Below are 72,089 nucleotides of genomic sequence, written 5' to 3' on the forward strand. Positions count from 1 at the left end.
GGCAGTAATAAGACGTCTATTTTCATCTAAGCTTGGTCTGAGTCGAAACTGGTTAGAAATTGGCTACACGTTGTAGTCCCATGGGTCATCAGTTGGTTAAGCCAAACAAATAGTGATGTAAAGTTGGCTTGCTTTATACATATAAAAATTTAGCTCATGTATCAAGAAGGAGAGCTAATCATCAAGTCATTTTGTTGTATCATGCAATATTTTTTAGAGGAAACATGATTTAGAGGTAAGCTGTAAGCCTCATAGATTTTTCCATATGACCTAAAAAATAAGAACTAGGAAAATTAATGTGAAGAAATATGTGTAAAGAAAAATAAGGTAAAATTTATGAATGATGTTTAGACTTGGTGACACACTTTGGTGAGGATCATGCAGTGCAACAATAACAAATGTGCAAAAATTATAGTGGTAAGTGTACAGTATCATTACTTTGTCTTACTTAATTTCAACATTATAGTTCAAATGCAGTGTTGTCATCTAAGTGCAAAATTAAGGTAAAATTTATGAATGAAGTTTGGGCTTGGTGACAGCCTTCGATGAGGATCACATGTTGAAACAATAACAAATGTGCACAAATCTTAGTGGTCAGTGTACAGTATCATACTTCACCATAGTTAATTTCAACATTATAGTTCAAATGCAGTGTTATCATCCAAGCATACAAAATCCATTGTTTTCTTCTGTTCGTTGGCTGTGGAAAAAATCATCGTAGTGCATCTACCTTCTGTACAAGCATGATAAGAAGTGGCAGCGATCCTCCTAGAAACTCTCTATGTGATACTTGTGCCTTATCTCGGGAGCCTTATGCATTCCTTAAAAGCCTTAGCCTAAGGTGTGACACAAGCCTAAAATATGCCTCTTAACAAATGTTAGCTAGATCATACCACTTTGTCTCTAGGATATGTGTCATGAATGAGGATCCTTAAATCTTTTATCAGTTGTTTAGAGAAGTCATCTTGTCATCAGCAATGCCATCAGTATGCCATTTAGGTATTCCTAGATATGGTGCAACCAGGTTGCCAAATTTTGGACACCATTTTGTAAGCTATATGAATTTTCTCTAGGATTGTCCTTTCCTTTGGTTGATGTAGGCTAATCCTCACCATCCATTTCCTTCTTCATTGTCTTCTTTGTAATTTGTCTCCATCAGCTTAATCTCTGTGAAGTTGTATGCTGAGTTGCATAACAGATGCAACTCTGTACCTTGTTCTGAATTGTCAATGCTATTCGTTATCTGGATTGCCTGTTTTATCATAGAAATTTGAATGTTTAACCTAGTTCAGTTTTTATCAGTTTACTGTTTAAGATTTCTGATTGTGGATTGATACTGTAAAGTTGAATTTATTTTTGGAATATCGCTGATGTGACATTTCATTATACAAATTCATTGGCCTGGATATCGTTTTACTTGTTCATCTTTTGTGGTAGGAACATTATCCTTTCAATGCCTATTTTGGGTGTTTTGTTGGCTGGGGCTTATTCTTTAGTTGTCCTGTTAGGCTATTGATGATGACTGCAACCAAACAGGACAGATGGTAGCTGGACTGCTGAAATGGCCACAAGGAACATTTGCTTCGAAGGTAGGACATAATGGACAAGCATATCTAAATTTTTTTGCTGTTTCAAAACTCACAAATTCATGCCATCTAATTTAACTATCTAAATGCCTGGATTCATCTGTCTGGCCACAGTCAAGTGAGAATTTCATGCAGAATAACAAAAGATGAGTCTCAACATTGACTTCCATTAGAGACATTGAAAAATACCATTTATTCTAGGTCCTACTTACAGATAAATATGTCTCCAAAAACCACAAGGCGCACCCCGATTGTCTGTTTCCTCTAACTGCTCTCTGTAGTTAATCAGCAAAATGGTCATTTTGAACATATTGATTTTATGTTTCTATTTTTTTGAATTACATATAGGCAAGAATTGAATGGAGGTGTCTCACTGCTCTTTTTTTTTTTTTAAAGCATTACATGAGGATTTCTTCAAGCAAAGAAACTTCTCACCAATTGGTTTTGCAATTCATCATATTTCATAGCTTATTGTAGTACCCTCTAGACTTTTGGTTCAAATAAAGCATTAACCATGTACAACAAGGGATATATATAGAAAGATTTGAACGACTTTTCAGTACTTTGTTACTTTGCAATATAGTTTTCATCTGTTAGTTCATCACTTAAGAAATTTCCATTTTGCTGAGGTAAATTATATTGGCGGACTAAGATGCCACAAGGATGGTATACGGATTGGTTAAGAGAGATGGAGATGTCTCAGCTGCAAATGCAAGGAGATGAACTGAAGATTACTTATGGTATTGTTTTGAGCAAGAGAACTGAGGATGGGCAAGGAGACGAACTGAGGATGTATGAAGTATGGGCCTCTGTTAATGTTCTCCTGTCATCTGATGACATTAAGATTTGAGGGAGAAGCATATAAGCCATCCGACCTGACACAGATGCATGCTTGGACACAGACACAGACACAGACACACACATACATAAATGGTGCTGTATGGATCATCCTCTTGAGTATGGAGAAGTGTACATGAGCATAAGATGACTGCAAAATGAGGATGTTGAGGTGGATGTCTGTGCTGTGAGTTGAAACTGTGAAAGATAAGCCATAAAAAAGTACATGAGAGGATTCTTAAGAGTAGCACAAAAATAGGATTAGTCGTAGGGGAACTGTTTATGATAGATTGGCCATCTATAAGCCAAAGGCATCTGTAATGAAGAGAAAGGTATTCAATTTGTTCTGAGTATTTTTTAAAATGAAATAGAAAGGCTAGAGATGACCATACAAACTGCTTTTAAGGCAGGATGTATGAAGCCGAGAAAGAGTTGAAGATTAACTGATTAAAGGACTGTTTTTCAGTTGGGTTCAACTTATATGGTGTTCTTATAAATGGCCTATTAAGCTTCTGTTACTGATCAAGTAAAATTATTTCTGAAGCATGTTATGTAAAACAGAGTTGTGCAGCGGTCTATAGACTAGTTATTAACATGTTCTGTACAGCTTAGTGCTCATAAAAGGCACTTCTCTGACATCCAGAAATTTCTTGCACTGGAAAAAATAAATAAACATGTGTTTGCTAAAGCATGTATGTACTTGAGTTTGGATAATTTGAACCATGAAACATATCATCTGGTCTTTAGTGGATGCTTGTGCACTCTAATCATCACTGCATAAAGCACATGTAACTGGCAATGGAAGGATCTTATCAGATTGATTCTAGTTAATCTAGAACAGATCATATGTCTTTGCCTCTTGAATAGTATAAGAGAATATTTTACATCAACTTGTCCTTTTCTTATGCTAATGTTGATACTTAAAAGCAAAAAACCACCATAAAAAGATAACAATTATGAAATTATTCCTCCAACTCGTTCCCACTTTGAGCAAATTACTATACATATTTTTCAGCCAAAATTTTTCTGGCTTCTATTTTTTATCTAGTGTCAATTTACAGTCATGGTGATCATGGGGTAAAACATTGCAAATTCTTTCTATATGTTCAGATTTTGCTCAGGCCATACAAATGAAGCACTATGTATTTGCACTGTGCACCTATGCACAGGTTTTGCTCACTTGACATCCCTTTGCTGTCGATTTTTCATCTGGAATAAGAGGTTCAGGAACAAAAAAAAAAAAAAGAGTGAGAGAGAAGTAAATAAAGGTTGTGAATTAAATAATTAAGTGCATATGGCATACATAGAAAGGTCTCCTTTCTTTTGTTTTGAAATTTTGACAAAAGTTTTTGATTTATTAACTGATACCTTCATCGTCATTATTTATTTGATATAAATGATTGATTCTTTCATAATACCTAGCATAAATTATCATAATGTAATCTAGAAAGAAGTTTCTTTATGATGCAATGCTGATCTTAGCCATCTATTGCTCTGCTAATATGTATCTCAAGCCTTATGCTTTTCTTTTCTTTTTTGTTTTCTTTTAAAAAAAAATACAGTTAGCTGTTACTGTGACTAAAAAGTTATGTTAATCCATTTTCTCAATTATTTTAGTTTGCATTTAATAGATATGTTAACGGGAAGGCTCCAGGGTATAGAATTTGTTCATCTACTTAATTCGGTGTACCTTGGAATTCTTTCTTATGGCAAAATCAAATTCATGTATGTTAACACCATTTGCTACCTTTGTAGTAGGTTGTATTGGACAAGGAAAAACAAGTAGCAACAGTGGAAAGAGAAGTCGATGGTGGTCTTGAGACTCTCTGTCTAGATTTGCCTGCAGTAATCACGTAATCTTCTTGTTTGATTTTTTTTGGCTGAATATAATTTGTTTCTTCTTTTTTGTTCTTTCTAGATTTTAATTGCCACCCACCAGTGTGACAGAACAGCAAAATTGAACTACTATTATTTGCTCTGGCCCAATTGACTAGTCATTTAATCTCATGCTTAAAACATGCTTCACTGTATAATCACACCTTGTATTTGCAATAACATCCACTAGCATCAGTAGGCAATAATAGCATTAGGTTGTCAGAAAATTCCCCAGTCATGTGACAATCCTCTGCACATCCTCTTTGTTGGCGTACCAATCAGTACATCAGTTCGCTTCTTCATAAATGCCAGAAACCTGTAAAGTTGAAGTCTATTTATGAGGTTACATATGTTCTCTCAAGTAATCCATGTGATTTTAGTACTGTTTTGCCAGCGGAATTGAGTTCATAGGTTAGCACTGCTTTTGTCAATCCATTAACTGGGAGAGGTCCTGTATTTAGAACATGGAAAGGTGGCCTCCCTCTGTCATGCTGAAAAGAAAAAATGTGATTACTGAATCATCAACGATGACCTTCAGTCAACCAAGCATCACGTGCATAGACTGCATTTTGATCATCCTGCATTTTGATCATCTATGTTAGATAAATTTATTTCATCTTATTAAATCAATTTAGTTGGACCATGCCGTATGTCATATAAATAGGAAGATTACTGCAATACTTCATGATGATGATTCATGAACTTTAAGGGCATAATTTTCAGTATGCTTTAAGATGGCCAGGTTAAGATATTCTTTATCGACTATATTTTATATTTGCTTCAATGTTGGCTTTATTGCATGTCATACTGCTACTTAGCATTTGACTTTGAAAAATTCAATATGTTACTTGACATTTACTGGAAACCTGGTATGATCCACCTTCATGAAAACATTAATACTAAATATTTGAATTTGCTTGGCTCAACCTACCAAATGCCCTAGTATTTGACTGGTACCAAGCCAGTATCTTTTTTATCAGGTCCATTTCTCGGTTGATTTTTGGACATGGTTTTATTTCTGTTGCAGCACGGACTTGAGGTTAAATCAGCCAAGATATGCGACACTCCCCAATATAATGAAAGCTAAATCAAAGGTCATCAAAAAAGTTACTCCTGAAGAGTTAAATGTGGAGATTAAGTCAGATCTAGAGGTGGTTCAAGTCACTGAACCTCCTAAAAGGAAAGCTGGTGTTATCATTTCCTCCGTGGATGAGCTCATTGACAAGTTGAAGAATGAAGTCGTGTCTTGTAACATTTTGGTGAGTGAAGATCATGACTGATGGGAGTTCATCGCTGCAACTGGTTTCAGTTTGGCCTCGCCTCACTTTGCCACAACCCAAAATCACTGTTGTTCATGATGGAAAAATAGAAATCTCAAATAAATTCTTTGTGTACGTTTTGGTAATAGTACAATACCTTATCACATAAATTAGGTGCAAAGGTACTCGTTAAGATAAAAAATTATATATCAGATGGTTGCACCATCCTATGGCCACCTGAAATGATCTCCACCCTCTCCCCCACGGACTTTAATACTTCTTGAATTGTGATTCTCCTCTATGTTTCTTGTAGGATTTATCTCAAAAAAAAAGAAAAAAAAAAAAAAAAGAAAAAAGAAGATATGTTTCTTGTAGGATAGCTAGCGACTTGAAGTTCAGTTGAATTGATCGTCTTCCACTTCTGTTTGACTTGAATATGTTTGTTGCATGACTTTCACTGTTGGACTTTTAGGGGGGATGTTAGCCATATGATGCACCAGCATTAGATACCTTTTTGAGAAGGACATTTTATGGAGTAATTACATCATTCATAAAGCTTTAAAAATGTGATGTATCTTACACAGTTTTAGGAAAGCAGTTTTAGCATCATGAGTAGCAGATTATTTGAGTTGCTTGTTTGTGGATCTTGATTTGTGCTAATTTGATACCATGCACATGAATTCGAGAAAGTACATTCCAATTTTTTGTGATTGACCTGTCAAAGCTCTTGGAACCTTGTGATAGTTATTAAACATGTTTCCCTTTTGTGCTTTTTATCACAGAACTGCAAGTAGATACTATGAGTGTACTGCATCATACCATGCTGGTCCATGAGTGTTGTGGTGTAAGAATCATCCCCTTGATCTCTTATCAGTGGCTTGAAAGCCTTATTCAGCTTCACCGGAGAAAAATTTCTTATTTTTGTAGGCAACAAGGAGCACATCAATGATATTAGTGCAACAACAAAAAACTGGCAGCGGGCAGGATAAATATAATTTCATGCTTGAGTTGAGGTAAACTTAATGTCAAATGCCGTGATGCTCGAAGGACCAAGCATGGGAATGCATCACCGCTGTTCTTAATTCTGTGATCCAGATAGACTGAAATAATGTGATCCTGCAGCAGGATTGGAGAAACATGTTATGATCTTATGCTTACCTGGCTACATTCTTAAATCAAACTCAGGAAGTTCGTACGAGACTGCCTTCAATGAAGCTTATGGCAGACGCCCAGGATAATGTGTGAGTTTCTATGCTGACTTGGTACAGATTCGAAGGAACACATTCTTCATGGCCATCTAACAAATTAGCCATCCATTAAGTGTTATGCAAGTGTTCTATATTAGGCTTGATGATAGGAAAATATGTTTTCGCATGATCATTGTTGTACTCCTGCATGAAGTTCCAAGTCCATGGAGAACAGAAACAATTTTTCGAGTATAGGTGTATTGAATCATCGCTTGCGACAGACGCAGCTTAGTTCCACCTTTGTATTGTCATATTGAGAATGGTCATGAGAAATGACTTACAGCTGGGAGAAATTGATCAAATATAGGGAAGGCTAGCTTGTTAGTGGATTGATAATTGCTACTTGCAAAGGGGGTTGAGCACTCAAGAGAAGGTAATGTGGAAGGCAAATTGATTCTGACAAACACTTTCCATTAGTATCTATGTTTTGCGGCCATGACTGATGCGCATGGTTACATGTTTGTTCAATTCTAGCACAGGATCTACCCTGCTGCTCAAACTGCGGCCTAGAACAAAACTTAGGAGGCAAGTGAAAAACTTACCATTCTCCAGGAAACGAGGTGTCAGGCAAGTGCTCAAGGAACTAGTAAATGAGAACCAAACAGGCATCTTCAGGAACAGGTATCAATAGTAACCTCAGCCTGGAACTAAAGGGGAAAATAGAAAGAACTGGGTGGTTGGCTGGTATCAAGAATCTGATGATTCTTCGCGGCACTGTTTGTTTAAATTTTTTGAGACAAGGGTGTCAAGGAATGGTGGTGCCTTGAGAGTAAAATTGGATCTTGAGAAAGATATACTTTGCCTGAAGGGACTTGGGTCCGTTGGTTGCCTTCTCTTGCTGAGGAGGGAGTCTCAGGTTTGAATCCAAATGCTGCCATCTCATCTCGAAACCCAAAAAAAAAATAAAAATAAAAATAAAAATAAAAAATTTCTGTTAAACAAAAAAAAAAGATCGGCGAGTGCCATGTTGACCTGGTGTGATTGATGTTTGTATTGGCCTAGCATGGACATTTGAAAAATCTTGCTTACAACAAAGTATAACCAAGTAATGCAAGAAAGATCATTCACCGGGAACATGATACTAGCATACTATTGGAAGAAGGTGGTGCAACAACCAAGTGCAAAGGCCGAAATATAGAAGATATAGGTTAAAAGCAAATGAGTAAGAGTGCAACTGAGAGGAAGTAAGTCAAAGGATAAGACAAAGGAGCAAGGCGCAAAAAACAAGAGAGACACTTGAAAGTTTCAAGAGTAGGAAATAAGTGGTAAGAGAAATAGAGGGAAATGTTGGAAGAGTGGAAGAGGTAATTAGAGCCAAAATATATGTTGCTTTGTGTAAATAGCAAACTAGTGCACAAGGAGCAAAAAGCAAAGGATGGGGAAAATAGAAGAATAAGAAATGTTTAAAAGGCAGGAGCAAGAAACCAAGCATGAATCAAGAGGAAATATGGGTAGTTATATTTTGCACATGCTTTGATGAAATTAAGTATAGCTACCCGTAGCGGGAGAGTGAATCTCCAATAGGAACCTAAATGAGGACATCGGGGTAGTAGGAAGAAAAGCAGCACTAGCCCAAAACAAAGGGGTATCATTTGAAATCCTTAAAATGCTCGAAAAAAAAGCAGCACTTTTATGGGGGAAAAACAAATTTTTAGTGATTAGAAGAGAACATTTTGGAACTTTGACTAAATTACCTCCAAATGAGATACTAGAAGTAGAATAGTGAGAAAATATTTACCTTGTACGGGTCTATGTATCTTAGATGTTTTGGGTTTTGTCAGAAATCTCTTTGCTATCTTTACCAATGTATATGCAGCCCTTTGTGCTCCTTAAAGGTACCAACAATTATTGAAGTCATGGAGTTTTGTAAGATAAGAAGAGTAGTGAAAATCTATCGAATAATGACTATAAAAAATGGAGATAGAAAAAGATGAAATGTTTAGTTTAGCGAAATACAAACAGTATATTTCAATGGTGCATATGACTCACGCTTTTTCTCCTCGATGTATCATCTAGATTCATAAGAAATTCTTTATGCACTACGTATGGTACAATAAAATTGATGTGGAGCACCGTCCAGTCACATTGGATCATGTAGTATAATTAATAATGAGATATATATTTAATACTGCTCTACTTTTTCTTCTTATTTTTTTTGCTGACGGGAATATCTTTTCCTTCTGTAGAACAAAGAAATAATAGTATTATTACTTTTTGATATTTTGTATAACTTTCTATGAATATATATGATATTTTGAATAATATATTTGACTTTCTATGTCTTTATATAATATCATATTGATTATTATGACTTTCTAATGTCTTTATATGACTTTCTGAATAATATATATGATTTTCTATGGCTATATATGACATCTTGAATAATATATGTGGCTTTTTAATATCTTGTATGACTTTTTATCACTATATATGATCTTCTAAATAATATATATGATTTTTTATGAATATATATGACATCTTGAATAATATATATAATTTTTTGATACCTTATATAACTTTTTGTTAGTTATAATAACCATTAGAAAATCATATAAGGCATCAGAAAGTTATATATATTATTCAAAATATCATATATATTCATAAAAAAATATATATTATTTAAGATATTATATATATTGATAGAAAGTAATATAAGGTATTAAAAAATTATATATATTATTCAGGATGTCATATGTAGTCACAGAAAGTCATATATATTATTATAAATATCATATATATTGATAAAAAATTATAGAAGGCATTAGGAAGCCATATATATTATTTAGGATGTTATATATATTCATAAAAAATTATATATATTATTCAAGATATCATATATATTTATAAGAAGTCATACAACATATCGGAAAGTCATATATATATTATTTAGGATGTCATATAAACATACAAAAAATTATATATATTATTTAGGATATCATATATATTCATAAAAAGTCATATAAGATATCAAAAAATTATATATATTATTTAGGATGTCATATAAAGATACAGAAAGTTATATATATGATTCAAAATATTATATATATTTATAGGAAGTCATACAAAATATCAAAAAATAATAATATTGTTCTTTTTTTATTTTAAGTATCAAAATGATACTTTCATCAGCAAAAAAATTAAGAAAAAAAGTTGAGTGATATTAGATATTTATCCCATTATTAATTGTACTATGTGATCTAATATAATTGGACAGTGTGCTCCACGTCAATGTTATTGCACTGTACGTGGTGCACAAAGAATTACTCCTAAATTTACATTGTTCATGCTCTCCAATACATATGTGAGAAGTCTCATAAGGCATGCTAAAGGAAACTTGTTGGCAAGCTGTTCTTTCTGTTCGAAGATGGGCGAGCTAGAAAGCTCATAACAAAACTCATTGCTAGAGGCAGATGCACAAGCATACTATTAGATTTGGTTTAATCAAAAATAAGATCATGAAAGGATGATGATGATAATAGTGTGGGCTCTTGTGCCTTTATCTTAAAAGATTTTCGCTACCATCATAATACTTATTCAAAAGAAGATGGAGAGGATAGGATAGGCTGTAGTAGGAGCTACAACTAGAGTATTTTACTACTATTCTTAAGGAAAAATTAGAGTTTTGTTGGTAAACTAAGAGTGAAGAATATAAAAATAATATGAAGATCAAGATCGGCATATTTTATCAATGGGTCAAAAAGATGAAATGAATCCCGCTTTAGATTATAATTTTCTTATTTAAACTAGATGGTATAATAACTACCTATATTTCAATAGCAACAACCATCTCTAGCATCCACTTCTAACATTTCTAACAATTGATGCTAATTATTCTTCACTACCATGTTGTTATAACAGCAAACTCTAAACCACCTGTCACACCAATAATCATGCTCAATCAGCCTCGACTTGTCACTAATCTTTATTTTGCCTATTAGTCACTTTTGTTTATTCGACTAATAACACGATACCTTTTGGTCAACTTGTCTAGCTTCTCTATAGTGTCTATTACTTGGCCTTAGCTTTTATTTGTTTGACATCCTATTATATTTGTCATGTCCTAATCTCACCACCTGGCTAAATGAGCAAGTATCTTGTAGATGCCATCTTGCGTAAGGATGTCGTGTAAACAATATCACCCATATCCCATTGATTGACGGTTTAGATGGTGATGGAATGCATTTCGCACTACATTCATCAACTTAGTTTTAGACTTAGTAGTTATTGAACTTGGCCAATTGAAAGAAATGCTAACCAAAATCTTGCAGATCCATCAAACTCTTTGCTAACGAGGTTGATAGGTTCACCTCTTTAGAAAGGTGAACTTGAGCAAAGCTAATAGGCCATAGAGGATCTAGTGGGCGAGACTCAAGCAACATGTAGAAACCATAAAAGATTGGGTGGAGGTGAAACCTATTACCATGCTTACCCACAAACGTCTATGGAGGATATGATTAATTTGGAGGAGAATGTGTTTAATAGTATTGCTAATGACCCCGACATATAAATTTGATGTGCATGGTTAAAGAAAAGGAGGTGGTGGTATTCTTAAAGATGTTACCTCCAATCACTCAGAATAGAGGCAAGCTACATCACAAATTAATTAGTTGAATTATTGTCCTCTATCCATTGCAATTAGGGACATCCAACTTTAGTGAAAAGGACTAATGGCTGTGCGATTTTATCAACATTTCTCCTAACAGCCATCTATAGAATAGGATGGCTGAAGCTCGTCTTAGGCTCAAATATCATTCTAATGTTGATCGAAGCATTGCTGATTGCCTATTTGGTTTGACCTACACCTACATTTGTCTATAAAATCTCTTCCTCATTGTCTCAATGCATAGATATCGAAGGCTCCATCATATTATAATGTTCAGCTCTTCTTTCTGAAATGTTGAAACTTGATAATAAAGTTTCTAGTAAATCCTGGATATTTACATGATGTAATAATCGATAAGCCGATTCATCCATCATAAAGTAGAATCAGTTGATTCCTCATAGAATAAACCAAAATATACTTTGGTTTATAATATTTGCTTTTCATAATGGAAATAAGTATTTCAACCTATTGTGCCATTAAAGTTGGAGATGCCATGAATTGCTCTATAAACAACATTAGCATGATGGACAATTTACTCTTAATTGCTTCATCAATCTCCAAGTATAACAGCATAACTGTAGCTATATGACTATCCTTCTTGGGCATACAAAAATAAACTTGTTAGTAGTGTCACACATTTAAATGCTTGATCTCTATAACCTTTAACGCCATGACGATGAGGATAATTGTCAATAACTCAGAGGCTATCTCTCTAGAGGTTCCAACATTTTCAACAAAAAGAGAATATATTGATAGCGAGCTAGAAGTTTGTTGAATACTGCAACTTTTGGTTCCTTAGTTCACTCATTTTTGCTCTTAATTGCACTGTAGGCCTCTGTAATCTCTCCTCTTTCTGTTAGTCACTGTAAGTCGAACCTTATGTATTCCCCATTTTACATATACTTATATATGCATCATCACTGTACATATTTATATTATTATTAATATATTATGGGGGAATATCCTTTTCCTCTTGGTTCCTCCAAAAACTTGTTAGCAAACAAGTATCACAAAGCATGCCAAAGAAAATTTATTGACAGGCTTGCCTTTCCATCGAGGAATGGACATACCAGAAAATTTGTAATAAATCTTGTTGCTAGGAGTAGATGCGAGGGTGTACCATTGGGGTTGGATTTGTTAGAAATAAGATCATGAAAGGATGGTGAGAGTAGCATGGTTTGAATAGTGACTACCTATCTTTCTCCATCTAAATAGATATTGACAAAGGCTAGGTAGAGAGGTACCATGGAAGATGTGCATGATCAGATTATGTCTTTGTTTATGACTTTTTTGGTGATGGCTTGGATAGATCACCTATCTTTTTCCTTTTGAATAGATATTGACAAATTCTAGGTTCTTAGGTAGTATAGAAGATGCGTAATTCAGTTTGAATGTCCATAATTGTCTTAAAAAGTCATGGGTGCTAGTAGGTCACATGTGATAAAAGGTGAATAAAACCTTTTAATTAAACTTTGCTTTCTTTGTATCCTCATCGTTCCCCTCTTCTATATTGAATGAACAAACAAAATTTAGTATTAGAACAAAAGCAAGGTATTGTGACATTCTAGAAGAAAAAGGGGAAAGAAGTTAGATGATAGATATAAATAATGGTATAAGTATTTAAAATCAAAGTATTCTACTTTTAATATTAAAACTATCAACTTCATTTCTCTCAAACAAAAAAAAAGTCAACTTCATTCATCTCATGAAATTCATGGAATATTATACAAAAGGTACATATTCAATATGATCCTCAAGATTATACCATTTGGAGTCTTGAAGAAGGAGATGAAAGAAAACCCAAAAAATTATGAAAAGGTCCTCTCCATCATGGACCACTCTCTCAAGGCTTATTGAAAAGTTAATTTTCGAAAGGTATCAGACAACTACTTGAAATTATGAATGCTTAAGTCTTTTATTGAGTACTTTATTGATAAAATAATTTGAACATGCATATGATTATTTCTTGTTGAGTTATTGTAAATTAAATTAGATTTCTTCATGATGATTTAACAAATCAAAATATATTGCAATTAATTATTAGTTTAGATTGACTAACAACTAGGGAGGTTATGAATATTTGAAGGATAGTGAAAAAATTGATGAAATCCTAACTTGAGATGTGACATGTATCTCATTTTTTTTTTTCAAGGCTAAATTTTCTATAGTTTTTCTTTGTGTTTATACTAATCTTATTTTGCTTATGATAAGGTGTTGAGTTTTGAATCAAGAAATGATCAGCTATACTTATGTAATGCCTCCATGTTGTCTGTTGATGTTAAGCTACAGTTAAATTCTCGGCAATGAGAACTTTTTAGTTCATCATAACAGCTATATCCTAAAGGTCTTGTAGATGAGCTAATGGGGATGATAATCATCTAAGGAGAAGGCTGATTATTGTCTAATCTATGATGAACCCAAAAAAAAAAAAAGAAAATCAGTCTTTTGGTTATAGAAGTTGGATTGTTTTAGGGTAGTCTCTAATTAGATCAGACCTGAATTTTGCTTGTTATGGATAAGTTTGTCCTTGCTGTTCATGCTTTTGGAAGAATTTAAAGCTTTAGTTATTTTTTATTTCATGGTAATTATCATATGAATAGATCATCCTTCCCTTTTTTATCAAAAAAGTTACAGAATTAATAATATTTTAAAAGTTAGGCTATGCTCAATGAGGAACCTGTAAACAGAATTTCTTTAAATCCAAGCCACACGAGAGATGCGCTTTTTTTTTTTTTTTTTTCTTTTTCTTTTTTGATAAAAAGAGATGCTCCTTTCTACATTTGTGTTCTTTTTTTTCCATGCTTAAAAGAATCACTCAAAAAAAAAAAACAAAAGTCACTCAACTGCCTTAACGACCATAAACAGTCATTTTGGTTGGTTATAAAAAGTCCCATCTGAGAGCTAAGCAAGCTATCCAAAAATTTTCTTTTCTTCTTCTTTCTAAGCTTTTTCTTTTCTACTGCAATATTTCTCTTTCTTTTTCTAGGTACTGAAAGAATTTTCATTAACATCTTTCATCATCGTGCTCATAAGCGGAGGATCTAGATAATATTTTGGAGTGATTTTTCTAAATTTTTCTATATGAAGGATAGAAATACGTCTTAGAACAGTATCCAATACGCTTCTAGATTTGATCAATTTTATTTTTTAATATTTTATAAATCTTTTATAATTTTTTTATTATAAGATTTTGTGAGATTTATTTAGTTTTTTAAATTACTTCAGCAATTCTTTAAGCCATGTTCTTCCGGTGCTTACATTGCTTCATTATATAACTGTTGGTGCAGAATTCCACCGATACTGGAGAAGCTGGAGTCGCTAGAGTCGAGGGGATCACGGCCGCCGCCGGGACCTGCAAGGAAAGTTTAAACCGGAGTTGGGGGTGCTCTGGTAAGACCCTCCGACGCTCAAGTTAGTACTCTACTTCAACAGAAATGGAGCACTCGAATTGAATTTTAGCAAAATTTAGAAATAATGCTTAGAGCGTAAGAGCTTTTCGAGAGCTTGAGAAAAAAATCTTCGAAACTGTTGCCTTACCCTGTTTTATGGTAGAATGCGGTATGGTCCCGTCATTAATGGTGCAGACAATTGGGGAGTTGTCAAATCATCAGGGACTGTCAAATCGGCATGGATTGTCAGGTCATCAGAATTAATCTATGTCCTTGGCAGGACAATGCCCTAGGGCGGTCGCACAGCATGTCCTTGACAGGTCAACAGCCCATAGCGGTTGTACAGCATTTGGATGGGCTGACCGACTATATGTCGGTATTCGACTGTCGGAACGTCGGGTGATGACTCGAAAACACCGTCGGCTGATCTGGTGCCTTGTGGAAGTCGGACGTCGGTTGCCACCCTTGACAGTGAGTCGGTGATATGGGTTCGGCCGTTCTACCGGTTGGAAACAGTATAGGTCTGTTTGGCCAGCATACCTTCGGTCGGATATTGTCGGCAGTCATTGTCGGAGTCGTCTGTCTGTCCGGTGGGTAGAGTCTGACGTCGGTCGGACCGGTCCGAGGATAAGTCGGCGTACGGGGGTCAGTCGATATATCCCAACAAGGACCATGCAATGGCTTCTTTCTTGTCTTGTGGTCCATGACCACCACCACATGGGCTGATCACTGGGAGGTCATAATAGTGGAGACCATAGAAGATTCAAACTCCTTCCTTGGCATCCAGCACTACTCAGTTGCAACTGAGATGGAGCCCGTCCGTTGTAGAAGTTCGTCTGAAATCCAATTTTGTTGTAGAAGTTCGGACGGAGTCCGATTCTTCTAGGAGTCCGGAAGGAGGCAGCTTACTATAGAAGCTCGGATGGAGACCGGTTGCCGTGGAAGTCTGGATGAAGATCGCTTATTGTAGAAGCTCGGATGGAGACCGCTTATTGTAGAAACTCGGATGGAGATCAGAAGGTGGTCGACCGCTGTAGAAACTTGGATGGAGTCTGGTTACTGTAGAAGTCCTACTGTTGGAGAAGCTCGGACATTGACGAAGCCCGAAAGAAGCTCGGAGTAAAGTCGATCGTGACAGGAGGAAGTCTGGAAGAGATTCGGAGAGTAGTCGATCATTGTAGAAAATTGACTGATAGTGAAGCCCAGAGAGCATTTGGAGTAGTCCGATAGACGACTGAAGGAGCTCATTATTGGAGAAGTCTGGAGGGTACGATAGGAGTTCATCTGTTGGAGAAATCTGGAGGACACTGTGGAAGGTCGACTGCTGGAGAAGTCCGAATGGTACTGTGGAAGCTCGGACGGTCGGAGGAGTTCAGAAAGACGCCGCACAAGGTCGGAAGCCGGAAGAGTCCTGGGAGGGTTGGCCTCTTATGAACTTCGGCTGGGGTTATTTTATACCCAACACTAGCCCCCTACTTCCGAGTTCGGGTTTTGAATGAAAGAAGTACAGAGAAATTTTCTTAGCCGAAGTTCATTTTTTCTTATCTCTGGTGTAGCTCGTCACTTTCCCTTTTTCTCTAATTCTATTTTTTTTTTTATGTTTGGATGAGAGTTTTTCCTCTGCTCCTAACGGGGTTGTAGGGGTGTAGAGGAGCTATTGAGGAGGCTTTTCCTCTCATCCGGTCTTAAACGATCAGGTCTTCGTTTGTGTCAGGACGAGGTTCTCTCCTGTTTCCGACACAGTCAATTTCAGCTCATGTTAGGATGAGGTTTTTCTCCTGTTCCTAACAAGGCTGTGGGGGCACATAAGGGCCGTTGCGAGGGCCTCTCCCCCCATCCGATCTCTTAATAACCGAGTCTTCGACTTTGCTCATGTTAAGATGAGGTTCTCCTCCTATTCCTAACATGGCTGTGGGGGCATATAAGGACCATTGCGAGGGCCTCTTCTCCCATCTGGTCTCTTAATAACCAGGCCTTCGACTTTGCTCATGTTAGGACGAGATTCTCCTGTTCCTAACATGGCTGTGGGGGCGCATAAGAGCCGTTGCGAGGGCCTCTCCCCCCATCCGATCTCTTAATAACTGGGCCTTCGACTTTGCTCATATTAGGACGAGGTTCTCCTCCTGTTCCTAACATGACCATGGGGGCGCATAAGGGCCGTTGCAAGGGCCTCTCTCCTCATTCGGTCTCTTAATAACTAGGCCTTCAACTTTACTCATGTTAGGACGAGGTTCTCCTCCTGTTCCTAACATGGCTGTGGGGGCGCATAAGGGCCGTTGCGAGGGCCTCTCCCTCCATCCGGTCTCTTAATACTGGGTCTTCGACTTTGCTCATGTTAGGACGAGGTTCTCCTCCTGTTCTTAACATGACTGTGGGGGCACGTAAGGGCCATTACGAGGGCCTCTCCCCCCATCCGATCTCTTAATAACCGGATGAGCCGTCGGTTCGACGATCGATGATCGAGCCGTAGATTCGACGATCAAGACGTAGATTCGACGATCGAGCCATAGGTTTGGTGATCGACGATCGAGCCGTAGATTCGACGATCGAGCCGTAGGTTCGGTGATTGACGATCGAGCGGTAGATTCGACGATCGAGATGTAGATTTGACGATCGACGATCGAGACGTTGGGCTCCAGTCGGGGCATCGGGGTTCGTACTTCTGACGAGGGCTGACCCTTGGCAGAGAGCCGAATTTTATAGACTCTGAGGTTTTGAAATTGAGGTGTATTCCGAGTGGACATACAGAATTCATTGATGGTATAATTTCAGATTGTCGGCATTCCAAATCCGAAAAATAGTCATCCCTTCCAGGGTCTCAAGTCGGTAGGTGCCCGGCCTGCAGGTGTCTGCTATCTTGTAGGGTCCCTCCCTTCCAGTTTGGGGAATAGCTATCCCTCGATCCAATCATTTGGAGATCATGTTGATGACTCCTGCAGTAGGCTGCTTGTTCGCCACCTCTTCAGTCGGTTGGGGTCGTCCGTCGGGAAGGGGCCGAGTCGGCGGGTCCCTTCGGTACTTTTCGAGATACCCTCATCGTATGAGGGCCTCTATTTCATCCTTGAGTTGGATGCATTGTTTGGTGTTGTGACCGTGACCCCGATGGAATCGACAGTATTTTCTCCGATCGCGGCCCTTTGCCTTCAGAGGTGGAAGCCGTCGCAGATATTTCGCTCCCTCGATCTTCATCAGCACTTAAGCTTTTGGAGCATTGAGAGGGGCATAGCTGTGGAATCTTCCTGGGGGAGAGCTCTACTGAACTCTGCAGTCCAGGCTTCTCAGCCTATGAGCTCGGGGGGGGGGGAGTTCAGACATGCTTGTGTGGAGAGAGTTCGAGAACGCGGCCGAGCTTCACTCGACCCTTTTTCAGCTGCGAACTTGCCGGAGTCACCCACCTGCCGCTCTTTCGTGGCCTCCTCATCCTTCAGCTTGAAGGCTTCCTCTGCTCGGCATATCCTTCGACCCAAGCCAGCAAATTAGCAAAGTCTTTGGGATACTTCTTTTCCAGAAAAAATAGAAGGTCATTTTTTTGAAGACTGCTCTTTAGGGCAGCCATTGCAACTGATTGGTCCAAGTTTTGGATCTCCAATGCGGCGGCGTTAAAATGGTTAACATAAGTTCAGATGGATTCTCCCTCTTTTTACTTGATGTTGACGAGGAACTCCGAACCTCTCTGGGGGCGTCGGCTGCTGGCGAAATGAACCGCAAACTAGTGGCTCATTTGATCAAAGGAGAAGATAGTATCCAGCTTCAATGCTGAGTACCAATTTCTTGCTGCTCCCTTCAAGGTAGATGGGAAAGCTCGGCACAGGATGGCGTCTGGCGCATCATGGAGTAGCATCATTGTCCGGAAGGCCTCCAGGTGGTCAATCGGATCTGAGGTCTCGTCATAGCTCTCAAATTGGGAGAGCTCAAAGTTTGACGAGATCGATTCCTGTATAATCCTTTGAGAAAAAAGAAGGTCAGTATAGATATCCTCACCGTAAGCAGGGGGAGAATGACGGAGCTCTTCGATCCGTTGGTTCATCTCTTGGAACCTTTGATCTAGGAGATCCTCTCGATCGTGGATCTCGAGGATCTTCTGGCAGAACGGAGGTAGGGACCCTCCAGGGGCAGAATCGTGATCAGACAAAGGGCTCTCCGCCCTCTACTTCCCCTTTTCGGGGGATACAGGGCGACTGGCCCAAGTGGGCCACCCGATTGCCGGCTTCTGAAACTCCGGCGATGCTCTTTCCAGCCGTACAAATGCCTACGGCTGCTGCTGCTGCTACATGGCCTGCACTGCTTCGGTGAGGCCCCTGACCTGCTGAACCAGCAGGTCGAACTGCTCTATGCTGACTGCCGTTGCGGAAGGGGAGGAGCCTGAAAAACTGGAGACGAGGCCAGAGCTGATGGATCTTGCTAAGATCTGGCCATGGAGGCCGTAGATCGTCTGGTGGATGCCTTTCGGGGAGGCATTAGGTTAGGATCTGGCTGGAGAAGAAAAAGAAGATGTCGAAGAAGCTGATCGAAGACAGTCCTGTTGAGTACTCCTTTAAGAACAAGGGTCCTGCGAAGACACAGGGACCCTTCCTCTAGCGCCAATTCTGTTGGTGCAGAATTTCACCAATGCCGGAGAAGCTGGAGTCGAGGAGATCATAGCCGCCATCAGAACCTGCAACGAAAGTCTAAACTGGAGTTGGGGGTGCTCCGGCAAGACCCTCCGATGCTCAAGTCAGTACTCTGCTTCAATAGAAATGGAGTACTCGAATGAGATTTTAGTAGAATTTAGAGATAATGCTTAGAGCGTAAGAGCTTTTCGAGAGCTTGAGAAAAAACTTCCGAAACTGTTGCCTTATCCCGTTTTATAGTAGAATGTGGTATAGTTCTGCCATTAATGGTGTAGACAACTGGAGAGTTGTCAAATCGTTGGGGGCTGTCAAATCGGCGTGGATTGTCAGGTCATCAGAATTAACCCATGTCCTTGGCAAGATAATGCCCCAGGACGGTCACACAGCATGTCCTTGACAGGTCAACAGTCCATAGCGGTTGTACGGTGTTTGGACGGGCTGGCTGACTATATATCGGTATTCGGCTGTCGGGACGTCGGGTGATGACTCGAAAACATCGTCGGCTGATCTGGTGCCTTGTGGAAGTCGAACGTCGGCTGCCACCCCCGACAGTGAGTCGGTGATATGGGATCGGCCGTTCGGCTGGTTGGAAACAGTATTGGTCTATTTGGCCAGCATACCTTCGGCCGAATATTGTCGGCAGTCATTGTCGAAGTCGTCTGTTTGTCCGATGAGTAGAGTCGGGCATTGGTCAGACCGATCCGAGGATAAGTCGGCGTATGGGGGTCAGTCGGTATATCCCAACAAGGACCATGCAATGGCTTCTTTCCTATCTTGTGGTCCATGACCACCACCACATGGGCTGATCACTGGGAGGTCATAATAGTGGAGACCATAGAAGATTCAAACTCCTTCCTTGGCATCCAGCACTACTCAGTTGTAACTGAGATGGAGCCCGTCCGTTGTAGAAGTTCGTCTGGAATCTAATTATGTTGTAGAAGTTCGGACGAAATCCGATTCTTGTAGGAGTCAGAAGGAGGCCGCTTACTGTAGAAGCTCGGATGGAGACCGATTGCCGTGGAAGCCCGGATGGAAACCGCTTATTATAGAAGCTCGGATGGAGACTGCTTATTGTAGAAGCTCGGATGGAGATCGGAAGGCGGTCGACTGCTATAGAAACTTGGATGGAGTCTGGTTACTGTAGAAGTCCTGCTGCTGGAGAAGCTCGGATATTGACGAAGCCCGAAAGAAGCTCGGAGTAAAGTCGATCGTGACAGGAGAAAGTCTGGAAGAGATTCGGAGAGTAGTCGATCACTGTAGAAAATTGGCTGATAGTAAAGCCCAGAGAGCATTTGTAGTCTGATAGACGACTGAAGGAGCTCATTATTGGAGAAGTCCGGAGGGTATGATAGGAGTTCGTTCGTTGGAGAAATCTGGAGGATGCTGTGGAAGGTCGATTGCTGGAGAAGTTCGGACGGTACTGTGGAAGCTCGGATGGTCGGGGGAGTTCAGAAAGACACCGCACAAGATCGGAAGCCGGAAGAGTCCTGGGAGGATTGGCCTCTTATGAACTTCGACTGGGGTTATTTTATACCCAATAATAACATAATTCACAATGATTATACAAAGGAAGAAATGAGAATACAGTAGACCAGCTCAGTGATTTTTGAAATTTAGATTTTTTTAATTTATTTAAGTATTTTTATTTTTTTTAAAATAATTAAAATTCAGATACTTCTACCAATCCTGCAATCATGGACGTGGTAGTCTATTGAAATGTGTTATCTCATGCATTGTATGGATTCCATGCAATGACTAGCTACTGCACTAAGTATGCACATGGATTTGGAGGTATGTTTTCTGATAACTGTTTATTATACCTGATTAATTTTCCAATCAAATGCTATCTTAGTTTTTCTTATATTAATTATTGAATGTGCTCAAGTGCTTTCTAATCGTTCCCCAGTATGGGTGACCCGGGAATCCACTCTCCCTCCCATCTCCTTCTCCCTTGTTTCTCCCTTTTTTTCTGATTGGTAAAGCTTTTATTCCCTTATAACGCCGCATACGGCAAGTGTCCTGGAATGGTGGTGGAGGTGGTTATGACTCAGCGGAGTAGAGTTCCAATGCTGGATATTTTCTGCTCTCTTTTGTGTTTTATTTTCTTCTCTCTCTTGTATCCGTTTCATTGCTAATCAAATATATGGTGGCCTTTCCATCTTTTTGCTTAAAAAAATAGAATTAATTTATATATAACTTGAAACATTAATTTGAAATATCAATTTCTCTACAACTTCTTGTTTACTTTATTGGGGATTAACCTGAATTCATTCTCTTAATGAATTTGATGGGATTTTTCATTTTCTATTAAAAAACCAGAAAAGGAACTTTAGTTTGACATTGTTGGTGAATCCTGTTTAAGTTTCATTTGGCATCTCATGGATCCACATCTTGTTATTGTAGAGAAATAATCATCTAGTATGCACATCATATTCAAAAACTGAGAATTTTTCTCTTTGAGCTACCTTCTAAGGCACTTGGCCTTAATATTGTTGCTGCAACACTCCGGTTGAGATAGAATAGCTTGGTCAGTGGAGATTTGAGGAGGAAGTTCGGTGGTTGGCGATGATCCGAGAATGGTTTGTCACTTCTGGAACCTGTAAGAAAAATCTAATCATCAAAGATTTTCTGACGGATAATCCTTCGATATTTAAGTTGGTTAGAGCTTTAGAAATAGTGGAAGAAAATTTAGAAAGAGAGTAGTATTTCTCAGCTAAAAAAAGTTTACTGGAGGGTCCTTTGTGTCTCTTTTTATAAAGGAGAGAAATGTACGTTATCTTGAATACAGATAATTGTTGCAGAGAATCATTGGCCACGATGCCATCATGGGAAGTGGATGACTAATGGCTTTAATATATGTGCCACATTCTATAGTAACCGTTGAGAATAATTGTCCGTCATCCGAGGGACGTGGTGTTGGCCCATGTTTTCCTTATAATGGCAATGTTCCTAGGTCTTTTATAGTCATCGGCTCAAGTCTGACCAAAAGATCGATAGTTGCATGATGCGGTTATTGGTACGTAGTCGAGGACGATGTTTGTAAGCAGAGTGTGGTATGGTCGTCCATTTTTTTTCTGACTCTGGGAGATCTGAATTGGGGTCATAGCGATGAAGGTCCTCTCATAGAAGGAGTCAGACATACCGATGTTACGTACTGCTTAGGTTGTCCTTGACGTTGAAAGAGCAGGATCCAGATGATGCTTGTTATCGAGGTCCATCAAGAGACCTCGATCATTAGCCGATGTATATTTCTGAGGATGAGTGCTGAGGATAATGACCGAGGTGGTATGACCTGCAACACTAATCATTTAAATGAAATGGACTGTGCTAAAGGATTTTCTATTATTACTTGTTAGCCACTAATATCCATCTTGCCTGAAGACTCATCTCACTATTGGAGCTAGCAAACATTCTGATCGAAGTTTCCTGACCATCGATCTACAAGATCAGATTGGTGGCTTACAAGGGCTGCATCAAAATCAATGGGTTGATGTGCCATTTTTGTTAGGAGCTTTAATGGTTAACATTGGTGACCTATGACAGATATGGTTTTTACTTAACCAATCAATGGATTGATGGCCGGCTGACTTCAAAGGTATCATGAATAAAGACCTAATCTAACCTATAATTCAATGATTTTACTAATTGTACTGACCCAATCCACAAATTAATCTCATAGAATTTTCAACTCAATCATCCAAATAGATCTTTTGCTTGTTTGGATATTCTTACAGCAAGTCTGCTGTCCCATCTAGCTGATATTTTTTAAGAGCTTTTCTGAACCTAACTCAGATCCTAATCTTTGGACTACATATTTTTTTTCTTTCCCACAGGATTAGGCTATGTGATGTTTCGTTGTTATAAGATCATGCTTAAATAAACTACCCAATTCATAAAAAAAGAATGAAAATATATCTTAGGACAGTGTCCAACACACTTCCGGATTTGATCAATTTTATTTTTTATTATTTTATAAATCTTTTATAATTCTTTTACTATAAAATTTTGTTAGATTTATTTAGTTTTTTAAACTATCTCGAAAATTCTTTAAACTATGTTCTTCTGGTGCTTACATTGCTTCATTATATAACAGAATTCACAATGATTATACAGGGGGAGAAATGAGAATACAATAGGTCAGCTCAGTGATTTTTGAAAATTAGATTTTTTAATTTACTAAAGTATTTTTATTTTTTTTAAATAATTAAAATTCAGATACTTCTACCAATCCTACAATCATGGACGTGGTAGTCCATTACAATGTGTTATCTCATGTATCGTATGGGTTCCATGCAATGACTAGCTACTGCACTAAGTATGCATATGGATTTGGAGTATGTTTTCTAATAGCTGTTTATTATACTTGGTTAATTTTTCGATCAAATGCGATCTTAGTTTTTCTTATATTAATTATAGAATGCGCTCAAGTGCTTCCCAACTGTTTCCCAGCATGGATGACTCGGGAACACGCTCTCCCTCCCATCTCCTCCTCCCTTCTTTCTCCCTTCTTTATGATTCCTTGTAACACAGCATACAGTAAGTATCCTGAAATGATGGTGGAGATGGTTATTATTGGGTGGATATCTGATCAGGATATCATCTTTCAGGATCTTTTCTGTACTATACGATGTAGCAGAAAAAAAAAAATAAATAAAAATAATCAAAATACATGGATCAATCACAAAAGACTCATCTCTATGGGGCATGCAAACTTCACTATGAAAAAAAAATTTACAAGAGGAGATCTCTTCTTCAACCTTTATGTTAGGATTTGACGCCTCGAGATTCAGCCCACATTGAGCCCACAGTGAGGTTCGCGGTGAAAAATGGAGTCCAACGAGATCAAGATCACCCAAAATGGAGCTCGGATGGAGGAGATACGAGCTTTTGAAATCGGCACGAGATTCAAGGCGGCGGAGGACCGCCGGCGGCGGGCGGCAGTGGCGCGGCGCAGGCGGCGGTGTGCGGGACGTGCGACCCAGGCACGCGGGATGCACGACCTAGGCCCGCGGCCCAGGCGGGCGCGCGGCCCAGCCGCACATGGGCCCGCGCGCGGGAGCGGGCCGGCCCAGGCCCAGGCGGCTGCCTGGCCCTGTTCATCGATCCACCGTGGACCGGACGGTCCACGGATGGGTCTGTGGATCGCGTGGGCGGTTCCCACGCATTTCTCACGTCCACGACATTATTCCGTGGACCGGAGCGCGATCGGAGGGCTCAGGTGACTCCCGATCTTGATCCGACGGTCTGGGACGTGATTTGGGTTGATTAAGGACTCCTAAACCTAATCTAAACCATGTTTAAGCCCTTTAAAAGCCCTGTGAAAAGCCCTGTGAGGCAACAGAGAAGGTGTGGGGTTTGGTTTTGCACTGTGGATGCCGTACGGAACTGAGGAAGAAGCGTGCGTTGCTGTGAGAGAAGGAGCATGGCTCCTGGACAGCGGTCGCCAGGTACTTCAGGGGTTCAAGGGGTCTTCCAAGAGAGAGAGAGCTTTTGTGAGGGAAACTTCTAGTGAGAGAGAATTGGGTGTACAAGGGTTGAGGGTGAGATCTCCTCTTGTAAAATTTCTTTTTCATAGTGAAGTTGCATGCCTCGTGGAGGCGAGCCCTTTTGTGGCTGATCCACGTATTTTGATTGTTTTTCCTTTTTATTTTGTTTCTTCTTTCTTCCTGCTGCATCGCGTGGTACTGAAAGGATCTTGGGAGGTGGTGTCCTGGCCAGACATCCACCCAACACCTTATACACCCAATTTCTCTCTCCTGAAGTTCCCCCTCACAAAAGCTCTCTCTCTTGGAAAATCTCCCTGAATCTACCAGCGCCTGCTGTCCAGAAGCCTCCTGCTCCTTCTCTCTCAGCGGTGCACACTTCTTTCTCTCCTGACGGGTTTCGTACGATGCATCCATGGCAAAAAACCAGACCGCATACTCCTCAATTCACTGTTTAGATCCTTTTAAAGGGTTAAAACTCAATTAGATTAGGTTTAAGAGTCCTAATCAAAACCAATTAAGGCCTCAAATTGTTGGATTATCACCGAAAACTCTCTGGGTCGTCCGATCGCGATCGGTCCATGAAATAGTATCGTGGATGCGAGAAATGCCTGAAAAATGCCCAAGTGGTCCACAGACCCAGTCGTGGACCGCCCGATCCACGGTGGACCAAAAAAACCAGACCCAGCGGTGCCTGGGCCTAGCCTGCACCCGTGCCGGGCTCTTGGGCCCAGGCCATGCCCCACGCGCCCGTGCGTGGGCTGGGCTGCGCGCCCCATGCGTTGGCCCCGCCTGGGCCGCACTCCACCGGCCCGCCACCGGCCACCGACGATCCTCCGCCGCTTCAGATCTTGTGCCGACTTCAAAAGCTCGTATCTCCTCCATCCGAGCTTCGTTTGGGATGATCTTGGTCTCGTTGGATTCTATTTTTTATCATGAACCTTGCTGTGGACTCAATATAGATCGAATCTTGAGGTATCAAATCCTACCAATCTCCACCTCGACTCGATATTCGACCTCCTCCTAACTCCGAGAGCTTCTGGATCTCCTCACCCCCATGCCCTGGGACAATCGCCTGCTGATCATGGATGGGCAAATATGAGAGTCGAGCTAGGCCGCTCGATCCCATCTCCGTCGTATGCTGTGCTCCTCCTGACCTGAGATCTACTGGGGCATCATCCTGCGGCAATAGGAATCTCACCTTGCGACGTTGCCTCTCGTCCTCCCGAGTCTCCTATCTTGTGTCCGATCCACCTCCATCTGGAGCTCCACCTTGCTTTAGGCTCCACCTGGCTCCCGAAACTCCACCTCGCACTGGACTCCTGCTAGGTAATAATGTCCTCTGCTCCCCTTCTTTCCCTCCAGCACAATCCTATCGCCGCGTAGCACCCTCAGGATTCCTCCATTAGCTATTGTCCTGTAGCCTCTCGAATCCAGTTTGCTAAGTGAGATAAGATTCTGCCAGAAATTGGGTATGTATTGGAGCTCCCCAATCTCCTTACTGCACCATTATGTGTCCTCTAATTGACCGTCCCGATGCTTCTGATTGCACAGCTCGATCCATCCGGCAGATATACAGTGCCCTTACTGTTCTCTAGGGAGTCAAACTGCTCCTCTCTACAACATACATGATAGGGGCATGCAGAATCTAATATCCATTGCTGGGAAGAAGTAGATACCTCATCAGATATCTCCAAGACATCTCCATCTGAATTATTGCCACCAATAGCCACCGTCCGATTTTTGAGTTGAGGGCAATCTCTGGCTAGATGCCCCAACTCCTCACACAGGTAATACTTGGTTTTGCTCAAGTCCCTCCTGGACTTGAACCGTCCTCGTCGCGATCTTCTGTCGCTCCGTCTACTGCCTCCTGCTCCTCTAGAAGCCACCAAAGCTGAGCCACTGCCACCTGAGCTCGAAGCCGGATTCTTCCTCCTGAGAACCTCATTCTGTAGTATCGCTACGGTGACCTCGTCCATCTTGATGGTGCTCTTCCCCACTAGAAGAGCAGTCACCAAGGACTCGTACGAAGGTGAAAGCGATGCTAGCAAAATCAATGCCCTGGTCTTCTCCTCAACATTCTCACCAATGCTGAGGAGGTTGATGAGGATCTTCTGAAAGTGGCTTAGATGCACCTGCACACTCTGTCCCTCAGTCATCCATAGCTGGTAAAACTGCCTCCAGAGGAAAAGAGTGTTGGTGAGAGATTTTGCCATGTACAACTCCTCGAGCTTCGACCACAGCACTGTCGGAGAAGTCTCGCTCAGCACATGGATCACCACTTCATTCGCCAGGTACATGCGGATGGTACTCACCGCCTGCATCTGTAGCCGTTTCCAATCCCGCACCTCCATGGTAGTCGGCTTCTCATCGCACAAGAGAGTATCGATCAACTCTTGTTGGACGAGCACATCCTTTATTCTGGCCTGCCACAAGGAGAAATTACTCTTACCATCAAATTTATTAATCTCTATCTTGATTATTCCTGTCTTCTCCATCTTCAGTCTTGCTCACCACTGCTGCAATCTGAATCTTTGTACCACCTTGCTCTGATATCACTTTTTGGATGGATGTCTGGTCAGGACACCACCTCCCAAGACCTTTTCGGTACTGTGCGATGCAGTAGGAAGAAAGAAGAAACAAAATAAAAATAATTAAAATACATGGATCAGCCGTAAAAGAGCTCGCCTCCACGGGGCATGCAAACATCACTATGAAAAAAAAATTTTACAAGAGGAGATCTCTCCCTCAACCTTTGTGCATCTAATTTCTCTCTCCTGAAGTTCTCTCTCACAAAAGCTCTCTCTTGAAAAACCCTCCTGAACCCCTAAAGTGACCGGCGTCCGCTGTCCAAGAGCCTCCTGCTCCTTCTCTCTCAGCGGTGCGTGCTTCTTTCTCTCCTCATGGGTTCTGTACGGTGCATCTACGGCAAAAAATCAGACCGCACACTCCTCAATTCACTGTTCAGGCCCTTTTAAAGGGCTAAAACTTAATTAGATTAGATTTAAGAGTCATAATCAAAACCAATTAAGGCCCCAAATCATTGGATCATCACCGGGAACTCCCTAGGCCATCTCATCACGATCGGTCCATAGAATAGTATTGTGGACCGCAAAAAATGCCTGAAAAATGCCTAAACGATCTACAGACCCGGTCGTGGACCACCCGATCCACGGTGGACCGAGAAAATCAGACCCAGCGGTGCTTGGGCCTGGGCCGGCCCGCGCACAGCGCCTGGGCCCGGGCCGTAACCCGCGCGCCCGTGCGTGGGTTGGGCTGTGTGCCCACCTGGGCCGCATGCGCCATGCGTTGGCCCCACTTGGGCCACGCTCCACTACCTGCGGCCACACCGCCGCCGCTCCGCCGGCCCTCCACCAGCCGCCGGCAGTCCTCCGCTGCCTCAGATCTTGTGCTGACTTCAAAAGCTCGTATCTCCTCCATCCGAGCTCCGTTTGGGGTGATCTTTATCTTGTTGGACTCTGTTTTTCGTCGCGAACCTCGCTACGGGTTCAATGTAGATTGAATCTCGAGGAATCAAATCCTAACAGTTATGACTCAGCGGAGTAGAGTTCCAATGCTGGATATTTTTTGCTCTCTTTTGTGTTCTATTTTCTCCTTTCTCTTGTATCCATTGCATTGCTAATCAAATACATGGTGGTCTTTCTATGTTTTTGCTTAAAAAAATATAATTAATTTATATATAACTTGAAACATTAATTTGAAATATCAATTTCTCGACAACTTCTTGATTACTTTATTGGGGATTAACCTCAATTCATTCTCTTAATGAACTTTACGGGATTTTTTATTTTTTATTAAAAAACCAGAAAAGGAACTTTAATTTGACGTTGTTGGTGAATCCTGTTTAAGTTTCATTTGGCATCTCATGGATCCACATCTTGTACTTGTAGAGAAATAATCATCTAGTATGCACATCATATTCAAAAATTGAGGATCTTTTTCTTTGAGCTACCTTCTGAGGCACTTGGCCTTAATCCTAATTATTGCTACAACACTCTGGCCGAGGTAGAATAGCTTGGTCAGTGGAGGTTTGAGGAGAAAGTTTGGTGGTTGGCGGTGATCCGAGAATGATTTGTCACTTCTGGAACCTACAAGAAAAATCTGATCATCAAAGATTTTCTGGTGGAGAACTCTTCGATGTTTAAGTTAGTTGGAGCTTTAGAAATAGTGGGGGAGAATCTAGAAAGAGAATAATATTTCTCAGCTCAAAAAAGCTTACTAGAGGGTCCTTTGTGTCTCTTTCTATAGAGGGGAGAAATGTACGTTATCTTAAATACCGATAATTGTTACAGAGAATCATTGGCCATGATATCATCGTGGAAAGTGGATGACTAATGGCTTTAATATATGTGCCACATTCTATAGTAACCGTTGAGAATAATTGTCCATCATTTGAGTGACGTAGTGTTGGCCTATGTCTTCCTTATGATGGCAGTGTCCCTAGGTCTTTTATAGTCATCGGCTCAAGTCTGACCCAAAGATCGATAGTTGTACGGTGCTGTTATTGGTACATAGTCGAGGACGATATTTGTAAGCAGAGTGTGGTATGGTCGTCTGCTTCTTTTCTGACTCTCGAAGATCCAAATTGGGGTCATAGTGATGAAGGTCCTCTCATAGAAGGAGCCGGACATGCAGAAGTTACGTACCATTGAGATCCTCCTTGATATTGAAAGAGCAAGATCCAGATGATGCTTGTTATCGAGGTCCACTGAGGGATCTCGATCATTGGCTGATGTATATTTCTGAAGATGAGTGCTGAGGATAATGACCGAGGTAGTATGATCCCGCAACATTAATCATTTAAATGAAATGGACTGTGCCAAAAGATTTTCTATTGTTACTTGTTAGCCACTAATATCCACCTTGCCCGAAGACTCATCTTACTGTTGGAGCTAGCAAACATTCTGATCGAAGTTTCTTGACCATCGATCTACAAGATCAGATTGGTGGCTTACAAGGGCTGCATCCAAATCAATGGATTGATGTGCCACTTTTGCTAGGAGCTTTAACAGTTAACATTGGTGACCAATGACAGATATGGTTTTTACTTAACCAATCAATGGATTTATGGCCAGCTGACTTCAAAGGTATCATGAATAAAGACCTAATCTAATGTATAATCCAATAATTTTACTAATTGTACTAGCCCAACCCACAAATTAATCCCACAAGATTTTCAACTCAATCATCTAAATTGACCTTTTGCCTGTTTGGATATTCTTACAGCAAATCTGTTGTCCCATCTAGGTGATATTTTCTAAGAGCTCGTCTGAACCTAACCCAGATCCTAATCTTTGGACCACAGATTTTTTTTCCTTCCCATAGGACTAGGCTATGTGATGTTTAGTTGTTATAAGATCATGCTTAAATAAACTGCCCAATCCATAAATCACACAGGATAATGAACTGCAAAAGAGGCCACGAAATGTCCAAATGAGAGTTCTACAATCAACTTCATTTGTAGTCTCCAATTAACTAGTTGTATTGTTTATCTTTGCCCTCCTTAGGGCATGGTCATAATGTTGATGTTATACAATGACCATAAAGTTCTCTGTATGAAATTGGTGGGGTCCCATCCATTTTCTCAATAAAAAATAATGACCATAGATTTTTTTTCCGGTACGGCTTAGAAATGCTTTCGTAGAGATTAAGATTACTTGTATGGTTAAACATGAGAGCTTACAGGCTCTAGTAGCCCTGCAATGCTGCAACTGGAAAATGGGAAAAAGAATTTGAAAAATCTATATTCAGCATGTGATTTGATTTAATGGATGGATGTTTCATTGCAGAGAGAATACTTGCAAAAGTTATAAGGCGATCTATTTGAATTTGGAGAGCATTATATAGAGATCTTGCGATGCAATTTAAGGAGCACTTGGCCTTTTGCCTGATTTGCTCATTTCAAAAGTAGTCCTCGAGATTGGTTTTCCTTCTGCTCTTCTCACCACTGACAACAGAGATACATTGTTGCTGTAAATCCAAAATTGGAAAAAAATGACATATACGTGTTTCGTTTGACTGTAAACAGTCACTCGAATTGACCTTTTGTAGCCCATAAAAAGGGGGAAAAAGCCAAGTATTTATAGATGTTTCATGAGCAGAAGATTATTGTATATTAGCTTATTTAGCTTCTCAAATTTCCAGTAAACACACTTTTTATATACAATATAAGTGTTCTGTCACTCTTTATTGCAACTTAAAATAACTTAAAGCTGATTGCCCATCGAGTCCTTTTGAGTCATAGTGTGAGATAAAATCCCTTAGTAGGATTTCTCTGTACAAAGGCGGGCTTTCATCAGATAGCAACTCCTTGATCGGACCATAGAGCCTTGAGGATGGGTAAAGATGCATGGTAAAGAAGCATGCAACTGAAACTCTTGGGCCTACACTGTTCGCAAGCACTCTGTGCTCGACGCTTTTGAGCCTGTCATTGGAAATCAACTGCATACAGAAAGGCATTCAAAAGAGAAACATTTAAAGATGGAAATCTTACAAAATGAATCATAAAGGCTTACAAAAGCTTGATCTGTGAAACGTATGATTAAACAGTAGTGTGACTAAAAAGAATGTTATTAGGTCGGAATATTATGCATCTCATAAGACATTTGGCATCAGGGTCCCTGAATACAAGCATACGACTTGTTTAGATGAAAACAAACCTGTAGAAGGTCACCTATGTTCACTACCAAAGCTCCTGCCACAGGGGGTACATCCACCCAGTGTTGCTGATGAAGTATTTGCAAACCACCAACATGGTCTTGTAGAAGGATGGTAAGGAAGTCTGGATCAGAATGCTTGCTTGTTCCAAGAGTGAGGTGTGGCTCTGGGCATGGTGGATAATAGTTTGAAACAAGGGCATGTCCTTTAGCACACTCCATTTCTTTCAAGTAGTCAGAGGGAAGGCCAAGGGCTTCTGATAGTAATTCCAACAAAACATTTCCCAGGCTCTTGACATGATCTGAATATTCAAAGGTTATTTGTCTACAAACTCGAAGAGAGGATTAGTTAGACAAAGTAGCAAAGTTCATTAATCAGTTTTCAGATTTGCAATTAAACTGTCGTTTACTAAGAATTTGGTTGTGACATGCAAATCAATATTATGAATAATATTATTATTGTTTTGACTTCATTTTTTTTCCTATTCAAATGAAGTCAAAACAATAATAATGTTATTCATAATATTGATTTGCATGTCACAGGCAAATTCTTAGTAAAAGACAGTACCAATTAAAGATCTAAAATGACTTCCTATCCAAGAAAAAAAAGAAAAAGATCTCTATAACTTATGCATTATCATATACACTTCAAAAGGAACTCATGTGACTCTTAATTTGCTTCTGATTCTGAGGGTGCAAGAATAATTGGTACAACTTAGATCCCTTGAAAACGAGCAGAAATCAGTCATTTCTTTAGGAGTGAAATTGGGTTTATATATAAGGTGTATGGAATTCTACAAGAAAGAAAGAAAAAGCCTTTTGAGATGATCGCTGCTGAATTTTCTGAAACCTATATCATATACCTCATCATGTGTTCTTTACTTCTCTATTAAAGAAGTTTTAGGTGATCAATCATGATTATCCCACCCATGATGAAGCAAAAAAAACCAAAGGAAGCAGTCAGCTGCTTGCTTGATCAGGTTCAAAACAAAGACTGCACCCTAGAACGGTCTGCCTCAACCATATGTCAACAAGTGCAGGGCCCAGAAAGCAACCGTGCCTCCAGTTGATACCTGAGCATAGAGACTAGCATGTTTGAGACCTGAACATGATAATTTTTGGCCTGCTTTGTGTTTGGGCCAGTCATCTTCCTTTCTGAGCAGTGGGGCACCTCTTTTCTTTTCTCTTGTACCATTTCGAGCAAAGATTATCAATCGCTATTTCTCCAGACATGACTTATCTTCATAAATAGGCATAACATGAGAAACACAAACATATGATATGGTAAATAAATTAAATCCAGGATGTTAAATGAAGAGGTAAAGCTGGATCACCAAATAATTTTCATCTACTAAAATTTTTAAGTGGTTTCCTAGTTGACAAAAGGATATTGATATGCATTTCATGCAGTAATACAATGAAGATAGATTGTTAAAGTGGTAGATTCATTCAATAGAAACTTCCTCTCCTACTGCTAAAATTATTACCATCACAGATCACCATGATCTCCATAAGTATTGTTCTTATTTCATTTTATTGCTTGCATCTTTTCAGTTCCAAAATTTGCAGTAAATTTTAGGTCTGTGAGAGAAGTAAAGGTCCCAATATCTAATGAATTGTGTAGTAAATTGAAGTATTTGTGCATGGTAGTTGGAATTGGCAGAATTGTGTGCAGTGATTTTAGTGTTCTCCTTCAGCAGATGGACCAATGAAAAGCAGAGCTGCAATCGGAAGCAAGCAAAATAACCGAGATCCAAGCAAGGCCACTAGTAGTTTCAATCGATATGATAGGTGTTTCGTACATTCCCAGGTGGATCGTAATGACATGTGTTGGGCATAAAATCCCCCCCAGCCGAAGTTCGTGTCAAGAGTGACCCTCCGGGTGTTCTACCGACATCCAACCTTCGGCGACATCTTTCCGAACCTCTCCGATGGCCGAGCCTCCGCAACGTTCCCAAGTTCTGCCGACGGATAAACCCCCACCAGCGTCGACCAGATTCTTCACGACGGACGGACTCCACCCAAGTTTCTACCTGCTAGACTTCATCCGGACTCCTACGGGAGCCGGACTTCATCCCCGACTTCAACTGCAGGAAGACTTCATCCGGACTCCTACGGGAGCCGGACTTCGTCCCCGACTCCAACTGCAGGTAGACTTCATCCGGACTCCTACGGGAGCCGGACTTCGTCCCCGACTTCAATTGCAGGAAGACTTCGTCCGGACTCCTACGGGAGCCGGACTTCGTCCCCGACTCCGGCTGCAGGAAGACTTCGTCCGGACTCCTACGGGAGCCGGACTTCGTCCCGACTCCTGCAGGAGACTTCGTCCGGACTCCTACGGGGGCCAGACTTCGTCCCCGACTTCAACTGCAGGTAGACTTCACCCGGACTCCTATGGGAGCCGGACTTCGTCCCCTACTCCGACGGTAGGTAGACTTCGTCCGGGCTCCCACGGGAGCTGGACTTCTGCCCTGAACTCCTGTTGCAGGTAGACCTCACCCCGAACTCCTACAAGGGCCGGACTCCGAGCTTCTACTGCAAGCGACCCACTCTGAGTTTCGCTACAAACGATCTACTTCAAATTTCTACCACGAGCGGTCCGTGCCGGATTCCCACCGTAAGCCTTCACCGAGCTTCCATTATGGACGAATTCCTTTCGAATTTCTGTTGCAGACAGGCCTTGATCGGGATTCCTCGACAAATGATCCCATCCGGGCTCCTACGGAGATCGGACTCCGACCGAACTTTTATAAGCGGGCAAATGCCGGGCTCACGGAATCCAGCAGCTGGCCCCCTCCGGCGGATGAACCTCTCTAGCGCCATCCGACATCCACCGCCGGTCGACCCTCTGCCGAAGTCTGCGCGAAATCGGACTGCGTCTGCGGAAAATCTTTGACCGAGCTCCTACGGCAAGTGGTCCTCGCCTGCAGCCTTGACGCCCAAGGCACCCAACAGGATTTGCAACATCCGAGCTCCTCTCAGATGGATAGCTACCTCTCTCCGCCAGGCACCTCAACCGAACTTCGGCCGACAGGCTTGGACCCCCTGGCAGGCCACAGTAACGGCCACGACTCTGCTCCACTTCCTGCGGCGGATTCCGCGTGGCTCCATCACTCCCTGGCAGGCCACAGTAACAGCCACGACTCTGCTCCACTTCCTGCGACGGATTCCGCATGGCTCCATCACTCCCTGGCAGGCCACAGTAATGGCCACAACTCTGCTCCACTTCCTGCGACGGATACCGCGCGGCTCCTCCACCCTTTGGCAAGTCGCGACAACGGACGCCGCTTCAGACTCCACGTGATAGGTCACGGTGATGGCCACGATTCCACTCCACTACTCTTCATAACAAACTCCTCCTAGCTCCGAACGGCCCACTGCCAGACGGTTACAAATGTCGCTATCAGTCTGTTGCCCCCTCCGCCTATAAAAAGGGAGGATCCCAGATACGTTATTCTCTAAGCTCTAATTTCTATCCCAAAAACTCTGCTAAAATTTTCGTTCGAGCACTCCATTCTTGTTGAGGCAGAGAACTGACTTGAGCGTCGGAGGGTCTTGCCGGAGCAACCCCAACTCCGGTTTAGACTTCCTTTGCAGGTCCCGACGGCGACCGCGACTCCCTCGACTCCAGCTTCTCCGACGCAGGCGGATTTTTGCACCAACAGGATTGGCGCTAGTGGAAGGGCTTTGAACCTTCGCAGTACCCTTGTTCTTAAAGGAGCGCTCAACGGGACCGCCTCCGGTCATCTTTTCCGACGTCCTCTCCTCCTTCCCCCACTAGGTCTTCGCCCGATGCCTCCCCGCAAAGCATCCACACGGCGATCCACGGCCTCCGCGGCAGATCTCAAGCTCCGGCCTCACCTCCGGTCTCCCAGGCTCCTCCTCCGGCAACAGCAGTCGGCATGGAGCAGTCCGATGATCGGCCTCCGATAGATTTCGCCAACACCATCTCGGGAGAATCCTGGCAGAGAACAACCGGCGTATTGGCCGGACCTCTCAAGCGACAAAGGATTGAGGAATCCATAACCTTTACTGAAGAAGATGCTCGGGGAGTTCAATTTCCTCATAACGACGCAGTTGTAGTTTCTTTAAATATAGCAAATTACGATGTCTGCCACGTTCTTGTCGACAATGGAAGTTCGGCCGACATTTTGTTCTACAATGCCTTCTCAAAAATGTCCATCCTTGACAGTTATTTGGGGCCGATTAGCTCCCCTCTGGTAGGGTTCACCGGCGATGCTTTCCCGGTGGAGGGGGTAATAACTTTGACTGTAGCTGCGGGTCGATATCCAAGACAATCCAGGGCTTTAGTGAATTTTCTGGTGGTGAAGGCGCCGTCAGCCTACAACGCAATCCTTGGCCGACCTGGCCTCAACGCTCTCCGAGCCGTGGTGTCAACCTATCATTTGAAATTGAAATTCCCTACCAACCAGGGGGTCGGAGAAGTCAAAGGAGACCAAGCCTGGCCAGACACTGCTACAACATAGCCTTGCAAAGAAGTGACCAATCTGACCTCTGTCCGGTTGATGGATTGGACGCCCGCGACGATCTCGTTGAGGAAAGGGGCGGCCCAATCGAAGATCTGGTTTCGATCCCTTTGAACGATGGGAATACGAAGCATGTGGTGAAGATCGACTCCAACCTGGGGGAAGAGGTGCGGACGCAGCTCATTGATTTCCTACGAAAGAATGCGGATATTTTCGCTTGGGTTCCAGCAGACATGCCGGGAATTGATGCAGAAGTCATGGAACACCGGTCGATCCAAAGCATCGACCGACGAAAGAAAAAATCTGAGGTCATGCCCCGGAGAGGCAGAAAGCGATAGCCGAGGAAGTGGACAAACTCCTGAAAGCCGGATTCATTAGAGAAGTCAATTATCCTGACTGGATTTCCAACGTTGTCCTAGTCAAAAAGGCAAACGGCAAGTGGAGGATGTGTATAGACTTCAAAAAACTGAATAAAGCCTACCCAAAGGACAGCTACCCTCTGTCCAGAATTGATCAACTGGTGGATGCGACCTCGGGCCATGAGCTTCTCACCTTTATGGCGCATTCTCCGGCTATAATCAAATCAGGATGGCGCCAGAAGATGAAGAAAAGACTGCTTTCATCACTGACCGTGGTCTTTACTGTTACAGGGTCATGCCTTTCGGCCTAAAAAATGCAGGTGCGACCTATCAGCGGTTGGTGAACAAAATCTTCAAGGAGCAGATCGGCCGCAACATGGAGGTCTACGTGGACGACATGCTCGTGAAAAGCAAATCTTCCATGAACCACGTCGCCGACCTCGAGGAGACCTTCGGCGCCCTCCGAAAATATAAGATGAAGCTAAACCTGACTAAGTGTGCTTTCGGAGTGACCTCAGGGAAGTTCCTGGGCTTCATGGTATCGGGGCGCGGTATTGAAGTCAATCCAGAGAAAATTCATGCCATCCAGGAGATGGCCGCCCCGAAGTCGATAAAGGAGGTCCAGCGCCTTACAGGGAGGGTGGCAGCCCTGAATCGCTTCGTTGCGAGGTCGGCCGAACGATGCTTATCCTTCTTCCGAACCCTCAAGCGACCGAAGAACTTCTGTTGGACCACTGAGTGTCAACAGGCGTTTGAAGAACTAAGGGACTACCTCGGCTCGCCTCCACTGTTGGCGAAGCCCGAGCCTGGAGAGGAGCTGTTCTTATACCTGACGGTCTCCTCTATGGCTCTCGCAGCAGTCCTTGTCAAGGAAGAAGCAAAAATTCAACGGCCGATCTACTACATCAGTCGTGCATTGAGAGACGCCGAAACCAGGTATACTAAATTGGAGAAACTAACTTACGCCTGTTGATTGCAGCCCGGAGGCTCCGACCCTACTTTCAAGGGCACACCGTAACGTTGCTCACCGACCAACCGATCAAGGCGATCCTGCACCGAACAGATGCCTCCGGGAGGATAGCGAAATGGGCGATCGAGCTCACAGAATTCGACATCAACTATCGATCCAGACCGACAGTGAAAGCCCAGATATTGGCAGATTTTATAGTAGAATGCACTATCTCGGAGGAAGCCGAACCTGAACAGGGTGAAATTGACGGCCTGGAGCCCCGACCGAACTCCTCCGAAGAAGAAGCAGACCCCCCTGATTGCTTTTGGGCCCTCTACGTGGACGGATCCTCCAACATGTCGGGCGCAGGTGCGGGCCTGATCTTGATCAGTCCGGAGGGAATCATCGTGGAGTACGCTCTGTGCTTCGAGTTCTCCGCAACAAACAATGGAGCGGAATACGAAGCTCTGATCGCAGGATTGAGGATCGCCAAAGAATTGGGAGTAGATCGGCTCCAAGTTCACAGCGACTCCCAATTGGTAGTGGGACAAGTCAGCAAAACTACGAAGCACGGGAGGACAGCATGGCTAAGTATCTTGAAAAGGTAAAGGAGCTCGTCCCCGCCTTTAGTAGCTTCCAGATCAGGCAGATTCCAAGAATGAAAAATACCAGGACCGATCTTCTCTCCAAGCTGGCTACGTTGGCTCCGGCTGAATTGCCCAAGGGTGTTCTCTTTGAAGTTTTGAAGTGCCCAAGTATGGAAGAATCGCGGTCCGTGATGGAAATTGATCATGAGCCCAGTTGGATCGACCCACTGGTGGCATATCTCAGGGACGGGGTTCTCCCTCATGATGCAAAAGAAGATCGGAAGCTCAGAAATCAAGCCTCCCGGTACATCCTTTATGAGACAAGCTGTACAAGAGATCATACTCTTTGCCCTTTTTAAAATGTCTCCGGCCTTCAGAAGCTGACTACGCCTTATGGGAGGTGCATAAGGGAATCTGCGAAAGCCATCTAGGGGCTAGATCCTTATCCCACAAGTTGCTCCACCAAGGGTATTACTGGCCGACAATGTATCGTGACTCCATTGAATACGTCAGAAAGTGTGACCGATGTCAGAGGTATGCCAACATCCAGAGACAGCCCGCCGCCGAGCTTACATCCTTGAGTGCCCCATGGCCGTTTGCGTAATGGGGAATGGATATCCTTGGACCCTTTCCGTGGCGTCGGGACAGAGGAAGTTCCTCCGGTAGCAATTGACTATTTCACCAAGTGGGTCGAAGCCGAACCGCTGGCGAAAATTACAGAAGCTAAAGTGCAAGACTTCGTCTGGAAGTCAATCGTTTGCAGGTTCGGCCTGCCGAGAACCCTAATTACTGATAATGGGCGACAATTTGCGGGAGCGAGATTCGCCGAATTTTGTGAAGACCTAAACATCTCCCACAACTTCACATCGGTAGCCCATCTTCAGGCGAACGGCGAAGCTGAGGTGACCAACAGAACTCTGCTGCAGGGGATCAAGACGAGGCTCAAAAAAGCGAAGGGAACTTGGGCAGACGAGCTTTATCATGTGTTGTGGGCGTACCGAACTACCCAAAGACTGCCCACGGGGGAGACCCCCTTCGCTCTGGCCTTCGGAACGGAGGCTGTTATCCCAATTGAGCTCAAGCTCCCGTCGGCACGAGTCGTAGCATTCGACGAACATCACAATTCGCAAGGTCTTAAAGCCAACCTTGACTTGCTGGAAGAAAAGCGGGAGGTAGCTCAAGTTCGAATGGCAGCCTATAGGCAGAAAGTCGCCCGCTATTACAATTCCCGGGTCAAAAATAAAGTCTTTAGAGCAGGAGACCTAGTGCTTCGACGAGCCGCTGTCTCGCAACCTCAGGATCGAGGGAAGCTTGCCCCAAATTGGGAAGGCCCATACGAAGTCAAGGAAGTAGTTCGGTCCGAAACTTATTACCTCAAGGAGCTCGGAGGAGCAGACCTCCCGCGACCATGGAGTTCGAAAAACTTACGAATGTATTACCGATAACTTTATTTTAAATAAAAGTCTTATATCCACATGTCTTCTCTCTTGGCACGAGCCTAATCGACAAGACAGTCAAAACAAACTGTGTCGGGAGCAGGAGGAGAACTTCGTCTCGACACAATCGAAGGCCCGGTTCTCCTTAGACCGGATGGGGGGAGAGGCCCTGCAACGCCCATATGTGCCCCCACGGCCCTGTTAGGGACAGGAGGAGAACCTCACCCTAACTTGAGCAAAGTCGAAGGCCTGGTTACCCTTAGACCGGATGGGGGGAGAGGCCCTACAACGCCCATATGTGCCCCCACGGCCCTGTTAGGGACAGGAGGAGAACCTCGCCCTAACTTGAGCAAAGTCGAAGGCCTGGTTACCTTAGACCGGATGGGGGGAGAGGCCCTGCAACGCCCATATGTGCCCCCACGGCCTGTTAGGGACAGGAGGAGAACCTCGCCCTAACTTGAGCAAAGTCGAAGGCCTGGTTACCCTTAGACCGGATGGGGGGAGAGGCCCTGCAACGCCCATACGTGCCCCTACGGCCCTGTTAGGGACAGGAGGAGAACCTCGCCCTAACTTGAGCAAAGTCGAAGGTCCGGTTACACTTAGACTGGATGGGGGAGAGGCCCTGCAACGCCCATATGTGCCCCCATAGCCCTGTTAGAGACAAGAGGAGGACCTCGTCCTAACTTGAGCTGAAACCGATTACGTCAGAAATAGGGGAAGAACCTCGTCCTGACACAATTAAGGTCTGGTCATTCAAGACCGGATAAGAAAAAGAAAACTTTCCCAGCGATCCCTCTGCGCTCCCGCGACCCCACTAAGAGCAAGGGGAAAACCCTCACTCGAGGAAAGAAAAAAGGGAAGAAGGAGTTAAAAAGGAAAGCGACGAACTACATCAGCGACAAATGAAAAACAAACTACATTAAAAATACAGAGGACTCATCTCAGCGAGGATGGGGTTCTCATCGAAATCTCCGATCTCCAAAAGAGCTCTCAATGCAGCCAAGGATAAGACGGCTTCCTCAGGACGACGAGAAGCTTAGATCTCCGAGCTCGAACTCTGAAAGGAGGCGTCAAACTCGAGTGGTCCCGGACCAATCAACGGCCATAAACAGAAGGACGGGTCTATGCGACGGTGATCAGGTACCTCCGAATGGCATCGATATCGAACAAGATGAAAGCCGAAGGAAGCTCGGCAAACGACAATTCAACACGTGAGTAAAAGAGGTAGCGGAAAATTCCCTTCTCATGTTATTTACTAAATATGTATTACAGAGCCCTTAAGGCTGAAGAAGAAAGATGACCGAAAAAGCGGGCCGACGCGGCAACGACCAGTAACCTCCAGATGACGTCGATAAAAAAAAAAAAAGGGGGGGGGAAGAAGAGAGAAAGAAGACGAAAAGGAAAAGAGGAAGGGAATACAACAATAACAATGGTGAATGAAAGAAGTTCGACAGGCGACAATTTGACGCAAAGTGCGGACAAGGTAACAAGATCTCCTTCTCATTCTCGATTAACAAGATGTACGTTACAAGACCCTGAGGGCCAAGAAAAAAGAACATTACTACAAGACTTGAAAGGAACACATCAGGGACCACTTCAAGCTCTCAACTTCTCCTTCTGGTTCCGTCCTTCTCAGCAGTATCCTCCAGTGCATGTGATAAACCTCTCGGCTCTCGCCCCCCGCCTCGTTCCGCTCCATTGCCAAAATCCCAACCCTAGGGAAAAAGGGGGATAGAATTCAAGGGGCAACAACGGTGACGGCAGCGGCGACGACGACCTGCATCAGGAAGAACCGAAGTACCCCGGAGGCCGCGATGACGCGGAGGCATGCACCACCACCGCGTGCTTCACGACGACCACCATCCTAAGTACTTCGGCAAGATCGGCATGCGCTACTTCCACCGTCCCCGCAACAAGTTCTACTGCCCCGCCGTCAGTGCCGACCGCCTCTGGTCCCTCGACCCCGACGACGTCAAGAAGCCCGCCACAGCTTATGACGATAAATCTACCCCCTTGACTGGTGTCGCCTCGTTCAACTACTCCGAAATTCTCGGGCGGAACGCGCTCACCGGTTGGTTCCGTTATTAAATCCCCGCTGTTGAAGAAATTCTCCCTCGAGCCCCCTTCGAGGCGGTGGGAACCCCTAGTGATGGTTCGGCAGCCGCTGAACTCGCAGACCACTATTTTCCCCCTTCTACTCTCGATCCGCAACATCCTCTCGAGATTGGGCTCCGGGCAGAAGTCCCGACGGGAGAACTCCTCGAAAGGGCTCGAGAGACTGAAGGCGGCGGGGAGTCGGCGGAAATGGCGAAGATTGGTGCGAAGAATGCCCAGAGTCGAAAAGGGCACCGATGGGGTGGCTAAACTCTCAGGCAGAAGAAAAGCGTCGACTCTCAGGTGAGATGAAGTCCCCGGAGGGAAAGAGAGGGCTTAAATAAGCGACGGGGCCTGGCATAGTTATGGTGGCAGATATCCCTAGGTCAACCAATGCCCGCCACGTGTCCCACTCACCGCGGCGTAGGGCTGACCGCTGACGGGACCATTATGGTGTGGCGCTTGGGACTACGCTCCGATGGGAATTCCGAAAGGACCCTTCGGATCACCCTAATTGGAAAAAGACTCCGGCACGCGTGCATTAAATGCGAGGATATTTGAGGGCGATCGTGCACAGGATTCAGAGGGACAACTTCGACTGTGAAAATTTTTTTGTACTTCCTTCATTCAAAACTCGAACTCGAAAGTAGAGGGACTGGTGTTGGGCATAAAATCCCCCTCAGTCGAAGTTCGTGTCAAGAGTGACCCTCCGGGGGTTCTACCGACGTCCGACCTTCGGCGACATCTTTCCGAACCTCTCCGATGGCCGAGCCTCCGCAACGTTCCAAGTTCTGCCGACGGATAAACCTCCACCAGCGTCGATCGAATTCTTCACGATGGACGGACTCCACCCAAGTTTCTACCTGCTAGACTTCATCCGGACTCCTACGGGAGCCGGACTTCGTCCCCGACTTCAACTATAGGAAGACTTCATCCGGACTCCTACGGGAGCCAGACTTTGTCCCGACTTCAACTGCAGGAAGACTTCATCCGGACTCCTACGGGAGCCGGACTTCGTCCCCGACTTCAACTGCAGGTAGACTTCATCCGGACTCCTACGGGAGCCGGACTTCGTCCTCGACTCCAACTGCAGGTAGACTTCATCCGGACTCCTACGGGAGCCGGACTTCGTCCCCGACTTCAACTGCAGGAAGACTTCGTCCGGACTCCTACGGGAGCCGGACTTCGTCCCCGACTCCGACTGTAGGAAGACTTCGTCCGAACTCCTACGGGAGCCGGACTTCGTCCCCGACTTCAACTGCAGGTAGACTTCGTCCGGACTCCTACGAGGGCCAGACTTCATCCCCGACTTCAACTGCAGGTAGACTTCACCCGGACTCCTATGGGAGCCGGACTTCGTCCCCTACTCCGACGGCAGGTAGACTTCGTCCGGGCTCCCACGGAGCCGACTTCCGTCCTGAACTCCTGTTGCAGGTAGACCTCACCCCGAACTCCTACAAGGGCCGAACTCCGAGCTTCTACTGCAAACGACCCACTCCGAGTTTCCACTACAAACGATCTACTTCAAATTTCTACCACGAGCGGTCCGTGCCGGATTCCCACCGTAAGCCTTCACTTGAGCTTCCATTATGGACGAATTCCTTTCGAATTTCTGTTGCAGACAGGCCTTGACCGGGATTCCTCGACAAATGATCCCCATCCGGGCTCCTACAGAGATCGGACTCCGATCGAACTTCTATAAGCGGGCAAATGCCGGGCTCACGGAATCCAGCAGCTGGCCCCCTCCGATGGATGAACCTCTCCAGCGCCATCCGACATCCACCGCCGATCGACCCTCTGCCGAAGTCTGCGCGAAACCGGACTGCGTCTGTAGAAAGCCTCTGACCGAGCTCCTACGGCAAGTAGTCCTCGCCTGCAGCCTTGACGCCCAAGGCACCCAACAGGATTTGCAACATTCGAGCTCCTCTCAGATGGATAGCTACCTCTCTCCGCTAGGCACCTCAACCGAACTTCGGCCGACAGGTCTGGACCCCCTGGCAGGCCACAGTAACGGCCACGACTCTGCTCCACTTCCTGCGACGGATTCCGCACGGCTCCATCACTCCCTGACAGGCCACAGTAACGGCCACGACTCTGCTCCACTTCCTGCGACGGATTCGCGCGGCTCCATCACTCCCTGGTAGGCCATAGTAATGGCCACAACTCTGCTCCACTTCCTGCGACGGATACCGCGCGGCTCCTCCACCCTTTGGCAAGTTGCAACAACGGACGCCGCTTCAGACTCCACATGGCAGGTCACGGTGATGGCCACGATTCCACTCCACTACTCTTCATAACAAACTCCTCCTGGCTCCGAACGGCCCACTGCTAGATGGTTACAAACGTCGCTATCAGTCTGTTGCCCCCTCCGCCTATAAAAAGGAAGATCCCAGATACGTTATTCTCTAAGCTCTAATTTCTATCCCAAAAATTTTGTTAAAATTTTCGTTCGAGCACTCCATTCTTGTTGAGGCAGAGAACTGACTTGAGCGTCGGAGGATCTTGTCGGAGCAACCCCAACTCCGGTTTAGACTTCCTTTGTAGGTTCCGACGGCGACCGCGACTCTCTCGACTCCAGCTTCTCCGACGCAGACAGATTTTTGCACCAACAACATGAAATGCCAAAAATTCATCTCAAATACATCAGGAGAGCATTGTAAGATCCCTTTTATCACTTGGATAATATTTCATTTTCTCAATAAGATGTCAAACTGAGGTCTCAAATATAACAAGGTTACCAATTATACAAACAGAGTTAGCCGCTAAGAAAGCTGCCCAGCTGCAATCTAGTGTAAAGAATACAGAAACCAGAAGACGAAAGTTATATGCATCTGATTGAGAGCTCCTTATCTGTGAATCATGAAATGTCTGATATTTGGCATGGAAAGTTGGCACCAAGAACTATCCTAAACCAGTGCACTGCTCCAAAGTAAGGGTGGCAATTAGATCGGATCAGGTTGGGCCAAAAAATTGTCAACCCAAATCCGATCTGTTTATCAAACGGGTCAAAAATTCAAACCTGAACCTAACCTATTTATTAAACAGATAATCCGACTTGACCTATTTAACCCGTTTATTAAACAGGTCAAGTTAGGTTAAACGGATTAAACATGTTAAACAGGTCGGATTAAATGGGTCAGAAATAGATGAAATAGATTTTAACTAGGTTAAATAGATCTTAAATAGATTCAGATAAATATATTAAATGGATCAAAATTAAGTTAAACAGGTTAAACAACTTTTAAACAGATTAAATGAGTTAAATGGATTATCTGACTCAATCCGACCTGAATATTAAATAGGTTAAACAGGTCGAATATCTAAAATTCAAATCTGATTCAAATATTAAACGGATTAAACGGGTTGATCTGTTTATGACCCAAATCCGTTTAGCTTAAATCCAAACTTGTTTATGGCGGGTCGAACACAGGTCACATTGGTGGGTCGGATCACATTTTGTTAGCCCTACTCCAAAGTAGTCTGCTGAATATGGAATATATGTGACAAAACCTAAAGATTACCGATCAGGTGGCACACCACTATGACCAAAGAACTACAAAGGCATTGTTTAATAAATGGTCTTGGTGAAGAGGAATCTAGAATGAAAGATTTCAATATTGGGAAAAAAAAAAGGATATTTGGAACGTGCCAAAATTATATGAGATATAATATACAGACAATATGAGTTGAATTTTATCTATTCCATTGCCAAGGGGAACAGGATAAGTCTGCTTAATATTAGAGATGTTACTGCATTCAGAGTCTGACCCTTTGGCAGGCCCAATCAGGTGCATAGGATAGAATGAGCAATTTCAGTAAGTCTCCTTGCTATAATCCAATTAGAAAAGAATGGAATTACAAGGAAGAAAATTAAGAAGATCTACTTTGTCGAAAAAAAATCTAATGGAATTTAGAAATATCTGGGTAAGAGAATATGGAGACTTTCTCCATGGTCCAAAAAATATTTTCAATTCTAAAGGCTACAATATTTTTAATTCTTACTAAATCGGTAGCGTTTCCAAAAAATCAGCCATCTGATATGAATGTTCTCAGTTTCATCAAGAAAGAAAAATATCTCCTTTTTCGTTTCACTTCTAATATCAAGAAACAGAATTAAAGGGAGTTTTGACTTTCGAAATAGATTGAATACCTGCAGGCAGGGGGCAACTCCTCCGGCTCCGGGGGCTCCGGCGCCATCCAACAGAACACGGAGTCCCTCCAATTCGCCGCCAGCGCCTGATAAAGATCAAAATTACTGTAGAAGCTCACTTTCTTCCTCGAATCCCGGGAGTAGTACTCCCTCTTCACCTCGGCCTTCTCCTCGTGGAAGCTCCGCACCCCAGCAAGCATTTCGTCGAGCACCGCCGCGGGGATGCCGTGGTTCACCACCTGGAAGAACCCCAGCGTCTCCGCCACCCGTCTCACCTCGCTGACCACCTCCTCCCGCCGGGCGCCACCGGAGTCGACGCCTCGGAGGTCGATGACGGGGATTTGCAGGCGAGCATCGGCGGGATGGATATCGTCGAAGTGGTCGGGGGGTTGGAAGAAGAAAGGAGGGATCTTGGTGATGCCAGCGTCGACGAGGCCCTTCACGCCGGCCTTGGTCTCGTCGAAGGCTTTGATCTCCCGCACCCGGTCGTAGTCGGAGGACATGGCATTCCACTGGGCTGTGAGGCTTAACAAATGGTAAAGAGGTCCTCACAATTTTTTTGTTTTTTAATTACTTCATCTCCTCGTAATTCTTACTTATATCCTAAAATTTTATTTTTTTAACTAAATCTCAAACCTTAGATTTTAATTACAATATGGTCCAACCTTCCGTGCCCATGAGAATCCGTGAAAATATGATTGCCATGTAAAATAAGTTTAGACAAAATTTCATAAATACCCTTACAAGCTTGATTAGAAAAGATGTGTTTTGGTGAAATGAAAATCTGAAATGATATTAGCCGATTCACATTCACATCAACGATGTTAGAGTCCGAATGGATCTCTGAGCCATGTTGCATGCAATTTGTAAGTTTTGGAGCTAATTGAAAAAACTGAAACGTCTAAGATATAAGTGATAAATCATGAAGAGTCAAAGGATATATATATATATATATATATATAATTTTTTTTTCTTAGTTATATAGTCCCACAACTTTGAGTAGATGTTTCTTCGCCGTATTTTTTTTTTTCCCTAACGAAAGTCTTCTCCTTATTTTCTTTCTTTTTTTCTATCGCTTTCAAATTCATATGGTTGTTTTAATTGGGTTAATGGGCTGAGTATTACATTCTTTCTTCTAAAAAAAAATTTATCCTTAAAATTTTGTTGTTCAAGTCTTAAAAAATTTAGGATTACTTCTTTCTCAAGTCATTTTTAACCCTAAAAATTAAATCTTTCATCATAATACTTTTCAAATCAAATTCTTATTTTGATTAGCTTAAAAATAATTCAGACCACAATATTTCTACTTCACACTCTAATTCAAATCCACCAATGTACTTGTGTCAAATCTAAGTTTTCAGTTGTTACAATCAATATAAGTTATCATCCCAATATCCTTAGTGCCTACCCATCTATACTCATGTTTGATTCTGTATGTCATAATTTGTCTACTTATACTCTGATATTATATTAATTATCATGTCTCTTATCTGAAATTGCAAGTCAGAAGTCATGACAATTATTACATACTCATGGAGAACTCTCCCTACAAGCATGCAAGACATCTCATCATGATATCATAAAGTAATAATGAAATAAAATTTACATAATCAATATTTAACTCTAATTCAAATAGTTAAATCAAATATTATATAAAATAATCTTTCATAGTTTGCCATCAACTTCAATAAATCTTAATCTAAAATAAAGATATCAAATTCTACTTCTAATTTGCTCTCCCATATAAAATCTTCAAGTCAAGCTAGTCCTTTTAATCTATAAAAATAGTAAAATATAGAGTAATGAGCTAGACGGTCCAATAAGTAACATATATTTTAGTTAGATAATTTTAGTAATAATAATATATTAAAAATAAATATGCAAGATACATCAATTCAAAATATACAATACTAATCAAAATAAGATCCATGCGAGTTCAATTTCATTCATAAATCGATTTATTTTAAAATATTATATTTATCTCGACAGCTATGAACTCAATTAAAGTACCACCACATAACTCCAAACAGTAGAGTATTAAAATACAAGCGTATAACTTTCACTGACAGGATATCGAAATACCGGCATACAACCTCCATTGACAACATGTCAAACTATCAATGCACAACCCTCACTAGCAGAGTTCGAAACATTAGTGCACAATCTTCATTAGCAGAATATCAAAGTTTCAGTATACAATCCTACTAATAGGATATCGAAGTACTAGCACACAACCCCCACTAATAGGGTATCAAAATATTAGTATATAATTCCAATTGATAGAATCTTAAAATACTAGTGCATAAATCCCACTAATAGGATATCGAAGTACCAATACATAACTTCCACTCGTAGGATATCAAAATACAAATAGGGTTTGATATATAGTCAAGCTGTGAGTCAGAATCCATTTCAAATCAAAATACTTTTTCATATCCCAATTTGAAAAGTTCATAAACTTGCAACATCAAAATCCATCAAACAATCCATATCAAACTCAATGCATTCAATCATAAATCACTTAATGTTTTGAAGAAAGATAAATTTGGTAATTCAAAATACGATGCATCAAATTCATAAATTATAAATAATCTAATATAAAAAATATTTATAATTTATTGATAAATTAAAAAAATAAAACATTACTTACCTCACACATACTCCAATAAAATCCATATAATTTCATAATTATTTTTCAAAATCATCAATTCATTGATCACATCTCAGTATCTCACTATTGTACATTTTTTTGTTGAAATGATTATGCCACTATATAGAATTGAGTCTATTGATTAGAAAGAATATAGATAATCAGGAAAGACACGGTTCATAAGTAGCCATATCTAAGGTCTAGGTCGATCAGTCATCTAATTTTATTTGATCAAAAATTATCTAAGATATAGATAATTCAACAAAAATCAAAGGAAACCAAATCAATAGTATTCGATAAGAGTCATGATGGAGGATGGTACAATGCTTGATGATTAGAGATAAATTTTTATCAAACTTTATTTAATTAAGATCAAATTAAGATACATTAGCTCCATAGAGATCAAAGACTATCAAATCTAGTGCTATCTAATAAGAGCTAAGCAGTAGCGGTTGATGTCCTGATTAGTCCAATCAAGATGATTTAATCAAATCATATTTGAACCAGTGTAAATATAGTTCAATGAAAATCCCAGATAATCAAATATAGCAGAACTAATTTGGTTAGGATTGGGATTGGCATGCTGCTCGATGACCATGGATCAGGATCTTTTCATCGAGGTTGATCCAACTTATCGAAAGAAAGTCTTTTATTGGATCAATCCTAGAGAGATAAACTTCATAGATAGAGAAATAATTTTAGAGAGAGAGATATATAGAGAGAGAAAGTAAATTTTTTTAAAGAAAAAACTAAAGAGAAAGTCATAGAGAGAGGAAGAGAAGAGAGAAAAATCTCTCAATTTTTTTTCTTTCTTCCTTTTTTTTCTTTTCTTCTTTTTCTCTCTCTTCCTTTATTTCCATGGTGAAAGAGGGGATTATTTTTCCTCTTTTTCTCTTGGAGCAGTGGATCACCAATGGCATGGCTCTGGTCGACGGTAGCTAGGGTTGCAACGGTGCAGCTGATGGACCCTAGATTGGTGGTCGGCAATGACTTTTGATGCTAGAAATTCCAAAAAGAAAGGGGCAGAAACTTGGGAAAAGTAGGGGTAGGGGTTTTCTGGAAAAATCTGACAATTATTGGTTGGAAATCATGCTTTGTGGGCTAGCGAGAATGACAAACCAAGTTAACTTAAGATTGAATGATTTTTATCTCTTTTTGCGATGATATTTGGTTGAAATCTCTGACAAATTCAAGAAGGGAAGATGCATTTCTTTTGACAAAAAATGGTGATCAATGGTGTGGGTTTCACCAGAGACTTCATCTTTTTAAATAGAGGTAGAGTGAGGAGGAGTTAGACTCTTCTCGACCACAGATTCTAACTCCAATTGGGAGTCCAACGGGAGGAGAAGAAGACCCCCAATGGAAGTCTTCCCCCTATTTTCTCTCTTTTTTTCCTATTGCTTTATAATTCATGCGGCTGTTTTAACTGGGTTGACGGGCTGGGTATTACAAGTGTTTTAAAGGCTATGTGGGGGTAATAATCAATAAGGACTTGTTATAAACTTAGAATGCATTCTTTGGATCTATTATCTTTGTTACCATATTTTGATTTGTCTTGCAAGCTTTCGAGGAGGCATTTGTTCTATGCCTTTATTTTTTATTTCATTTTTCAAAGAAAAATGTAATGGATCTTTCACTATTCTGCTCAAAAGATATACTAAGCATATCAATAAAAATCACAACCAAATAAATAGGAATATGTGGATATAATTTAAAATATTTGTTGGTGCAAAAATCGCCTGCGTCGGAGAAGCTGGAGTCGAGGGAATCGCGGTCATCGTCGGGACCTGCAAAAGAAGTCTAAACCAGAGTTGGGGTTGCTCCGGCAAGATCCTCCGAGCTCAAGTCAGTTCTCTGCCTCAACAAGAATGGAGCACTCGAATGAAAATTTTAGCAGAGTTTTTGGGATAGAAATTAGAGTTTAGAGAATAACGTATCTGGGGTCCCCCTTTTATAGGCGGAGGGTGCAACAGACTGACAGCGATGTTTGTAACCGTCTGACAGTGGGCCGCTCGAGGTCAGAAGGAGTTTATTGTGAAGAGTAGTGGAGTGGAATCGTGGCCATCACCGGGACCTGCCATGTGGAGTCTGTTGCAGGGAGTGGAGCGGCGTTCGTTGTCACGACTTGCCAGAGGGTGAAGGAGCCGTGCGGTATCTGTCGCAGGAAGTGGAGCAGAGTCATGGCCGTTATTGTGGTCTATCAGGGAGTGATGGAGCCGCGTGGGATCCGTCGCAGGAAGTGGAGCAGAGTCGTGGCCGTTACTGAGGCCTGCCAGGGAGTGATGGAGCCGCATGGGATCCGTCGCAGGAAGTGGGGCAGAATCGTGGCCGTTACTAAGGCCTGCCAGGGAGTGATGGAGCCACGTGGGATCCGTCGCAGGAAGTGGGGCAGAGTCGTGGCCATTACTGTGGGTTGCCAGGGGGTCCGGGCCTGTCGGTCGAAGTCCGGTTGAGGTGCCTGGCGAGAGAGGTAGCCATCCATCTGAGAGGAGCTCGGATGTTGCAAATCCTGTTGGGTGCCTTGGCGTTAAGGCTGCAGACGAGGACCACCTGCTGTGGGAGCTCGGTCAGAGGCTTTCCGCAGACGTAGTCCGATTTCGTGCAGACTTCAACAGAGGGTCGACCGACGGTAGATGCCGAATGGCGCTGGAGAGGTTCATCCGCCGGAGGGGTCCAGCTACTGAATTTCGTGAGCACGATATTTGCCCGCTTATAGAAGTTCGGTCGGAGTCTGATTTTCGTAGAAGCCCGGATGGGGATCATTTGTCGAGGAGTCTCGGCCCTTGTAGGAGTTTGGGGTGAGATCTACCTGTAATTAAAGTCGGGGACGAAGTCCGACTCCCGTAGGAGTCTGGGCGAAGTCTACCTGCTATTGAAGTCGGAGACGAAGTCCGGCTCCCGTAGGAGTCCGGATGAAGTCTTCCTGCAGTCGGAGTTGGGGACGAAGTCTGGCTCCCGTAGGAGTCCAGACGAAGTCTACCTGCAATTGATGTCGGGGACGAAGTCCGGCTCCCGTAGGAGTCCGGACGAAGTCTACTTGCAGTTGAAGTCGGGGATGAAGTCCGGCTCCCGTAGGAGCCCGGACGAAGTCTACCTGTAGTTGGAGCCGGGGATGAAGTCCGACTCCCGTAGGATCCCGGATGAAGTCTACCTGCAGTTAGAGCTGGGGATGGAGTCTGGCTCCGTAGGAGTCCGGATGAAGTCTAGCAGGTAGAAACTTGGGTGGAGTCCATCCGTCGTGAAGAATTCGATCGATGCTGGTGGGGGTTTATCCATCGGCAGAACTTGAGAATGTTGCAAAGGCTTGACCGCCAGAGAGGTTTGGAAAGATGTCGCCGAAGGTCGGAAGTCGGTAGAATCTCCGGAGGGTCACTTCTATCACGAACTTCGACTGGGAGTTTTTTTATACCCAACATCAATCCCCCTACTTCCAAGTTTGAGTTTCGAATGAAGGAAGTACAAAGAAATTTTCACAGCCAAAGTTATCTCCTTGAATCCTGTGCGCGATTGCCCTCAGATATTCTGGCATTTAATGCGCGCGTGCTGGAGTCTTTTTAAATCGGGGTGATCCGAAGGGACCTTTCGAAATTCTCGCTGGAGCGCTGGCCCAGGTACGGCACAGTAATGTCTCTGTCAGCTGTCAGTCGCTTTTAGCCGCCTGTCATGGCGAGTGGGACACGTGGCGAGCGTGGGTCGGCCTGGGGAAATTCGCGATCATTATAGCACGGATCCTAGGGTCTATTTAAACCCGCCTTTCCACCTTCAGGAGCCTCATTCTGTCTGAAAGTTCTGTCGGTGTCTGCCTTCTCTTCGAGAGCTCTGACCCTCCTTGGCGTCTACCTTGGCCCTAAGCATTCTTCGAGTCGTCCCTATCCTCGCACCCCTGCATCCTTCGGAGCGACTTAGGTTAGTCCCGAAACTTTCGTTTCTCTTCTTGCCATCTAGGTGCCCTTTCTCCTTCATTTTTCTTCTGCCGCATTCCTCTGGTTTGGTCCCCCGCAAACCTTTCGCCTCTTATCCCGCCTGATTTCTCCAAGATTTTTAGGGTCTTTGTTTGAAATATCTTCTGGCACCTCCGCCTTCAGTGGTTCCAGGAGTTCGTCTGCCTCAGCCCCCCAGAACCCCCACACTGTAGACGAACCCACATCTAGGGCTGGGCCTCGTCCGATTTTTGCATCGGGTGCCATTCCCTATTCTCTGACTCTGGATGAACTTTTACTGATAAGGGTTCAGTATGGAGTTCCTCTGGAGTATGATCTGGAGCTTCCTGGTCTCGCCGACCGGGCTAGCACCCCCCATTTGGTCGTTTTTGCCTGTATCAGGAGGCCTTCCGTGCCGGACTCCGGCTTTCGCTTTTGCCCTTCGTCGTCGTCCTTTTCCATTTTTTAGATATTTCTTTAGCTTCAGTTACGCCGAATTTCTTTAGGTTTTTGATAGGGTTCCTCTCCCTTTGCCACGTAATCGAAGTTCAGCCATCTTTTTTTTTGTTTAGATATTTTTACACCTTCAAGCGCCACCCCTCAGTGAAGGACTGGTGGTATTTCTCCCCCTAGTTTGGCAAGAAGGGGTTGCTGAAAGGTGCTCCCTTTTCAATCCACAACTGGAAGGAAAAGTACCTCTTCGTCCACTGCCCGACCTTGAGGCTGGGATTGCCCCCTTGGGGCTCTCTGAGGGACTCTATCCGCGGGCTCCTAGTCTGGGGGAGGATGACCTTCAGGCCGCCCGGAGGCTTCTTAGTTACTCAACTCCTTCCCTCCCCAACCTTCTGAAGGAGCAATTTTTGTTCAACATCGGCTTGAGCCCTCTGGACCCTGCGAGTATCCCATCTTTCCTTTCCTTTTCTTTTCTCCCGCTCTTCTTCTCTCTCTCTTTTTTTTCTTTATTTTTTTTTCATGCGTCACTTCTTCCTTTTTCACTCCATTACTGATCTTTTTTCTCTCTCCTTTTTTTTTTTTTTTTTTTAAGGAATGGACGCCGAAGCAGCACGGATGCTCGCCAGGGGCCTCAAGGCTCACAAAAGAAAAGGCGCCGCGACCTCCGGATCGGCGAAGAAGGCCAGAATGGAGGAGATGAGCTCGGTCACGCCTGCCCAGGCGGCTCCCGCGGTCGACGTTCCTTCAGACGTCGAACCTCCGCCTCCCTGGGCCTCTTCAAGGAGTTCCCCCGCTGAGGCTCCTGCTTCGGGGGTCCGCTTTGAGGAGGCACCAGGGGTTGAGAGGGGGAGGAGAAGGAAGTCGGTGGCCCGCAGGGTGAGTAGCCACCAAGCCACCATCGAAGAGTCCCTCGGTTCCGAACGAGAGCGGGGGAGAATCCCTTTAATGATAGGGACCTGATAAAGCGACTGATCGATGGCTGCATCCTGCCCGAAGTCGTCCAGAGGATTGATCGCACCGATCCCGAACAGCGGGTTTGGGACTCCCTAGGGTCCTTTCTTGAGGTAAACAGATTCACCTTCCTCCTTCCCTTCGCACCTTCATTTGATTAGCTTCTCGACCTCCGTTCTGACCTCCTAGCCGCCCTTGCAGATCGGGCACCAGCTCCTTGCCAATATCGAGGCGACGAACCGGACGAGGAGGGATGCCATTCAGGCGAAGGAGAGTCGTCGGGTCGAAGTTGCTCGCCTCAAAGAAAAGGCTGCCGAGGTAGTCAGCTCCAAGAGGTCCTTGAGAAAGAAAAGCAGACCTCAGAGGAGACGGTGAGGAAGGCGGAGGCCGAGGTCGCAAATTTGATGGAGCAGATTTCGGTCCTGGTCTCGGAGGCCAGGGTTCTAGCAGTGGAGGAGTTCAAGGCCTCTGCGGAGATGAGGGACCTGAACGTCAAGTTCGGCCAAGAAGCATTCATCAAAGGATTCGAGCTCTGTCAAGAGAAGGTGGTCAAAAAATTTTTTGAGCTCAACCTCAGCTTCTTGGACGAGGCATCTGAAGATGAAGCCGGTCCCTCTCCCACTGCTACTGCCACCGCAGCCCCCCTTCCAGGAACACCGAGCTCCCCAACTCCTATTTCAGAGGTCTGAGACCTCTGACTTTGTATTTTTCTTTTACTGTAATTTTTTTTTCTTTTTATCTTTAAGAAACATTCAATCAATAAAATTGAATTTCTCCTTATGGAGGACTTCTCCACTCTTCCTCCCTCCTCTTTTTTTATTTTTCTTTCTGCAATGAGACGCGCCTTGACGCTTTTGTCTCTCGATGACAGTGTCCTGCCGAAGCGCTTCCCTTGCCACAAGGAATTCCGCTGAAGTCCATGATCCAACGTCTGAAGAAGAAATTTGTCATTTAACAAAAGGGTCAGGGAGATGGAGGGCGAACTTCGCAGGTTGAGGGAGAGCCACTCTGAGGCTACCGCAGAGGCCACCTACTTTCGGAACCTCCACGTGAAGGGATTATGGAGTACAGTCGGAGGAAAGCAAACTTGAGAAGGAGCTCGAGGAACATAAGAAGCATGCCAGCGATCGATCCTGGGCCCAAGCTACCAAGATCAGTTCTCTCAGAGTGGAGCTATCGGCTGCACAGGAGAGGATTAGCCAGTTGGAAGGGAGCTCGTCCTGGCTTTCGATTCGGGTCGACTGCGATCGGGAATGGTCGAAGAAGTTTTCCGACCTTCAGCAACAGCTCCAGGATGCTGAGGTGAGCTATAATGCATACCAGGTCGGCTGGTGCAAGCAGGTGGATGACTATAGAGGAAAGCTCAGGATGGTGACCGACGAGGTTGCCCGCCTTCAAAGGCGGCTAGCTGAAGGGGCTCAGTTTGCTCCTGTTCGGGGTCCCGACGAACTCCAATCCCTGAGAAGAAACGTAGAAGAGCTATCTGTCGCCCTTGGGAGGGGAAGGCTGAGCTGCAGCAATTGAAGATCCAGCTGGTACATGAGCAGCAGGCAGTCAGGGATGCGGAGGCAGAATCTGAGGTCCTGAGAAAAAGGCATCGAGAGGGGAGAATGAAAGCCAGCGGCTTCATCGGAGATATATGGAGATGCTGATGAGAAAGAAGGAATTGGAAGAAAAAGTGAGAGCTTAAGGCACTCCCTGATGAGGGTCGAAGCGAAAGTTCGAAGTCGGAGGAAGCGGGCCCCCCTAGGGCTCTTTTTGTCTTTCATCCTTCTATGTGTCTTCTTTTGCCGTCTGTTTGTTTGTTGTTGTTTTTGGTTGTTTTTTTTTGGCCTTCCGGGCTCTTGTAACGCATACTTTGCTAATGAAATAAAAAGAAGGTCTTTATTATCTTACCCGTGCGTCGTGTCGAATTGTCATCCGTCGGACTTCTTTCATTTTTGTCCTGTGCGATGTAGATGTTGTTCGAAGGTTCCTTGTTCATCTTTGTATTAGGTCGTCATCATCGAGTTTCTCGTATTTTTTGATTGGTTCGACGTCGACATCGTTTGGAGGTTCCTAGCCATTGCCGTGTTGATTCACCTTTTTGTTCATGACCGTAGATCTCACTTTCTCTTCCTCCTTCCTCATGGAGACGAGGTCCTTCGTGCCTTTAATGTAGTTTGACCTCCATTTTTCGTTGGGGTAGTCCACTGCTGTTCCTTCACATCTTCCTCCTTCTTTTAGGCAAGGGTTCTCCCTAGCTTTTTATGGAGTCGCGGTAGCGTAGAAGGGCCGCCGAGAAGATTTTCTTCTTTCTTGTCGGGTCTTGAATGGTCGACCTTAATTGGTGTCAGGATGAGGTTCTTCTCCTATTTTTGATGTGATCGATTTCAGCTCAGGTTAGAACGAGGTTCTCCTTCTGTTCTTAACAGGGCTGCAGGGGCACATATGGGCATTGTAGGGCCTCTCCCCCCATCCGATCTAAGCGTAACCGGGCCTTCGACTTTTCTCATGTTAGGACGAGGTTCTCCTCCTATTCCTATCATGGCTGTGGGGGCACATATGGGCGTTGCAGGACCTCTCCCTCCATCCGGTCTAAGTGTAACCGGGCCTTCGACTTTGCTCATGTTAGGATGAGGTTCTCCTCCTGTTCCTAACATGGCTGTGGGGGCATATATGGGCGTTGCAGGGCCTCTCCCCCATCCGGTCTAAGTGTAATCGGGCCTTCGACTTTGCTCATGTTAGGATGAGGTTCTCCTCCTGTTCCTAACATGGCTGTGGGGGCACATATGGGCGCTGTATGGCCTCTCCCCTCATCCGATCTACAAGTAACCGGGCCTTCGACCTTGCTCACGTTAGGGCGAAGTTCTCCTCCTGTCCCTAACATGGCTGTGGAGGCGCATATGGGCACTGTATGGCCTCTCCCCCCATCCGATCTACAAGTAACCGGGCCTTCGACCTTGCTCATGTTAGGGCGAGGTTCTCCTCCTGTCCCTAACATGGCTGTGGGGGCGCATATGGATGCTGTGTGGCCTCTCCCCCCATTCGGTCTAAAAGTAATCGGACTTTCAACTTTGCCCACATTAGGGTTTGTTTTAGTTGTCCGATGGGGTCGTCCCCTGTCGTTACAAATCTATGCCAAAAAGGGAAAGATGTGCAAGTCTGAAAGGAATCTTGATTTAAAGCGGGATCGTTCGCAATACATTTACAAATTTTTCAAATCCCAGGGCTGTAGAAGGTCTGCTTTCTGTTAAGGTCCTCCGAGATGGAGTTGATGATCCCAATTGGAGGTCGATCTCCAGGCTGCTCTTCCCTCCTCGGTGGTTCAGGCTGTGGTAGGGCCCTTGGTCGATCCTCTCTACCCTCAGGTCAGCATCGAATGAACCTGTCGAGCCGACCTCGTCTGATGAGCTCCTCGATCTCATCTGAAGCTGAATGCATTCCTCCGTGTCGTAGCCGTGGTCACGATGGTAGAGGCAGAACTTATTAGGATTGCGCTTCTCGAGGTGCGTGCGTATCCTTTCTGGCCTTGGGAGCTGCTCTCTGACTTCCATCAGCACCTGGATTTTCGATGCGTTGAGGGGGCATAGCTATGGAATCTCCCTGGGGGAGACCCTCGGCGGACTCAGTGCTCGGGCTTCTCTGTCTGCGCGCTCGGGGAGGAGTCTGGGCGCGCTTGTGCCCGGGGGGAGTCCGAGAACGCGGTGAGCTTCTCTCGCCCCTTTCTCGACTGTGGGCTTACTCGAGTCTCCCGCCTGCGCTCTCTCGCAGTCTCCTCATCCTTCATTTTGAAGGCTTCTTCTGCCCGGGCGTATCCTTTGGCCCGAGCAACAGATCAGCAAAATCCTGGGGTACTTCTTTTCCAGGGAGAATAGAAGGTCATTCTTTTGAAGGCCGCCTTTCAGAGCGGCCATCGCGACCGATTGGTTTAAGTTCCGGACCTCCAATGCGGCGATATTGAAATGGTTGACGTAAGCCTGAATGGACTCCCCTCCCTCTGCTTGATGTTGATGAGGGACTCCGAACCCCTCCGGGGACGCCGGCTGCTAACAAAATGGGCCACAAATTGGTGGCTCATCTGATCAAAGGAAAAGATGGTGCCCGGCTTCAGCGTCGAGTATCAATTTCTCGCCGCTCCTTCAAGGTGGAGGGAAAGCTCGGCACAGGATGGCATCAGACGCGCCATGAAGCAGCATCATTGTCCGGAAGGCCTCCAGGTGGTCAACTGGGTCCGAAGTCCCGTCGTAGCTCTCAAACTGAGGGAGCTTGAAGTTCGACGGGATGGGTTCCTGCATGATCATTTGAGAAAAGGGAGGGTCAGTACAAATATCCTCACCATAAGCGGGGGAGCATGGCGGAGTTCTTCGATCCACCGGTTCATCTTCTGGAGCCTCCGGTCCAGGAAATCCTCTCGACTACGGGTCTCGAGGATCTTCTGGCTGAATGGAGGTAGAGATCTTCCAGGGGTGAAATCGTGGTCTGATTGAGGGCTCTCCACCCTTGGATTCATCTTTTCGAAAAAGACGGGGTGGCTGGCCCAAGTGGCCCATCCTACCATCAAATTTTGGAGTTCTGATGACGCTCTCTCCAGTCGCACTGATGCCTGCGGCTGCTGTTGCTGTTGTCTGGCCTGCACAGCTTCAGTGAGGCCTCTGACCTGCTGCACCAGTAGGTCGAATTGCTCCGCACCAACGCCGTTGTCGGAGGAGGGGGGAGGCTGGGAAATTGAGGTGAGGTCGGAGCCTGAGATCTGATCGCGGAGACCGTGGATCACCGCGTGGATGCTTTGCGGGGAGGCATCAGGCGAAGACCTAGTGGGGAAGGGAGGAGAGGATGTCGGAAAAGATGATCGGAGGCGGTCCCGTTGAGTGCTCCTTTAAGAACAAGGGTACTGCGAAGACACAGGCCCTTCCTCTAGCGCCAATCCTGTTGGTGCAAAAATCCGCCTGCATCGGAGAAGCTGGAGTCGAGGGAATCGTGGTCGCCGTCGGGACCTGCAAAAGAAGTCTAAACCAGAGTTGGGGTTGCTCCGGCAAGACCCTCCGATGCTCAAGTCAGTTCTCTGCCTCAACAAGAATGGAGCGCTCGAACAAAATTTTAGTAGAGTTTTTGGGATAGAAATTAGAGCTTAGAGAATAACGTATCTAGGGTCCCCCTTTTATAGGCGGAGTCCGGACGAAGTCTTCCTACAGCCGGAGTTGGGGACGAAGTCCGGCTCCCGTAGGAGTCTGGACGAAGTCTACCTGCAATTGACGTTGGGGATGAAGTCCGGCTCCCGTAGGAGTCCGAACGAAGTCTACCTGCAGTTGAAGTCGGGGATGAAGTCCGGCTCCGTAGGAGCCCGGACGAAGTCTACCTGCAGTTGGAGCTGGGGATGAAGTCCGGCTCCCGTAGGAGCCCGGACGAAGTCTACCTGCAGTTGGAGCTGGGGACGGAGTCCGGCTCCCGTAGGAGTCCGGATGAAGTCTAGCAGGTAGAAACTTGGGTGGAGTCCGTCCGTCGTGAAGAATCTGGTCGACGTTGGTGGGGTTTATCCGTCGGCAGAACTTGAGAATGTTGCCGAGGCTCGGCCACCAGAGAGTTTTGGAAAGATGTCGTCGAAGGTCGGAAGTCGGTAGAATCCCCGGAGGGTCACTCCTGTCACGAACTTCGGCTGGGGGGTATTTTTATACCCAACAATATTGTTAGCAAGTTTTCGTTTTTGCTTAGAGATGGGCATAGTAGAATGCTAATGACAAGTCTCGTAGCTAGGAGTATATGCATGGGCATGCCACTAATATTGGATTTGTTGCTTAAAAAGGTAGCAACCCAAGAGGAGGGGGGGGATAAATTAGATTCTTTAAAAATTTTAACTAAATCAAAGTTTAAATAAATATGTGCTTCAATTTAAGCTTAACTTGAGTGATTGTATAGAATTTATATATGCAGCAGTGGATATAAACTAATGAAAGCAAAGTAAGAATGTAAAGCAAGTAAGATAAACAAGACAATGTAAAATACAAATACAAAGAGATTTATAGTGGTTCAATGTAATCCCGTACCTACATCTATTCTCCAAGAGTCTTTTGAGAATTTCACTATAATCTTTTTGATTACAGCATGTTTGTTTTATCTAGAATCACAAACAAATTCAGTTGATTTTTTAGGATCACCAACCAAAATTATATACCGATTATTTTTTAGGTTTATAATCAACTCAGTTGATTTTACGGGCTCACCAATCAAAACCTACAAAATTCAATTTTAGGCTTAGACGGACCTTTGCCCTAAGTTTCTTTCCTCTAAAGAAATTTATAAAGAAACTAAAATACAATAAATAGAAATTTTAGCATAAAAGAAAATTAGAAAATAAACTCTTTTAGGCATGGAGAAAGTTGATGAAAAGTTTTTCTTTTGATGCTTGACTTTTTTCTTTGATACTTGAGAGGATATAAAAAATATTAAAAAAGATCACTGTTTAAAAGCTCTTAAATCTGTGCACTAATTTCTCTCGTTTCTTCTTTTTTTAATGGCATTCAATGTTCCTCACTCATTTGAAAGTTTTTCTCTTTTTGACATACTTCTCTTACTTTTCAAATGATTCTCTAGCTTTTTATAAACTTAAAAGTGGCTTAAGAATGAGTTTTGGCCGTTGGAGAGTTTGGAGTAGCCATTAGATCCAAAAATTAGTCATTGAAAAAATGCAGAAAACTAGCCGTTATTGCTGTCTCCATGAGTGGGTCGGCTCCATTTGCAGACTAGCTGACTCGGATTGAAATCGAACTGGCTCAAGTAGGGATCTTAAAAATATAGTTTTCTATCTTCTCTGAGAGAGTTGGTTCAGATTGAAATTGAGTCAACTCGAACTTGTACCAGTCTTCTTCTAACATGCCAAAATCGACTCAAAACCTCTTGGAGTCAGCTCCAAACCTTCCAATTTCATTTTTCTTCATATTTTGATATTCAAACTTAAATTTTTTGATCTTAATACTTCCAAATGATATTTTTTTTTAAATTTTATTTTCTTCAAAGTGAGCCATCCAAACTTATGAGAACTTTTTCTTTTAAGTACTTTGGCTTGGCTTCTTGAGAGGATTTATTCCAAGGATGATTTCTTCATTGTGAACACTTTAGAAATCCTACATCTAACCTTGAAACACATGATTAGTATCATAATTACTCAATATTTTGTTATCATAAAAATCAATCATAGGATCAACAATCTTTTTCTTTTTGATGATGATAAAATTTTAAGTATATAAGCAAAAAAAAATATAATGTACTTCAATTGATTTATCCATATAAACATGAAGTGAATAAGTAAACACTTACTTCATGAATGTTACCATTATATTCAAGAGTGAGTATATCCAAAATTATATTCAACATAATATACTCATTTCATATGATTTTCTCAAGTAAGCGAATGAGTATCTTAAGCATAATGAATCAAGTAATCAACTCAAGTATTTCAAGCAAATGATCATCTTAAATATATACTCAACATAATTCTCTCCCTTTTTTACAGCATCAAAAAGCACAAGGAAAAGATTTAAGTTAAATTTTCAGAATTTGACTTTCAAAATTTTTTAAATCAAAATCAATCATCAAAATCATCTAAAGAAATTCAATTTTTAGAATTTTATTTAAGTTCTCTCCTTTTAAATTCAGCTTGAGCTTAACTTTTAAATTCAAACCAAGATTTCTTCCTTTTTTTCAAAAACATAAATAGAAAATTACTTTTCAATTTCAATTAAAGGTACCAGGGCTTTAAAGATTTACTAGAGATCAAATTTTTGAACAATATAGGCTTAAAAATACTTCTCTCTATTTTGATATTAAAGTAGATCATTTAAAAATATATCACAAGAGTTTGTCTCAAACAATGAATAGCAAGAATATAATCATGAAAATTCAGATTTGATACATAGCATACTTTTTTTTTGTCAAAAGATAAAGCAATAGAGTTTAAGGCATGAATGAACTATTTGATACCAATTATAAGAATCATGATACCAATTGTGACAATATTCATGAGAGATTTTCCTTGATACTAATTGAAAGAAGTTTGAATTTATTTTTTTAAAAATAATCAATTTAAAATAGAAAACAATCAATTGAACTCTGCCTAATATCGAATATTTTGAGATTCAATCTAAATAGCAACTATCCAAAAAGAATTATATATATATATATATATATATATATATAGTTTTTGATTAATATAGATTTAAAAACATATCTCTCCCTTTTTGAATAAAGTTGATGCATTAAACAGATTCTCAAATTCAATTACAAATAGGTGTTAAGCTTCAAGGATTTAAGAAGGATAGAGCTTTTTGAAACAATAAATTTTCAGAATCAAAGCCAAACACATGAGATATTTAGAGATGGTATCATGAATATATCAAAGTAAATCTACGGTCCTAACATATAGTATCAGAGCAAAATCAGAGTAAAATATTATATCAGAGCAAAATAGACTTAGAATAAAATAATCTTTTGTTTTTGCCAAGAGATTAAGTAATGGAGTACAAAAAAAATTAGATTGTCTGATATCAATTGTGAAAATTAATCATCTTGATACTAATTATTTTTAAAATTAAATCAAATTATAATTATCTTAATACCAATTTTAGATTTTAGAAAGAACATATTTTAAATCTATTTCTCAAAAAGAATCAATCATAGCAAAATATGAAAATATATTTTAAATTTAGCTTGATACCAGATATTTTGATATGGCAACATTCTTGAAAAATTTTTGATACCAATTGCTTTAGTTTTGAAGTGATAAAGCTAAATCTATTCAAATCAAATAGTTTTGAGAATTTAAAATGAATTGATATCAAAAATCATAAGAGATTTTTAATTATTCTCAAAAAAAAATTTCATCCTTTTCATAAGAAGTATTAAATAATTAAGTACAGAAAAGATATTAATTTTTTAGATTTATCTTAATGATATCTTATCAAGAATATAACTTTGCAAAATAAGATTGAGACAAAAACATTCTTCTTTTTTTTATCAAAAAGTAGATCAATAAAATACAAAGTAAATAGTAAGTTATCTGACACTAATTGAATAAAACTAAAATCTTCTTTCAACTTTAAAGATAAATAATAATTTTTTTAAAATATTTTATTTGATATCAACTTCAAAAGATTCAAGAACAGTATTTTTCAAATATATTGTTTGATATCAGTCAATCATAGTAAGATATCAATATTTCTTAATAATTTTTTTCAGATCAAACATGATTTCTTGATACCAATTAATTTTCTAAAGCTGATGATATGATCAAAAAATATAAAGTATGAATAGTTCTCTTTTTATATTCAAAAAAGATTCCTCTAAAACAAATCACATGAACACAATAACAAAAATATTCAAATAAATTTATATGGCTATGTCGAGATAAGCAAAGTACAAAAGTTTATCAATAAATCTTGTTTTTTGAGTTCAAAAATAATTTCTCTTACAATATTTAAATAATATTTTTTCTCTTTATTTTTCATAATAAATGCTAGAAGAATTAATTTTCTTAAACACGCATTGCAAGAACACATTTTTTTCTCCCTTAGTTTTATAAACAAAGTAAATATTTAATCAAGCATAAGTATAAACATCAAGCATATTGAATTTTTATAAAAAATCAAATTTTCATTGATTAGTTGAAATATAAATGCAGAATATGATGAAAATATACAAAACATATTAGTGCTAGTTTCTACATAGATGACAAAAATAGATTACAAGGGTTACTAAAGCTCTATGAAAGAAATTTTAGCATCCTAAGTATAGATCAAGATAATCCTTAGATGTAGGTCCAGACTAATTAGAAGGAGAGGATGGTCTAATGTTTCAGATGGCTGACCTCAATCGCAAACATCCTCCCTTGCCGAGGTAAGTGCCTGAATCAATCTTCCTGCCTCCTCTCTGACTAAATGATAGAACCTCCAATGGATCTTATCTCACCTGTTATGCCTATGAAGCTCTACACAAACTAAAATCACAATCTTGATAGAAACTCTCTTAATAAATACATCCTCATCCAGTATACCAAATAATTATGAGCTACTCTCTGGATGGCTGATCTATGAAGGTAGTCTCTTATATTGCTCTACGGGCTCTTCAGTTCTAATATCTACTATAATGGATTCAAAAAAATATGATATATATAACCATGAAGAAGATCCTGCTGACCATATAATGTAGTAGCCACATCTCTATACTCAGTTGGTTGGCATTGATATCCTTGATACGCTCGATATCATCTCAATTCAATATAAAATTTCAAAAGTGTTACTACTTGAGACAATCTGAGATGCATGCTTCCATCGATTTGTATATGTAGCGTGCGACAATGCTATCAATATCCATCTCAATCTACATGTCTTTCACTTTGAAAACAAGACTTTTGATCATTTCGATGCTTGATCTTTTCTTGCATGGAAGAATGACTTAGAGAAGCCCTAAATTCTTGAATTTCTATATTGGACTTCATCTTCCTTTGGATGAATCACTTCTGAGGTGTCATTGGAGAACAAGAACAACAAGAATCAGGTGGAAATAGAGAGGGGAGGTCCAATTTTGAAGGGAGAGAGATTTGAAAGAGGTTTTCGCTCAAAAGAATTGAAACTAGAATGATAGAGCCTTAGGATATTTCAATTAAGAAATCTATCCCAGATCAAGGAGATTCAAATGTATTAAGAAAACATTGGATAAAGGTCAACTTCTCATAGAACTATTTTTTTTCAAGAGCCACGAGTCGACTCCTCAATTTAGAAAATAGTTCAAGAAGTTTCAAATCAAAAAAAAATTGATCAATTTGGCTGGGGATCAATGGGCAATCAAATTGATGGTCAAGAATGATATTCAAGTCAATTTGAGAAAATAAGAATTAATCAATTTGGATTTAAAATCAATCAAATCAGGAGTATCAAATAAAAAAGAATCTAGATAATAGCTCTATAGGTTTAGGTTTAACAAGAAAATTTTTAAATCCTTAGGGATTCAAGCTAAAATGCAATGCAAATCAACACATCAAGCACTCGATCTTTTATGAGTAAATGACTTAAGATAGAATTCTTATCTCATATATATTTTTTTCAAGATGTTTCACTAATTACATGTCTCATAAGAGTGTCACAAGAAAATTCAGTTTGAAAGTTATGCTCTCAAATAATTTCTCATGAAATCAAGTTCATTTTAAATTTAGGTTTCTTAAGGCAATGTGATGTGGGGAACAAAGATAACTAGCTAAATAAAAACTCATGCTCATGAAAATTAAGTTGATACTAAGACTAACGAAGGCATAAAGATCAATACATCAAACACTCAAGTTATAAACTATGATCATTATGAGCATAGATAAATCATCAAAATCAATCATTCACTTAATAAATTCACTATATATTGATGGCATGATATGTAAAAAGTTTAGCTTTTACCAAACATCATCATCCATCCTTTTTAATTCCAAAGTATCCATTTTTGAAGGGTTTTTTTCTTTTCATTCTATTGGATGCTTAGCAACCTACAAAAATTATTTTATAATTTTTAGTACCCAAAACATCTTGGTCTATTGGGGTTAATACATATGATTTCTTTTGAATTCAAATTTATTTTATCAAAATATGGCCAATTCTCCTAACATTGCATTCTCAAATTTTATGTCGTACTTTATTACATCTATAGCAAATAATTGAATGGTTTTCGTGAGAAGCTCTTGAAAACATAGTTTTGATTATTTTCTATTTTCTTAAAGAGTTTAAACTAGTTTCAGCTTTGTGAAAAATAGATTTTTAATTTTTCAACATTAATTAAAGCTTTAATGAACTAAATGTATACCGTTCAATAATAGGCTTCAAAATCTCAATCTTTTTTCTTAGTTTGACATTTCTTCTATAAGAGATTTTTCAGGTTTCAAAAATATCTTTTTTTCTTCAACCAATTTTTTTTTCTTTAAAAGTTCTTCTTTTTCAATCAATATTGTATTTTTTTTTCAACCAAAAATAAATTAGACTTTTTGAGTTCTTTTTTTTTTTTCAGTCTTAATTTTTTAAATTTATCTATTAAATCATTGAAGGCTTCAAATAACTTATCAAAAGTAAAATCAGAAGAGTTATTAATGTTTACCTTATCGTCATTGGCCATGAGGCAAAAAATTGTAATACTTTTTTTTCTTTCTCATTTTGCTTTTCTTTGCCTTGCTCCTCCTTAATCATTGCTTTCTTTCTCCTCTGTTTCTTCTTTTTTTTTTTTCTTTTCATCCTCATGAGTCATGAGGCATAAGTTGGGGAGTTCTTTCTTATTTTCTTTGGAGTTAGATTCTTTCTTTTTATTTGCTCCATTATAGATTGCTTGTAATTTATTGCATACTTGTTTAGCTGAAATACATGAAGAAATTATATTAAATTTATTTATATCTAATGAACAATAAAGTAAATTCATGGTTTTAGCATTTAGTTGGATCATTTCTTTATCATGCTTATCTAATGCATTGGGTGTGTGTGGGCCATCTACAATAATTCTCCATAAGTTACAGTCTTGTATGTGCTTGTATAAAAATTTTCATCCTACCTTTTCAATAGATATAATTTGAGCCATTAAAAAGAGGAGGTCCATCTATAGAATGGCTTTTAATAAAAAAAGATTCAACTTGGATTGCCATGATCTTTAGCTCAAGACCGCTAGGTCAACAACAAATATTAGAGCACCTACTCTAATACCAATTATTGTCCAAAAAGATAGCAATCCAAAAAGGGGGGGGGGGGTTGAATTGAGTTCTTTAAAAATTTTAACTAAATCAAAGTTTAAACAAATATACACTTCTATTTAAGCTTAAGTAATTATGTAGAATTTATATGTGCAGCAGTAGATATAAACTAATGAAAGCGAAGCAAGAATGTAAAGCAAGTAAGATAAGCAAGACAATATACAACACAAACACAAGGAGATTTATAGTGGTTCGGCATCCACTCTCTAAGAGTCTTTTGAAAATTTTACTATAATCTTTTGATTACAGCATGTTTGTTTTATTCGAGATCATAAATAAATCTGTTGATTTTTTGAGATCACTAACCAAAACTGTACACTGATTATTTTTCGGGTTCATAATCAATCTAGTTGATTTTATAAACTTACCAATCAAAATCTATAAAATCTAATTTCAGGATTGGACGGATCTTTACCCCAAGTTTTTTTTCTCTAAAAAAATTTATAAAAAAATAAAATACAACAAATAAAAATTTTAGTACAAAAAAAAATAAAAAATAAACTCTTTTAGGCACAGAGAAAGTCAATGAAGAATTTCTCTTTTGATGTCTGACTTCTCTTCTTTGATGCTTGAGAGGATGTAAAAAATATTGGAGAAGATCATTCTTTAAAAGCTTTCAAATCTGTGCACTAATTCTTCTCTTTTCAATGGCATTCAATGTTCCTCACTCATTTGAAAGTATTTTTCTTTTTGATCTACTTCTCTTACTTTTTAAATAATTTTTTAGCATTTTATAAGCTTGAAAGTGGCTTATGTGAGTTTTGGCTATTGGAGAGCTTGGAGTAGCTGTTGGACCCAAAAACTAGCCATTGAAAAGGTATAAAAAACTAACCGTTATTGTTGTCTCCATGAATGGAGTCAGCTTTATTTGCAGGTGAGATGGCTTGGATTGAAATCTAGCTGGCTCGAGTCCTGAAAATATAATTTTCTATCTTCTCTAAGAGAGTCGGCTCGAATTGAAATCGAGTCGACTCAGATCTGTGCTAGTCTTTTTCCAGCATGCTAGAGTCGACATAAAATCTTTCGGAGTCGGCTCCGAACATTTCAACTTTATTTTTCTTCATATTTTGACCTCTTAAACTTGAATTTTTTAGCCCTAATGCTTTCAAATGATATTTTCTTCTTTCAATTTTATTTTCTTCAAAGTAACCCATCCAAACTTATGAGAACTTTTTCTTTTAAGTACTTTGGCTTGGCTTCTTGAGAGGATTTATTTCGAGGATGATTTTTTTATTGTGAATACTTTAGAAATTCTACATCTAACTTTGAAATACATGATTAGTATCATAATTACTCAATATTTTATTATCATCAAAATCAATCATAGGGTCAATAGGATTAGACATCGAAAAGAGGATTACAAAAGAATGATGATAAGAGTAGCATCAGTCTTCGCGCCTTAATCTTCAATGACTTTAAATACTGTCACATCTTCCGCTTGAAAGAAGATGGATAGAGTAGAATAGCATATAACCAAGGCTACAAGTAGAGTGCCCTACTACTACTCCCAAGGATAAATTAATGCCCTATTGATAAACTAAGAGTAAGAAAAGTAAAGATAATCTAAGGATAAAGATAACCAATTTCATTGATGGGTCGAAAGGTTGAATAGATCTAGATCTTTTTAGATTATGATTTACTTATTTATACATGAAGACAAACCCAATGGTATGATAATTGCCCATTCTTCAATAGCAGCAAGCTTCATTTGGTATCCACTTTTAACATTTTTGATAGCTAATGCCAACCATTCTCTACTACTCATGTTGTCATTATGATCATACTCTAGACTACCGATCAAATCGATAGTCATCCTCGATTAGCTTCAACTCATCACTAGTCTTCATTCAACCTATTCTATAATAGTTCATATAGGTCACTTCTATTTATTCGGCCAACAATATGATACCTTCCAATTGACTCGATTAGCTTCTTTATGGTGTCTATTATTTTGGTGTTAGCTTTCATTCATTTAATGTTCTATTATACTTATCAAATTTTAATCCTACAACATGGTTAAATGAGCACGTATCCCTAAGGTGCCATCTTGAGTAAGGATGTACTTGATCACTATCGTAGGTGATCAAAAATAAGCCTAAACTCAAATTATATAGATAGGGTGAGTTAGGGTTGAATCCATAGGGATCAATGGGGTTATGTTCATATTTTAATTAGGATTTTGTTAGAGTTCTAGTTAAATTGTAAAACTAAAAATATGAAAGAGTGAGAATATGATTGAAACTAGAAATAAGAATTCAAATTAAATTAAAATTAGTAAGCAACAGATTAAGATGTCTTAAGGTTTCGATTAAGTTTTTAGTATAATATAAAGTATTTCTTCAATATGCAATTATTAAAATTATGATTCATCTTCAAGCATAACCTATCTTGTTGGGTATGGATCATAGTACCTTGATCTACCCCTACATAGCCATAGGCTATTTAAAGTCTCAAATCATAAGAATAAAATGATTTATAATTAGATTCTGAGTATAACCTATCTCGTTGAGCATGAATTTATCTTTAGTTCATGACTCTATTGGATTCCAATCGTGCAGTGGAAGGTTAGATTTCAAAATATTTATGAAACCCAATAACACTCGAAACCCTAAATCCTAGGATCCTCTTTGATGCATTCAACCAAATTATTAAACTATGATAAGATGAAGCATATAACTTTATAAATAGCTCAATCACTATTTCTAATATCTCTATAAGGTACACAAGCATATACCCTTCAATGATAATCCACATAGAAATTGGCTCAAAGAGATGCTCCTTCTGAATCTAATTGCTGGATCCGAGTTGACCTTAACTTGATCGGATTAGTCGAACCACTTTTCGAACCTAACTTGGACCACTTCTTGGCTTCTTGGCAACTTGACTAGACCTCTTAAGACTCTCTTGAGCCTTGTCTTAAATCTGATTAGGCTTAGATTAGGCTAGAAGGGCTTGTCCTAAGAGAACTAAGGGTGTAAGAGAGAGAGGAGGAGAGGATTCTTGTCTTAAGCAAGACAAGATGGGATGTAGAAATTGAACGATCTCCTCTTGGTGCCGCCTCCTATTTATAATTGCTGAGAAGGTATGAGAAACATCCCCCAAGGATTTTCAACCACCTAAAGAAAAAGCTTATCGATACCAAAAAATAACTTATCAGATAAGTCTCTTGGAGATAAAACATCGGACCACTTTTCCCTCGCGCACATGTTCTTATAGAAGGATGCATATGGCATCCTAATTTAAATCAGAAAATCCTCATATTTGGCCATGTGGCAAGAGACTACTTTCTAATTTAAATCACTAAAAGAAACCAGCCCCTTAAAAAGTTTTTATTTCTCCATTTAAAATAGAAAATTGCTGGCATTGCTTCGAAAGACTGCATGCGCGCATCTTCACTTCTTTCCCCTTCCATGCCATATCAGGCCACCAAATCCATTAAAACCTATGCTAGGTTGATAAAGGGCTTGATGTAGTGCCACATGGATCTTAAACCCAAATAAGAAGGATTCTCCACATTCCTCCATGCTAAAAAGAAAACATCGAACCATATTTTCTACGCCAAGTTAGGTAAAAGTCCATATCTCTTTGGACTTTATTTATTTTGATATCTCCTTGGGCCAAGTGGCACGATCTGATGGCTGCCTACATTAGAGGTGAACCAAAATCAATTTCCAATTAATTTGGTTCACAATCTGAATTAGGTTCGAATCCATATTGATCAAAATAGGAGCTAGGATTAGCCAACAAATGCTAACTTGTCAATTAGCCATTCAATTAGGATCCAATGACCCATAAATTGATTCAAATAAAATCTTTGACCAATTCCATAATGTGTGTGACCCATTGGGCTCTATACCTGGCCAATAGTAGGTCTAGATACATGTTGACCTGATTTGATTAGACTCCATCTAATCGATTTAGGTCAAATCCATGCAGACCTGAGTTGTCAAATTAGAACCTTTTCTAATTGATTCATAAATTAATCTCTTTAATTTATGAAAACCTACAAGATATGATTAATGTCTAGAAATGTGTCATATCCATCTGAAAGATAAAAAATATTATAATAAAAATATCAAAAATATCCTTCAGTGGCAAGTACCATACAATTCAATCCTTTGATCATCTTTCATTCCAAATAAGTAATGGGTATAAAAAAATATCAAATCCTAACACTTATTCGAATGATTCTCTATTCATTAATGATGACTTGATTTATAAAATAATTAAAATTATTTTTTTAATTTTTATCTTGCTTTGATCAAAGACCTTGAGTCATCGACTAACGAGATTACTTAGTATGACATCTCCCTTACCGAGAATAATTGATTCCTTGTTGACTTATTCACTACCTCCATATATATCACCATATCCAGAACACCCCATACATATCTTAGAAAGTCATGATAGAAAATGAACCAAAATATTGATCTATATACAAGGTACTGTGGTAGCCTCAGGTCAAAGGACCACATGCACTACTCCCACTAGAGAATCACCTTTTGACGTATAAGTAAGACTTCCATAAGATGTAATTCTCATGATGGATCACTTCAGTGAACTCATCCTTCTATGAGCATCCACATCCTTATATTAAATTCTACACAAGTGATTTGTGAGATCAATCATCCTCTCCATCGAACATACAAAGGATGTGGTAGTCTATCCAGTATCATTGAGCCCCAACTCAATGATTCTATGACTGAAACAATTTTAGATTAGACTTTTAGATCTCACCGGTATGATTTAATTATCATTCTAAAATCATTGCCCTAACCTATGAGATTCATCATAATTTTAGTTAATGCACAGCATATGATAAAACAATATATCTTTATGTTATTCATAATAAAATATGTCAATTATATGAGTATGAAAGATAAAGCAGATTAATCTCTTTACATATGCCATAAGATTGACTTGCGGGGCATTAACTCTTTTAATCTTCCACTTGCACTAAAGCCAATCACTCTTGTATTTAATTCCATACAATCAAGATGATGATCTAACATTTGCTAGGATAGGACCTTAGTGAATGAGTTTGCTATGTTGTTCTTTGTATCCACTCGTTCTATGACAATGTCTTTCCTTTCAATAATTTTTCGAACAAGGTGGAAGTGTCTTAGAATGTGCTTGAATTTTTGATGAGATCTTGATTCCTTAGTTTGAGCTATAATCCTAATGTTATCACAATAAAGCAGCACGAGATATTCAATCTCAGGAACTACATCCAATTCGGTGATGAACTTCTTCATCTAAAGTACTTCCTTGGCGGCTTCACTAACAGTTATATATTCTGCCTCAGTAACTGAGTCAGCTACAATCTGCTGCTTAAATTTTTTCAACTCACTGCTCCTCCATATAGGTTAAATACATACCCTAATATGGACTTGCTATCATCAGGATTGAAAACTAGAATCAGTATATCCTTCTAGTTTTAAATCAGACCCTCTATATATAAGAAAAATATCCTGAGTCCTTCTCAGGTACTTAAGAATATTTTTCACTATTTTTCAATGTTTCACCCCTAAATTAGTCTGAAATCTACTGGTTATGTCTAAAGCATAAGCCACATCAGGTCTGGTATATAACATGACATACACAATAGACCCTACTACTGAAGCATGAGGTATAGAACTTATTCTATTTATCTCTTTAGATATCTTTGGAGACATCTTCTTAAAGAGATATATGCCTTGACCTATGGGTAAGTAATCTCTTTTACTTTCTTTCATATTGAATCTT

The 72,089-nt window shown here is 41.5% G+C and overlaps 2 protein-coding genes across 4 annotated transcripts in view; one reads left to right on the plus strand and one right to left on the minus strand.

Moving 5' to 3' along the window:
* LOC105031971 (electron transfer flavoprotein subunit beta, mitochondrial) overlaps positions 1 to 7,041 on the plus strand; it is a 9,177-nt gene extending 2,136 nt beyond the window's left edge. Inside the window, exons 3-7 of one of the 3 annotated variants that reach the window (XM_073245601.1) lie at positions 1,509 to 1,589; positions 4,182 to 4,276; positions 5,326 to 5,557; positions 6,340 to 6,401; positions 6,485 to 7,041. In XM_073245601.1, coding sequence (XP_073101702.1) covers positions 1,509 to 1,589; positions 4,182 to 4,276; positions 5,326 to 5,557; positions 6,340 to 6,351 — 420 coding nt within the window. In that variant the 3' untranslated portion in view covers positions 6,352 to 6,401; positions 6,485 to 7,041. Of the gene's footprint in view, positions 1 to 1,508; positions 1,590 to 4,181; positions 4,277 to 5,325; positions 5,801 to 6,339; positions 6,402 to 6,484 lie in introns of those variants that run through there. The other 2 variants (XM_019846131.3, XM_010906277.4) reach the window with 2 other exon arrangements.
* A 23,932-nt stretch (positions 7,042 to 30,973) lies between these two features.
* On the minus strand, positions 30,974 to 46,190 carry LOC105031970 (1-aminocyclopropane-1-carboxylate oxidase homolog 1). The gene is made up of 3 exons (XM_010906275.4): positions 45,629 to 46,190; positions 31,570 to 31,891; positions 30,974 to 31,351 (listed from the first exon to the last, which is right to left on the minus strand). The coding sequence occupies exons 1-3, from the start codon at positions 46,129 to 46,131 to the stop codon at positions 31,097 to 31,099; spliced, it is 1,080 nt and encodes a 359-aa protein (XP_010904577.2). The 5' UTR covers positions 46,132 to 46,190; the 3' UTR covers positions 30,974 to 31,096.
* Between the last annotated feature and the right edge of the window lie 25,899 nt (positions 46,191 to 72,089).

This window comes from Elaeis guineensis, chromosome 11 (assembly GCF_000442705.2).
Source record: "Elaeis guineensis isolate ETL-2024a chromosome 11, EG11, whole genome shotgun sequence".
Taxonomy (NCBI): domain Eukaryota; kingdom Viridiplantae; phylum Streptophyta; class Magnoliopsida; order Arecales; family Arecaceae; genus Elaeis; species Elaeis guineensis.

Coding starts and splice junctions, on each gene's coding strand:
- LOC105031970 (XM_010906275.4), bottom strand. CDS start 46,131: ATGTCCTCCGACTACGACCGGGTGCGGGAGATCAAAGCCTTCGACGAG. Junction 31,892..45,628: donor GAGTTGCCCCCTGCCTGCAG/GTATTCAATCTA, acceptor TCGAGTTTGTAG/ACAAATAACCTTTGAATATT. Junction 31,352..31,569: donor ACATAGGTGACCTTCTACAG/GTTTGTTTTCAT, acceptor TTCTGTATGCAG/TTGATTTCCAATGACAGGCT.